The sequence below is a fragment of the Drosophila santomea genome, chromosome 2R (genome assembly GCF_016746245.2).
Source record: "Drosophila santomea strain STO CAGO 1482 chromosome 2R, Prin_Dsan_1.1, whole genome shotgun sequence".
In the NCBI taxonomy this organism is placed as follows: domain Eukaryota; kingdom Metazoa; phylum Arthropoda; class Insecta; order Diptera; family Drosophilidae; genus Drosophila; species Drosophila santomea.
The window spans coordinates 1,051,002-1,123,090 of record NC_053017.2 but is presented as its reverse complement, the minus strand read 5'-3'; positions in this window follow the sequence as shown (position 1 = coordinate 1,123,090).

The window sequence follows — 72,089 nt, the reverse complement described above, 5'->3', positions numbered from 1 at the left end:
CAAAACAACAATTGGAATTTTAACTACAATTCCAAAGATCAACCCACACCAGAACCTATGGAAGTTGATAGCACCATTAGGATTCAAAATCGTCCGAATAATAACTACAATCGTCCGAATAATAACTACAATCGTCCGAATAACAATTATAACAGGTACAATAATAACAGGCAGAATTATAATAATTTTTTGCAAAGAAATAATTATAATCAAACCCAAACACAAAAAACTGAACCGCAAGTCCCATTAAAAAGGGAATCAACTGGGTCAGTTATTCAACCAGCTCAAAAAACTATGAGGGTAAACAACATTAACGAGGACCATTTTTTAGATCAGCAACCAACAGAGGAATGCCTCATATAATAAGGGTGAATAGAAAAACAAAAAGGGAACTAAATATATTAATCGACACAGGGGCCACGGCCTGTTATATTAAAAAGGGAATTTACGAAAACAAAAATGAACTATCAATATATAATATAAAAGAATATCCACAGTCCATGGGCATTCAATAATAAAATATTATCATATGATAAATATATTTGGTGTTAGATATTTATTTTATGAAATCGAAGGTCTAGAATCCGATCTATTAATTGGGATCAACTTATTAAGAAGAATAGGTGCTAAACTAGATATTGAAAAAGGCATCTTGGAATATAACGGGGTACAAGAAAAATTTCTATACAAAGTCAGTGAAGAAAAACACGATTGTGTTTAATTGGGGATAACAATACTCTTCCGTTGAAAGAGTATATTATAAAAAAATACTTCGATACTCAAAAAGAGTATGAACAGGAATCAGTAATTGCTGAAGGAAGTTTATATAGTTTGGGAAATAAAAATCCTGAACGCGCAGACGATGTTAATTCCGTCAATTTAAAATTGAAAAGTTTGGGAAATAAAAATCCTGAACACGCCGACGATGTTAATTCCGTCAAATTAAAATTGAAAAGTTTGGGAAATAAAAATCCTGAACGCGCCGACGATGTTAATTCCGTCAATTTAAAATTGAAAAGTTTGGGAATTTTCCGACAAAGAAAAAATTCATAATCTAATAATAAATTCAAATCAACTGAAAGATTTCGAAAATAAAATTATGAATAAAATTGAAAAGGAGCATTCTAAAATAAATATGCAAATCCCTTTTCGAACCGTATTCGAGGAGAAATAAATATTGTCAATGACAGGGCAATTTATAGCAAACAATATCCTTATGCTATGTCAGTCTCAGATTTCGTTAATAATGAAATCGATAGAATGTTAAAAGAACAAATAATAAGACCTAGTAGAAGCCCCTATAATTCACCAGTCTTAGTAGTACCCAAAAAGGGTCAAAACGAAGATGGAACTCTAAAACACCGACTAGTTATCGACTATAAAAAATTAAACGAAAGCATAATACCGGACAGATACCCGATGCAAGACCCGTCAGTAATAATATCTAACTTAGGAAAGTCAAAATATTTCTCAACAATTGATTTGGAATCAGGATTCCACCAAATTTTAATGAAAGAGTCAGATATTGAATAAACAGCCTTTTCTATTAATAACGGGAAATTTGAATTCTTACGTATGCCATTTGGGTTAACAAACGGCCCCAGAATATTTCAAAGAGCAATGGACGATATATTAAGAGAACAAGTCGGAAAAACTTGTCATGTTTATATGGATGACATAATAATATTTTCAAATACAATTGAACAACATTATACTGATCTAATTCAAATAATTAATATTTTACAACAAGCTAATATGAAAATTTCTCTTGAAAAATCGAAATTCTTTAAATTAGAAACAGCATTTCTTAATTATATCGTTTCTCACAATGTAATTAAAACGGATCCTGAAAAATTTCTACAATTATGAAGTATCCGATTCCAAAAAACATTAGAGAACTTCGAAGTTTCCTAGGACTCACTGGATATTACCGAAAATTTGTCCGAAACTATGCAAAAATTGCCAAGCCCTTAACCAAATACTTAGTAGGAGATAATGGTAAAATTTCTAGAAGAATGTCTACAAAAATTACAATACAGTTAGATGATCCAGCTGTAAAAGCTTTTAACGAACTAAAAGATAATTTAATAGCACAAGTGGAATTAGTCCAACCAGATTACAACAAAAAATTCACTTTGACAACAGACGCATCAGATGTAGCTATCGGAGCGGTATTATCACAGGATAATAAACCAATTACTTTCATATCCAATACTTTAAATAAAACCGAACAACTTTACGCCACAAATAAAAAAGAATTGTTAGCCATAGTTTGGGCTCTTAAAAATCTCAGAAATTATTTATATGGAGTAATCGGTATAGAAATACAAACAGACCATCAATCTTTATCTTTTACAATCTCGGATAAAAACCCGAACAGAGAAATGAAAAGATGGTATTCTTTTATAGAAAGTTTCACCCCAAAAATAGTATATAAGCCCGGAACAACAAATGTCGTCGCTGACGCATTATCTCGAATAAAATTAAATAACCTTACAGACAGAGATATAGAACAATCAAGCTCAGATCAAAATACACAGCATTCTTCCGAAAGTAGTTTTGAAAATGTAATACAAGAGACCCGTAAACCGTTAAATCAGTTTCAACAACAACTGTTATTAACAACGGGAAGGTATACAATACATGAGTCATTGAAAGTTTTTGACAAGACACGACATATAATCGAATATGATACGCCAGAAAATTTAATAACAATATTAAGGGAATATCTACCACCAAATCATTGCACTTTAGAAGACCTTTATCATATTCAATTACCTTTAAAAAATAACTTTACTAACAAATTTCTTTTTACTAAAATATTTCTACAAGACGTGGAAAAAAATGAAGATAGGGCGATTATAATAGAAGAAACACATTGTCGAGCTCATAGAGGACTAGACGAAAACTACAAACAAATCAATAGATTATATTATTGGCCAAATTTACTTACCAAATTAAGGGTATACATAAAAAATTGTACAATTTGCAACGAAAATAAATATAACAGGCATCCAATTAAAATTCCTATTGGGGAAGCTCCTATTCCAACTAAAGAGGGAGAAAATTTACACATCGATATTTATTACGCGCAGAATCTTATTTTCTTAACTTGTATTGACGCATATTCAAAATTCCTAGTAGTAAAAGAAATTCAAAATAAACTAAACATCGAGAATAAAGTAATGGAGTTACTTCAACAATTTCCACACGCCAAAGTAATTATGACCGATAATGAACCGAGCTTTACCTCTGCTCAATTTAAATCCTTTGCACAAAGATGTGGTTTAACTCTACATTTCGCAGACCCCAAACACAGTACCTCGAACGGACAAATTGAAAGGGCACATTCGACATTAACAGAATTGCATAAAAGAAGAATTAAATCTCATTGACTATTCTGAAATAATTATTAGAGCCGCAAAAGAATTCAATCAGAGTATTCATTCTACAACAAACCAAAAACCTTTTGATATTCTCTATAATAAAATTGAACACAAAAACATTCCAAACATTCTAAAGAACACTCAGGAAAAAATGTTAGAAACACATAGTGAAGGTCGTAAAGAAAAAGAATATCATGTAGGACAGGTTGTTTATGAAAAGAAACATGGGGAAAGAAATAAGCTAAAAACAAGATATAAAAAACAGATTGTTAAGGAAAACCTACCTAACAAAATAGTAATCAATAGTAGAAACAGAACTATCCACAAAGACAATATTAAGTTTTAACAAATATTATATTTCTTTTAAATTTACAGACAATGCATTTCTTGTTACTTCTAATACCATTCGTAATGATAGCCACTTCAGAAATAATTGATTACTCCAATCACGAATTTTTCCTGCTCAAAGACAAAAAGGATGTTCTTACTTACGAATCCTATAGCGATTTATTCCACGTAATCAATTTAAGTTTTTATAAAGAAATAATCAATGTTGAATCAGAAAACATAAAGAGAGACACCAACAAAAGATCACAATGGGAAATCACATACGACTTAGAAGTTATCGAACTAATTTTATTACAGTTAATATCATCTAGATCCAAAAGGGGAATTAATGAATTAGGCACCGTGTGGAAGTGGTTAGCTGGAACTCCGGATCATGACAACTTCGTCAAAATTCAAAATACAATCAATGACTTAATAGAAAATAATAACAAACAATTTATTATCAATTCCAAATTCTTTAAAGAAATAGAATCTCTTTCTGATGATTTTAAACATGTATTTATGGGCCAAGATTTACCATTAACAAAACATCGCCTAAAACTTTTAACATTTGACTTGCAAAATTTAATCGATACTATCACATTACCTAAAATTGATGTCTTTAATACTAAAATTTTAAACCATGAAGAAATAAAAGAAATATTAAGTCACGAATTAAGACCAGTAATCATTGCAGACCTAATGGATATCTCTGTGTTTAAAATCGTATTACATAAAGAACTCTTAATAATTTATATAAAATACCCTATAGTTTATAACAGATTCGAAATATACTATGCTAGAGCGATTTCAAAAGGCGATGGAAAACTAGTAATAAGCAATCAAGTCGCAAAATGCGACAATACATATTATAAAATGTCTACATTTAAGACCGAACTTTTTAACAATTACTGTACTATAAGTAAGGAAAAAACCTGTTTTACCAAATTATTAAATGGAGAAAAATCCACTTGTAAGAAAATAAGGGAAAAAAATAAGGAAATAGATATCATCCAAGATGGTGCCATTTTTATAAATGGTTACAATACTGTTAACAACTCCCACTTAAATGGGTCATTTCTAATAACATTTAACGGAACAACCACAATAAACAACATTTCATATACCAATTTAGAAAGTAAAATTCTTGAATACATAACCACAAACCATTTTACAGATTATGAAATATCCGATTACATATTGTCCAATAACTCGGAACTCTCTCTAGATAATATAAACATTTTAAATCCCTTCATTAAGATAAGTAATACCAAGATATCACTTTCTTTTATATTATTAATTTTATTCATTTTGTATTTGATTACTACATTAATAGTAAAATTCAGATATTTTTTATTTGTAACCAAACAAAAACGGCCAGAACTAGAAAAACCAAATAATGAGGAAGTATTTTTAACAGAATTAAATGAACGTTTAAACGAAATTCGTAATGAAGCGGGACGCGTCATTTTAGAAGGGGGAGAGTTATCCAACCCGTAAACATAGCACTCTATCCCAGATTATAAACAAATTTTAAATTTCAATCTAGGCGGCATTTCCTTTGTCTTTGTTTTTGCCATTGCCTTTGCCAGCACTTAGCTACCCGCTAAGATAAACAATCAAACTCCAAAAAAACACAGCTTCCGCTTGGAAACCAAACCATGGTCAACTTATTGCGCTTCAATCAAACTGCATCGGTCAGCATAATTGAATTTCACAATGCAGAGAAATAATTTCAGCATCAAGCTTTTATTCTAAACATAATTGAAAGTTTAAGAAGTTTCCAAAGAAAAGCTTCTGGCCGAGGTTGAATGGATCAGGATTTAGAATCTAAGAGTCAGTCTGTTTCGGGATCGGATCGAGAACGATCGAAAATAAAATCAGATAATAGTATCTTGTAATATTGTTTAAGTAAAAAAGTTTATCACCAATAAATTTATTAAAATATAAAAATAAAATATTTTTTTAAATAATTTTTTAACATCAATTTTAATTTGCATACCATTTCTGACCAACGTGAGATTTGATTCGTTATGCTCTTGTAACTATTCGTATTATACTAATGCATTTACTTACAATTACGAGACTTTTATACTGTTCAGCACTATATTACAAGAACAAAATACTACGTGAAAGAGATACCAATATATCTGTTATGCTCTTTATATAGGGTGTTTTTTTTAGAGGTATAGAACTTTAAATTGCAATAAAACAACGATGGATTATTCGATTGACATGAATTTTATTGACATGAAAGATAATCTTGTGGCATTACATTTTAAATATGATTTCTGGCATATGACCGCCACGGCTGGCTCGGATGTAGTCCAATCTGGACGTCCAATTTGCAATGACTTTTTCCAATATTTGGCCGTATATCGGCAATAACACGGCGAATGTTGTCTTCCAAATGGTTTAGCGTTTGTGGCTTATCCGCATAGACCAATGACTTTACATAGCCCCACAAAAAGTAGTCTAGCGGTGTTAAATCACAAGATCTTGGAGGCTTATGAAAAATCGGGAACAACAGCAATCTCGTTTTGGGCCCATTCGACGAATCTACGCCTTGCTTGATGATCGTTTGGTTTCAATTCTTGCACGAGTTGGATTTTGTAAGCACGCATGACGAATTGCCAAACCAAACTGAGAATAAATCACTTGACAGCTGTTAAATCGGTCGCCATCTTGAACAGTAATGCCAACTTAAAGTTCTATACCTCTAAAAAAAACACCCGTTATAAACTCAGTTAAGCCTATGTAGAATATTTTTATATACTTGAGTATATCTATCTCATTTTGTATAAATATATAACTTCATATGAAATAAAAAGTTATTACAAACCTTATATAAGACAGCGTAAATCAATGGAAAGTTATCAAATAAAGATAAAACAAGTTTGAAATTTGAATTTTGTAAAATAGTTTTAGTTAATAAATTTCTGTATAATATAGACAAATTAAAAACCTAGATCAAATAAAACGTCTAGTAATGAATGGTCATCTTCGTCCTTCATTATTCGTAAATAAATGTTGGGTTGACTTGGCTCGATGAATTGATCAAAGATATGATCATCATCAGGAAACTCATAGATTATAGGATCTGTGTGCAGTATATCCATATCGAATTGCTGTGCACATTGCATTTCTTGGTCGTCTCCATTGCCTCGTATAAGATCATTTAAAACGTCCTGCGTTGTCGCTCCAAAAGGAAAATCGCTCCACTCAAGAGACGCAAATTCACTTCCAATTTTTGTAGTGGGGGTAGATGACATAGAAGGGTCAAATACTCCTCTTAAGAAGCGATCTATCGAATCCTCTGTGTCGATAGCCAGTATGCTTTTCCAATGGTATGCTTTTCACGATTCTGAAATTAAAAATACGACTTTTCATAAAAACTCTCAAAATTACAATTGCACTTCTTCGCGCACAAGCAATCTTGGAAGGGGGTGCGCACAAGCAATCTTGAAAGGGGGTGTACCTGCGCGCACAAGCAGTCATAAGGATGATCGCAAGGGTGGGGGTGAGATTTCTGTTCAAGGCTTTGCACCTTACTGTGTCCTCAATTTTCTGGGAAGGTAACTGGTGGTTGGATTATTAGTTGAGAAATATTTAGAAATATCAAACAAACTGGTTATAGGGTCGTGTATATGTATATATAAAAAAATCATATAATCATAAAACCGTTAAAAAACAGTCGTTCCCGTATATTCCAGCTACTGAGTGCCTTTGTGGTGGGGCACACGAAAATAGAAAACCATGCCTCTCCGATGCGTGAAGTTCGTCCTTTGGATTCCTTGATTGCGGTCCAGCGTAATCCAGCCCTGTATGTTGAAAGCAGCGGCTAGCTTGAACTCGAGGAACTTCTAGTTCTCCCATGATCTGGTTACTGGTGCCTTTGCCTTGAAAAAGCAGCGTTTGCATTGGAAGGCAGCCTTTTTGATGAGATTGCGGGATCCCAAAATCCAGTACTGCTGACAGAGATTGGTCAACGTTGCAGTGTGCAGATGGAAGACATGAAAATGTAGAACAAGTAGTCCAGCTAGTAGCGATTCCTTGGGTATCAGAATTATGTGCTTGGCATTGTAGTTTAGCGTAGATGGCTCTATTCTTCCAAAATCATCGAGGAACGGAGAGAACTGGATTGTATGCGATTTAGCGTTAAGCTGGCGTCGATTCTCTAGCTGGGTATATTCTCTGGCAAAGCATTTCTGTTGCTCAAGTCGAATGAGTCGGCATCGTGCGGCCAGTAGCTCTTCAGAAGTAAGGAATGGTGAAGAATTCCTTTGATGAGATCGGAGAGTGTGAATAAAGCGGTAACAATAACTAGATATCCTTATAAGACGCGTCCAGGTCGAGAATTTGTTGATGAGTAACTCGTTGATACATTCGTCAGGAAAGTTATGTAGAGATGAAGGCTTTATGGCTCGTTCCTCGTGTTGAACTTGTTTGTAAAAGGTGGCCACTCAGAGGACGGAGTGGCCAGCCAAGACGGACCTTTCCTCCACAGTCGATGCTCCAGAAGCTTTGACAGATGAAGTCCTCGAGAAGCACAATCAGCTGGATTGTGGTTCCGTGGTACCAGCAGTTGGGGGGAAAGTCGTTCAGGATTTCAGCCGTTTGGTTGCAGACGTGGGTGTTCCAACGTCGTGGGGGAGCTGAAAGCCAGTGTAGCAAAATTTCTGAATCTGTCCAGCAACTCTGAAAAGAGGAATTGAATAGTGACGTTTTGACAAGAGTAAGCAATCGAGAGAGAAGTAAGGCAGTAATTAGCTCCAAACGTGAAATCGATTCGGGCCCCGAGCCACCCGAGTTTTGGCGACAGCAAGGGTGACTAGAAAACTGCCGCCCCATAGGCGTCCCTATGCAGCAGAACGTCTCGAAATAACGCAATATACCGTGGGCGTTGGCATTGCGTAAGTACTAGCGAATCCTCTACAAGACTCTCCAGCGTGCGTGTAGGGTTTCAGGAATCGGGTCGTCCCATTGCAGGACACTTGTCCAGCTGTCTTGGAAGATGAGCTTGAGCACAACTGTGACCGGCGCTACCAGTCCAAGCAGATCATAAATTCTTGATAATTGCGACAATAGGTCCCTATTTCGTCAGAGAAATGGTCGCATTGAAGTCCTTTAGATTGATATACAGAATGTGTTTTTTGCTGTATTCCATTGGATACCAAGAATTTTGACTGGTGAATCCACGGCTGATTTGTTGATCTAACTCTTCAGGCATTAATTGTAGAAGACGCCAACTGATTACAGCGGATTTCGGCAAATAGAAGCAAGTATCAGGGGACTCTTGAACCTGAACCGGTGTTAGTTGTTCCATATGTCCACGTTGCTTCGTACTGCTGCTTCAACGACGAAATTTCCGTTCCACTATATCGCCTCCTCTGCGCACAGAGCTTTCGCTCTCGTCCACGATCGCACCTCTTGTCTGCACTTACGCTCTCCCTCTCATCCGAGCTCGCGCTCTTCAAACTCCGCGGTCGGCCGCCGCACAGTGGCGCATTAGATACATATGCTTAATTTAATTCAAAATTTGATGACAACGAATCGCATTCGACAGGTAATAGTTCAAAAGGGTTGAATCCAAAAAATAATTCAAATCGGTTCAGTATTTTAGAAGTTACACGTGTTCAAAGTTGAACCTTTTTTGGGTTCCAAAAAAAGGACGTATTTTTTGTAGAAAATTCTGACTTTGCGGTCGATTTTTACGTAAAATATGTAAACGACCGGCTTGGTTATTGTCTCTATGGAAAGAGTCATCATATCTCGGTAAAACAAAGGTAGAATAAATGTATAATATTCTTTGCAAGTGCAGGAATACCTGTTTTGCCGAAGTACTAATTTTCACATATTTTTCAACTTTGATGGAGTATATAAATCGATTCCCTACCATTCCCTGGGTTTGGAGTATGAGGTGTTATTCTTGAATATGTTCTTTATCAGAATAAAAAAAAATCCCCCACGTCCCATTCCGAATTTCCCAGGCAAAAGATACTTTAAACTCAGGGTAAAAAACGCGCAACTTAGTGCAAATTCTGCTACAAGCGCAGTTGCTGCGCAGTACGAAATTGTATGGCAGGCATACATTTTTTCCTGCTGGCGGCTTGTTTTTCAATCCCTGACTTTGTAATGATTTTAAATGAATGTATAATGATTAACTATTCTTCAAAAATATTAAATTAAGTAAAATTTAATGATTATTTTTAATTATTTGTAAAAAAAAAGGTTAAAATATATGAAAAATTTACGAAATACAAAATAAAATAAACATACATTTTTTTTCTTTAAAATTTATTTATTTTTTGTTTTTAAAACATTAAATATTTACCATTTTAGCATTTTCAGAGAAAACAAATGAAAAATATTTGTCGAAATTGGATACAAATTGAGAAAACTGCCTCTAAAAACATTAATTTTCGAGTACAAAATCTACTATTTATCACACCATATTGTATGACCACTTAATCGAAAGGTATTAAAACTTACTTTAATTCGTTCAAGAGTTATGATTTTAGTAAAGCAAAAGTATCTTATGCGCCACTGTGCGCCGTTGATCACCCGAGCCCGCTCTAGTGAAGTAAAGCGGGTAAGAGCGCCGCTCTTGTTTGAGCTCGAATTTAGTCTCATGAATTCAACTGAATAAAGCAGAACTTATGCCCATGACGCCCCCGCTTCTTTGTGCCTCTTCTTCGACCCCTGGGTGGTGTTTCTTCAACTTTCGCTCTGCGCCGTGAGAATTTCCCAATTCGAAAAAGCTCGAACTTGTATCTGGAGGACAACGCCCCCCTACAAAACAGCCTCCAACGTATCGCAGCATAATTTGAGAAATTTCAGAAATTGGTCTCGAGTATCTCTATCCAATTTTGTAAGCAAAATGAAAATTAACCAGGGATCCAGCTCCTCGCAATTAAGAGCTAGTAGACCACAAATAACTTCGTCTGCACCATCTCCACTTTTACGCACAGAAAACTATTTAAGAATGACCGAATAATTAGGAATTGTTTGATATATCGCTTGTCCAGTCGATACCATTCTCCCCGATAGATTCATTAGTAACTGGAATACGTTTTACTAATGCGAGCGCGTCTTCGGCAAGGTACGATTTTAAATAATGAAATCTTTGGCAATCCGTCAGGCTCGAATTGGAAGCAATAGATCCAATAATCATGTCCGAAAAATGTTTCCAGTCCTCATAATTCCCGGAAAATGTCGGAAGATTGATTCGCTCGAACTGAAAATCAACATAGCTTCTCTGGGATGTGTCTGCGGCTTGAGCAGTGGCAGCGATAATGACATCCCGTCTTAACTCGTCCAGCCTTTAGCTGAGAATATTGTCTGTAGCGTAGTGTTTTTCATCATATGCATTCAGTTCGTCGTCAGGATCGTCTAATCGGCTTTCGATTGAAAGGAATACGGTTCTTCTGAGAGCCGTACAAATTGCACATAATTTTCCTGTAGTTGCGCCTGGCGGACAACTATCGTTTTCACTGAATAATTGTCATCAACAAATTTTAAGGCATTATTGTGCGCACAAGTAATTTGACCTTTGCAGAAGCCCCGTTGTTGAATCACACTCCGCATGGTGGTCGAGAAAAGGGGACGATTCTATACGATGTAGATCACCGTTGACAAAAAACAAATAACCAAAATTAAATGTCCGGAAAAACGCGGTTATCTCGAAGGACCAATGTTTTTATAAATTTAAATAAAACCGCCTGTGTTACTATTTAGTTTATTTATTGGTTTCCTTCAGACGCTTGAAGTAAAGCTTAAAATGTAAACAAGTTACACTTAGGAGTTAGAAGTTATGGAAAAGCTCGCGCAGCGGTGGGATGCCTGCATAGATTTCGCTGATAAGCGAACAAATTTAATCAAAACTTAAGGGCGCCTTGGGTGTCTCGATCTTAAACAATAGGTCAAATCTAATTTTGTGTCAAAAAGGTTACTAATGATAGCTTTAAGAGCGACAGAGAGTAGAAATTATAAATAATAGAATAAAGTCTATAGTCAGAACATAATACTCTTCAGGGGTCATGCAACTTATAGTTTGATCTACAATAATCTATGCGGAGTAGGCAAACAGTAGGAAGTTTTTTTTAACCGATGCGAGTGAACTCCGTATTGTGTACTCCAAAAAGGGAATCCATACTCAAAAATGGAACGGTTTAACGAAATTAATAAGGTACGAGTATTAGTCATGTTAGGTTCTTCAACGACACCCCTGGCCTTATTGACAATAGACGAAATATGTTCTGAAAGTTATAGTTTAGGGTCCAGAAGAACACCAATGTCATCAACTCGTGCTATCCTGCCCAAAGAGCACCAACTTAGAGTGTAAATCGTGTTTATGGGGTAGACACTGCAAAATGTAATACATTTACTCTTGGAGCCTTTTAAGTTTAGTAAGTTATTAGGCATCATATTTAAAAGCTGTCTACGTCGGATTGTATGTATGTCCGAATGCCAAAAAAAGACTTTGTACTGCAGACATAATTTAACATCGTCTGCGAACTTGTGATTGTTTTATTACTAAGAGCAGGTCATTAATAAATAAGGTAAAAAGGACCAAAGTTGACAGTATAAGAAAGATAATTTATAAAGAGGTCCCGTTGCGTCCTGCCATTTAAATAACTTACAATCCAATTGAAAAGATTAACCGGGAATCCTCATAGATGCTTAGTTTCTTGCTTGAAAAATTCGGCTGGTGATCCTGATGAAGAACATATATGGAAACGCTCACTTTCGGGAATAAAAAACAAATAGCACAGAAAGATGGGTTGTGGCATTCTGACGGTGATCTATAGCCGCGGGCGAAACAAATATCGTCTGGAATGGGAAAGGGAAATTTGACCCAGTAGACGAGGTTGACAGTCCCACGAGGAGGAGGGGAAAGGAGAAAACAATTAGAGCGCCCTCTACCGTCTACACCCAAGAAAAGGCGAAGTGTGGATGGGACAAGAGCACTGACCTTGAAGACCTATGGGGCAGAGAAAAAAGAAGTAGGAAAGGGAACCGTCCGAACCGAACAAATCGGACGAACCGCTGTCCGCGACTGCGATACTAACGGCCGTGTTCAAAATCGTGTGGCGCAAATAAACTTGTGAGTTCGGTCAGTCTTCTGGAGGTGAAAGCTCAAATATAATCGTTAGTGATGTTTTTTGTTGTAGGGAAAATATTTAGGAAAGAAAAACCCGATCCGGAGATCGAGAAGAAGGCAGGAGCAGGAAGATACCAGCCAGGAGAAAGGAAAGAAAAGTGAGTCCCTTCCAAAAGGGGACAGAATTAGGAATAAAATATATCTGGGTTTTAGAAGGGCGGAAACGCATTTTTTCGTCCCCGAGATATCCTCATTCCGGACACGGGGAGACCTTTTTCTTGGATCCTTTTTCTTGGACCCGTGGCCTTGTGGATCGATTCCAACCTCAAGCCCCACTCGGAAGCGAGCAAACCCGCCCGGGAGAAGTTCGGTCAAAATTTAGAATAATTAGGATAGTTATGTGTACTTATTTATTTAATCCACATTTATACCAGATACATCCACCTTATTCCATATTTATTAATTATGCTTAATTTTTTAAATTTATTTAAGTGTTTTTATACCCGTTACTCGTAGAGTAAAAGCAAAGACATTAGAATAACAAGTTGCGTAACGCCATACGATTTTTTTGCACACGATTTTTTCATGGTGGCTTTTCAAGTGGCTCCAGGCTCTCTCGAAATTTTGTTCAAAAGCCAGAGAGCGGAGAGCTTTAGAGCCAGCAGCTCTCTTGTACGCATACAGCGACAGCTGACCACTGTATTGGTGCACACGTATGCACATGCATTTTAAAAATGACAAAATATGCCCTTCATTTTAGAAGTTCTTAGACTTTAAATCTATATTATTTTTTATAAATTGCCACCACTTAAAAACTTTAGTTTTGCATTGCCTTAACATAACAATTATTTAAATTCAACATAGAAATAATAATAGCACAATCTATGTACATAATAATGCATATTAATTTTCAAATATGATTTTATATTAGAATAGTTTTCATTAGAGTATTCAGCGTGCGACGTGTGAAAAATATAAGACGTCAATGATTCTTCGGTGCTTACATATGTCCGCACTTCGTGCATCAATGAAATCAATTTTGCAATAAAGAGTTTCCATATTTATACCCGTTACTCGTAGAGTAAAAGGGTATACTAGATTCGTTGAAAAGTATGTAACAGGCAGAAGGAAGCGTTTCCGACCATATAAAGTATATATATTCTTGATCAGGATCAATAGCCGAGTCGATCTGGCCATGTCCGTCTGTCCGTCCGTCTGTCCGTCTGTCCGTCTGTCTGTCCGTATGAACGTCGAGATCTCAGGAACTACAAAAGCTAGAAAGTTGAGATTAGGCATACAGACTCCAGGGACATAGACGCAGCGCAAGTTTGTCGAATCATGCTGCCACGCCCACTCTAACGCCCACAAACCGCACAAAACTGCCACGCCCACACTTTTGAAAAATGTTTTGATATTTTTTCATATTTGTATTAGTCTTGTAAATTTCTATCGATTTGTTAAAAAACTTTTTGCCACGCCCACTCTAACGCCCACAAACCGCCCAAACTGCCACGCCCACAGTTTTGAAAAATGTTTTGATATTTTTTCATTTTTGTATCAGTTTTGTAAATTTCTATCGACTTGCAAGAAAACTTTTTGCCACGCCCACTCTAACGCCCACAAACCGCACTTTCACTAGCTGAGTAACGGGTATCAGATAGTCGGGGAACTCGACTATAGCGTTCTTTCTTGTTTTATTTATTATACCAGTTACTCGTAGAGTAAAAGGGTATAATAGATTCGTTGAAAAGTATGTAACAGGCAGAAGGAAGCGTTTCCGACCATATAAAGTATATATATTCTTGATCAGGATCAATAGCCGAGTCGATTTGGCCATGTCCGTCTGTCCGTCCGTCTGTCTGTCCGTATGAACGTCGAGATCTCAGGAACTACAAAAGCTAGAAAGTTGAGATTAGGCATACAGTCTCCAGAGACATAGACGCAGCGCAAGTTTGTCGAATCATGCTGCCACGCCCACTCTAACGCCCACAAACCGCCAAAAACTGCCATGCCCACAATTTTGAAAAATGTGTTGATATTTTTTCATTTTAGTATTAGTCGTATTAATTTCTATCGATTTGCCAAAAAACTTTTTGCCACGCCCACTCTAACGCCCAGAAACCTCCCAAAGCTGCCACGCCCACACTTTTGAAAAATGTTTTTATATCTTTTCATTTTTGTATGTCTTGTAAATTTCTATCGATTTGCCAAAAAACTTTTTGCCACGCCCACTCTAACGCCCACAAACCACCAAAAACTCTCAGTGTGGAAGAATCTCCTTCGTACTTCCACTAGCTGAGTAACGGGTATCAGATAGTCGGGAAACTCGACTATAGCGTTCTCTATTGTTTATTATGTGCCAGTGCTAAAATTATTCTTGAAAATATGTAATCTATTCCTCTGTGTGTAATTATTTCTTTATTTATTTTGGTGGCTATTAACATGCCATAAAAACACACGTATATTTATAAAAAGACAATAAATCTTAAAATAGCACGCAAACGTTGATTAAAACCGAATTTACGTAACACGATAATTGATTAAATATAATTACATAAAACATAAAACTCAACACAAAAACAAATATGTAATCCAAGCACGAGTCCAAGCAAATTAAAACCTAAATCCTAAATATACGACATCCGTGAGAAGACAAGGCCGGTCTTGTGTAGGGGTGTGAACCTTTCTTAAGCAACACGACCCGTTTCAGCCCCTGATCCTCATTAGAGCTCCATTTAGGTAGAAGAATCTGAAGGAATGTGAAGGTCAATTGATTTCTTGAATATAAGTTAAGTAAAACATTAACCTTGTTTCACAAGAAGGTAATTCGGACTCGAGGTCCGGTTTTATTTGAATAAAATTTAGAACTGTAGTGGGTTTAAAATTTTTGGTGATATTTATGCCGCCAACTCCGTCGCTGCCTCTGCCTGCGTCGGTGTCAACTCCGTCGCTGCCTCTGTCCGCGTCGGTGCTTTTGGTTGCCGTCAGCGCTCCAGCGGAAAGCGCTCCAGACGCTGATCTTGTAATTATACCCGTTACTCGTAGAGTAAAAGGGTATACTAGATTCGTTGAAAAGTATGTAACAGGCAGAAGGAAGCGTTTCCGACCATATAAAGTATATATATTCTTGATCAGGATCAATAGCCGAGTCGATTTGGCCATGTCCGTCTGTCCGTCCGTCTGTCCGTCTGTCCGTCTGTCTGTCCGTATGAACGTCGAGATCTCAGGAACTACAAAAGCTAGAAAGTTGAGATTAAGCATACAGACTCCAGGGACATAGACGCAGCGCAAGTTTGTCGAATCATGCTGCCACGCCCACTCTAACGCCCACAAACCGCCCAAAACTGCCACGCCCACACTTTTGAAAAATGTTTTGATATTTTTTCATTTTTGTATTGGTGTTGTAAATTTCTATCGATTTGTCAAAAAAAATTTTGCCCCGCCCACTCTAACGCCCACAAACCGCCCAAAGCTGCCACGCCCACACTTTTGAAAAATGTTTTGATATTTTTTCATTTTTGTATTAGTCTTCTAAATTTCTATCGATTTGCCAAAAAACTTTCTGCCACGCCCACTATAACGCCCACAAACCGCCCAAAGCTGCTACGCCCACACTTTTGAAAAATGTTTTGATATTTTTTCATTTTTGTATTAGTCTTGTAAATTTCTACCGATTTGCCAAAAAACTTTCTGCCACGCCCACTATAACGCCTACAAACCGCCAAAAACTGTGTTTAAGACTCTCCTTCTCCCTTCCACTAGCTGAGTAACGGGTATCAGATAGTCGGGGAACTCGACTATAGCGTTCTCTCTTGTTTTCTGTTATTGCAGCTGTATGGCCGGATGCGCGTGCAAGCTTTGGTTATTTGTTGTTTTAAATTCCTCTGGTGCTTACTCCTCCACCTTTAAAATCGAGTGTCCCCACTCGTTGCGGTCGTTGATCTGTTCGTCTTCGGTGTTTGGGTTGACACGGAATTTTGCGACCCTCCAAATCAAGATGCGGATCGTAATTAGAACGACTCCGGTGATTATGACACAGCCCATCAATATATCGGCTGTGTGGGAGGTTTTTTTTTTAGCAGCTCCAAGGTTTTGGTATTGTTGACATTAAGTTCCTTGATCAATTCTAGAGATAGTTTCTCTTCCAGATTTTTAATGGTCATTTTAGTTTGGAGAATTACCGGCATAGGTTGGTGGTGTACGGAGTACCTATTCGTGAAGACTTGGTCATCAATTTCTATTGTTGTATTGCTGAAATTAATGACAAATGACCCATTAAGCGTTGACGTTGTTCCATTGACTGATATCTCGCCGCTGAATTTATTTAGTAGTATAACTCCGAGTGCAATTTCATCGATGGTAGGGATGTGTTGATTGTTGATTCTAGTGCAGGTGGCGACTTTTTAGGAGGTTTGGAAGGCATGAAGAGTTACTAATGTCTATCATATTTTTTTGTTTACAAATTGTTATTTTATTGTAGCTATTACATTTTGCAATTTTTGCGAATAATTTTTCCTTACACCTAATTACATTTTCGGTTTCTATTTTGTTGACAAATTTACCAATTTTTATTGGCTTAATTAAAATTGTTTCACATAAGTTGGTATCGGTTACAGGGATTTTTACCATATAGATTAACATTGGTCCGTTATTTGCACTTCAGCAGCGCACACTGTCAGAAGGGCTTCTTATGAGTTTTTTGTAAATAATTCTTCCACTTTCTGCTAGTACTTTTGTGTTTCTGTTTTCTTTGACAATTTCTTTTTTGTATCTGGCTGACAACTTGGTACCTAATCTTCTGTTATTTTGTACGAATATCTCTTATCCAGGGTAATATTGTTTTAACTCATCTCTACTTTTGTTATGATGAGCTAAATCCTTTTCTTGCGTGAGCTTAATTTTGTCCGTAATTTTTTGCCTTTCTATCTGGAGTAATTTAGGGTCAAGTGATACTTTTCTGCCAAAGAATAAATCAACCGGTCTCCTATTTGTAGTTGAATGTATTGAATAGTTATATTTGACAACAGATCTTTCTATGAGGTCGTTTAATGAATTGTGTAATTTTTCAGCTTTTTGGTATTTGATAATTTCTAAAAGAGTTGAATGAAAGCGTTCGATCTGACCGTTGGCTGAACTGTGGTAGGGTGGTGCTTTATAGACCTTTATATTGAACTGGGGTTGCAGCATTCGCATTATGGGACCTGATCCAAAGGACTTTTCATTGTCTATTATCACTATTTCTGGGATACCGAAATTTATTAAAGTTTCTTTCAGGGGTTGTTTAATGTCTTGAGTTGCACGTGAATTGAATTCCTGTGCGAATTTGGAAAACTTATCTATTGCTGTGAGGACCACCTGTTTACAAGTGAGGTAAAAGTCGACGTGGATAATTTGCCCTGGGTATTGTGGAATTGGTGTGTTTTGTAGCTCGGGCTTATTCGGGTGCCTTTCTGTTCCTTGCAAGTCTGACATTCTTTTGTTATTTTAATGATTTTAGCCGTCATTTGTAGAAAGTACACTTTTTCTAACAATTGCTGTTTGTTCTCGTTGCTATTGCGGTGTGCTCTCTTATGTTCTAATAAAATTGCATTTTCTTGGTCATATTCATCTGTCAGGTCTGTAACTATTTTATTAAGTATCTGGTGTTGAAATTATTAAAAAGTGGGTACACTTCTTGAAGTTTGCCTAAGGTTTCTTCGTCGGTATAGATTCCATTTATAACGGAAGGGTTTAGTCTTCCTTTTAGAATTTTTAGCAAATTTTCAGAATTGAATGTTGGTTCTTTAATAGTGTGTCTGTGGTATGTAGGGAAAACAATTTCGAATTTGTAGGATTTTTCTCCCAAGGATAGCAGTATTTGACTTTTGAACACATTTATTGGTTCTTCTGCCATAGGTATTAATTTTTCGGGAGAGCTGAATCTACTGTGCACGGTTTCTGTCATTGCATTAAGGTCTCCATGCGTTTGCAAGGGAGGTCTACTCAATCCATCGGCAACCACGATTGCCTTGCCAGGTTTGTGCAAAAGTTCGTGATTGTATTCTTCTAAAATTGCTTTCCATCTTTTCATTTGGTCGTTACGGCTTTTTGGGTTAGTTGGATGTGTAAGAGATTCGTTGTCTGTGAATATTTTTATTTTTGTTGGGCCATACAAAAAATTTCGCAGAGTTTGAATTGACCAAATTATGGCCAGCATTTCTTTTTTATTTGGTGCATAACTTTCTTCCGCCTTACTCAAGGTTCTAGAAATGAATATTATTGGTTTGTCTTCCTGGGCTAATACGGCTCCTATGGCATAATCCGAAGCATCGGTGGTCAATTGAAATTCCTTACTATAGTTTGGATAAGCCAGAATGACTTCTTCGGAGGCAAGAGTTTGTTTTAATTTATTGAATGCTTCCCTAGCGTTTTCGTCGAGTTGGATTAGCGTTCTGCTGGAGGCGTTTTTTGAAATACGGCCTCGGCCATCTTCCCCTCTTAAAAGGGCTGTTAGGGGCTTTGAAAGTTTTGCATAATCTTTAATGAAGCGACGGTAAAACCCTGACAGTCCTAAAAAGGAACGAAGATCTTTAAGAGTTTGCGGCTCGGGAAATTCGACGATGGCTCTACCTTTTTCGGGACTCTTTTTTATTCCAGTGTCCTAAGAATTCAACTTCTGTTTTGAAAAATTCACACTTATCTAGCTGAATTCGCATGTTTGCCTCTTCAAGAACATTAAATATTAACTCAATGTCGCTCAGGTGTTTTCTTCATTTTTACTGAAAATTATAATATCGTCAATGTATACGAAATACCTAATTCCTATATGCTCTCTAAGGATGTCATCTAGTGCTCTTTGAAAAATAGCAGGAGCATTTTTAATTCCAAATGGTAGTCTGGTGTATTCGTATTTTCCCTGATTTACTGAGAATGCCGTTTTTTCGATATCAGATTCTATAAGTGGAATTTGGTGGAACCCGCTTTTAAGGTCTATTACTGAAAAAGTTTTTTCTGTCCTAGCTGTGCATGTACGTTATTGATGTCTGGTATGGGGTATCTGTCCGCTACGGTAACTGCGTTTAATTTTCTGAAATCATTTACCATTCTGTGTTTTTTTTCTCCTGAAGCGTCCATTTTTTTCGGTACAATCCATAATGGAGAATTGTATGGAGACCGTGAAGGTCTAATTACTCCATTATCCAGAATCTCTTGTATTTGTTTTTCTACTTCTGATCTGAGAGCCTCCGGGTACGGGTAGTGTCTTGAGTATATTGGGCTCTTGTTTGTACTTCTTATAGTAGCTTCTACTCTGGTCGTGTATGTCAGTTTTTCGTCCGGGTCTCCAAAAAGATTTTTAAATTTAGAGCAAATAGTTCTTAAATGTTTCTTTTGAGTTTCTGTAGCGTGTTCTATTTGGACATCTAGTTTGTTGACTTCGCGTGAGATTTTCTGCTTTATTTTAATTATTTTTTTTATTATGTATTGAAATATACCCCTTTTGCATATTAATTTGTGCTTTTACTTCGCGCAGTGTATCGTTTCCGATAATGGCATCGAAGGTCTTTAAGTATGGTACCATATACAATTTTATAAAATTATCTTTTAGGTCGAAGGGATTGGCGATTGTGTGGTGCGTTATAAGAACTTGTCCGCCCACAGAGTTAACGACAAAGGGTTGGTTGTTTTTAATTGGTTTTTACTAGTCTATGTTGAATATAGTTTTTATTGGATCCGGTGTCTATCAGAATTTTAATCATCTCTCCATTACCTGCTTTAGATTGGAAATATGGTAACGAAGAGGGTTCTACTCTAAAAAATTTAATCCAGTATATTCTGCTTCATCTGTTTCTTGCTCGAAGTCTGGGGTTTCTGAATAGTATTCATTGAGTCTTGCTTAGTCAATTTCTGGTGGTTCGTCGTTGTACCCTGTACCTTGTTGTTGTTCGCTAGCGGTGTCTAGGTGAAAATTTCTCTGTCTTTTGTCTGGCAGTCCATTTGGTCCTTGTGGTGGTGGTCTTTTTTCCAGCTGTCCGAATTTGGGTCTGTTCATGTAATTTACTTGTCTTGTCTGCATGCTCCTATCTATGTCCATAGGCTCGTGTTTAGGAAGTGGCTTTGGAGCCGATGGTCTTGGTGGCTGCGTTGGCAGGTTGCCAGAATATTGTGGGTAATGCCCCCCATATTGTTGTTGTGGTACGTAATAAGTTGCTCTATTGGTCTGTGGGACATAAGCCAAGTGCGGAATAAATGGTTGTCGACCTACGTTTGAAAGTTGTTGTGCGGGTTTTCTCGGTAGATTGGTCCTTTACTCGGGCCTTCGAATCTTTTTGAATAGATTTGGCTATTATTAGCGTAGTTGGTCCTAAACTTTTGGTTTTCCAACTTCTCGCATAGCTGAAGCGCTGTCGGGACATCTGCGGGTTCTTTAGTTCCCAACAGTCTGGGCAAGTCACCGTTCAGGCCTCTAATGAAGGTGTCCAGTGCTTTGTCCCTATAGGATTTGGCAAAAAGATCTATTGATTCTTTTCCCATTTCCATGCAAGTGATTTTGTTCAAGATGAGAGCTAGGTGGGTATAAACTTGCTGATAGAAATCTGTTGTGGTTTGATTACCCTGTACCAGCGAGGTTATTTGGTATTCTAAAGTTGTCACGTCACGTTTATCCGCGTAATATGCTGTCAAGCATTTTGAAATGGCAGTCCAGTTAAGTGGGGTGTTATAAGACTCCAAGATTGAGTCTGCGTTGCCTACAATTTTGTTCCTGATAACATTAAGAATCCCATAATATCTGGGTGATCCTACTGTTGATGAATAGATTTGTAATATTCTCTCTACGCTTTTCCGCCATGAGCTAAATTCTCCTGCTTGTCCAGAGAATTCCCTTAGACACTTTACTATATCTGGGATCCGGTCTAGTTCGTTCATATTACCATTGCAGATATCTACCGTCTGATCTAGTAGAGGTGCAGTGTCTGCGTTTAATTTGTTGCTCAAAATTCTTTCTACTATTTCCTAAATTTTTGTCCCTGCATATTGGTTACATTAAGGGCTTGATTTACTGCGGGCCTCTATTCAGATTAAGTAGGGCAGGCCTAACTAGGTTGTTTGGGTTTGACATGATTGGTTATAACTATTTTCCTTGGTATTTTCTGTTGAGGGCAACAGCTATTGAAAAAGCTCAATAGCTAAACATTGTTTTTTTTTTTCAATAAACTGTTGCTAATAATAATAAATTGAAGAAAGTTTGTTAATATATCGAAGAAAGTTTGTTTATTTTCCGATACTGTTTATTTTGCGAATTGTTTACGGCAGTTAGGGCCGACAAAGAGCTATATGGAATGCACAAGTTGAGTCTTTGCCGAAAAACGAAGAAGTGACAATTGGCGGGACAGACAGCCGAAATGCAGCGCCCAAACTTAACGTAGGTAGATAACAAAGAGAACAAGGAATGAGCGCCGCACAGATAAATGCGTGCGAGAACAGCGGTTTGCACTATGGGCATCGCAACTGCTACCACTGACTACTTCGGCTTACAATATTAAAAGTATGAGATTAGTCTACTGCACAGTTTTGGCGGCTGCATGACCCAACAAAAACAATAAAACAATTGTAAATAATTACGAAAAACCTCTCACCGATTATCAATATGAAGTATATCAAAAAATTTTGGACAGCATTGAAGCTGCAAATGGGGAAATATTTTTCTTAGATGGACCTGGTGGTACAGGAAAAACATTTCTGCTAAATTTATTGTTGGCATAAAATTAGAGGAAAGCGTCAAATTGCTTTAGCTGTTGCATCATCTGGAATTGATGCAACACTGCTAACAGGTGGTCGAACAGCCCATCCGGCATTTAAGCTTCCATTAGATTTAACACGTTTAGAAAATCCACACTGTTCCATTTCCAAACAGTCAAATACAGCAATAGTACTTAGGGACTGCAAGCTCATTGTTTGGGATGAGTGTACTATGGCACACAAGGGCGGTTATGAAGCCTTAAATAGAACTTTAAAAGATATACGCGATCATGATCTTTTAATAGGAGGCATTACATTCTTTTGGCAGGAGATTTTTGTCAAACAAAATGGAACAAGTGCCGATGAAATAAATGCCTGTTTAAAATCTTTATTTTTGGGGCCTCTTATCAAAACGCTAAAACTTTAAAAAAATATGCGTGTACATCTAAGAGGGCACACAACAGCTAAAGTTTTACTCAAACTTTACTGAATATAGGAAAAGGAACATATCCAACAATTGAGGATAAAATTACAGTTCCTCCACATTTAGGGACTATTTTCAAGTGTATACAGGAACTAACATCACAAATATTTCCTGATATTACCAATATCTCCCATAAATCATTAGATTGTGAACGAGCAATTTTAACCCCAAGAAATGATAGAGCCGTTTCTATTAATGCTTTGCTTTTAAATGAGTTTCATGCTGAGGAAATGACATATAAATCTATCGATAAGGTCACTGATGTGGAAGATGCTGTTCATTATCCTATTGAATTTTTGAATAAGCAGAATCCACCAGGTCTTCCGCAGCATAACATAACTTTAAAGGTGGGTGCACCTATAATGTTGTTGAGAAACCTATCTCCACCCAAATTATGCAATGGCACAAGATTGCAAGTTAAGGCTTTGCATAAAAATTTAGTTGAAGCCATAATATTTTCGGGCTGTGGCAAAGGGTAAGTCGTTTTTATACCAGAACATACCATTTCAATTTAGGGTGGGGAGGGTGCATAAAAAGGATTGGTTGAACATAATTGCTTGCCGCGGAAAGACCTGGGATGCTGGAAAAAAATTAAACCACAAAGTAATTGTTCTTCAAGAATTTTTTTTTTGTACTCACCTAAAATGTAGAGATCCTCCAAGGGAAGGGTACGTCACTAGCGGCGACTACCGCCACCTGGCTTGCGACCGGTTCGGTGCCTGGTGGCGAACGGAGGACTCGCAATGGGATGAGTTAGGAAGAGAGGCTTCTGCTGGTTGCGATATCCCGAGCGATATCGCGTCGTACGACGCGAACGATGTGGCGGCTCGGAAACAGACTGGTGGTATTAAGAAAGGACTTACCGCCGAGATCGCCCGATTCGTGTACGCCCTAAGGGTGTTCAGCGTGCATCAGCTGCGGGAGGTGTGCCTCGAAGTGGAGGAGGCCTTCATGAAGCGTGACAGCCGAGCCGCATACCGCGGGCCAGCCAAATTTCCGAAACTTTTCAATTTCAAACCGGTTTTTTCTTGAAATGTAAAGGGACTTTCTAAAAATAGCATTGAATCTGTAAACACGTGTTCATTTTTAAAGAGCAGTTGCAAGCATTGCAAATATTTCACAACAGAAGCGCACTTCAATCAGTTCAGTCACGTAAAATCATGTATGCAATTAAGTTATTTAAAATAGATTTTAAAGTTGAAGGTATTTATTTTAAGTTCTTAAATTAAAAAAAAACTAATTTGTATTGTAGTTATCTTAAAATGAATGTTTTAGTTTACCCTGTTTTTGTACAGTTCGTGTTGTTCTTTATTATGTTTACTTGAAGTTTTAGTTGTATTTCCCCCCGATTCCCCCATTGTGTTATTTTTTAGTATATTACAGTGTATTTTAAGGTAATAAGAGAGTTTAATTAAGCTGCAGATATTTGCAGATGTGTGCGTAATCTACAATATTCCAACGCCGTCTTTTTTTTTCAAGGTTAAATTTTCATTGCAAAGCGGCTGCTTTGCTTTCTTGTGCGTGTGTGTATTCGTCTTTCGTGTTTTGTGTTCTAATTGAGTTAAAATTATAATTATATGCTTTATTTAATTTGGTTTTAAAAGGTGAATCTTATCGCTGTGTCTTTACACGGTTATATATTTTCAATCATTGGTGCACAGAAATAAGCACCAATGCAGAAAAATTACAGAAGGCGTTGGCTCATGTGTAAAGCTGTATTAAAAATATTGGCTATGTGCCCGAGATTAGATGGCTTACGAAATGTATTGGATACATATGTAATAAAATTCCATCATTTTGGATTCAATACAAAACAAAAAAAAATTTCCGTTCTTCAAAATAAATCGGATTGGTTGAATGCAAAAGAATCTATTTTAATAGAACAGCCACGCGTGGACGTCCGAACGGTGATTTTGTTGATTCATCCAAAAGGACAAAGCGACGAAGAATTGCTAAACTGTCAAAATGCGATAAATCTACTGCATCGGCATTACGAACGTCTAACATCCAACACAGCAAATGTGTACCAAAGCTATCGTTCATGAAGTCTTGACTCTGTAAAAGCAAAAATGAGCAAACATCAATATGTGCTAATACAAAGTTTTATAAATTCCAAATTGTCATTTAACTTTTAACCAAGCTACAAGCTATTGCTTAAAGCAAAAGCCTCCAGCTACCCTGACAAAATTAGTGTGAGTGAATCACAAGCTGAAGTCGAGCTGCAGAGCTTGCTTGATCACACAGCGTCGCGGATTGTAAGACTTCAACATGATGCTCTTGGCGGTCTTGCAGATGATTTCGGTGACAACCTAGCTCTAATTGGAAAATGTGGATTTGACGGTAGCACTTGATATTCAGAATATATCAAAAGTCATCAAAACGAAATAAACGATTCCAGCCTTTTTGGTGACATCATACGTGGCATTGCAACTGATAGCAGGTGATCCATCGCAGGTGATCCCGCAGCACCCCCAGATAATTTGGAAGAATCCGCGGCCTTCATCAATACGTAACTGCCGACCACTCAGTTATCAGTATAAATAAGAAACTACTCAGTTAGCTTTAAATGAAAAGAAATATTTTAAAACAAAAATTGAGCTGTTACAGCCAACAAAATGTTGATTATCTGCCAAACAAATCCAAATTGAACATCTTTTGCAGTTAACTATGGTTGATGGCAAAATACTAGTGCCCTTAGCAACACATCGTCCTCTAACTGCTTTATATGTGAAGTGAAGTCAAGAAGCCAGTGAAGCCAGAGATGAATAATTTGGAAAAGTGTGACAAAGAAGGTTCATGAAACACGTTCCGAATTTTGATTATCCCCATTGCATTCCTACATTAGATTCTTTGAATATTTTTTGCATCTCTCATACAGACTAGACTTAAAAAAATGGATAATTAATACTGCAGAAGGCAAAGAAGCCATGCTGCATAGAAAAGCCGAAATCCAAAAAGATTTTCGGTTAAAAATGGGTCTATTGGTGGACATACCCAGAAGCGGAGGAAGTGGCACTTCAAATGATGGTAATATGGCCAGAGCATATTTCAATAACCCGAAAATGTCAGCCGAAATTACGGAAATAAATGAAAATGATATAGTCCGTTGAGCAACATTGCTACAATGTATCAATGCATCTGGTTAACGTAACCAAATTTTTATTCAAAACTGGTACTATCTTCCTCCCTCACTACACAAAGTGTTGGTTCATGGTCCAGATGTTATAAATTATGCACTTTTGCCAATCGGGGAGTTGTCTGAAGAAGCTGTAGAATCCAAAAATAAGGACATTAACATTTTTAGAAGACAGAATACTCGGAATATGTCACCCATTGCTCCTAGCACGGACATAATAAATAGATTGCTTCTGAGCTCAGATACATTTCTTACTGGCCAAAGAGAACTCCCAGATTTCGGCAGAGGCATCAGCCGCGACGTGCCGTGGTGGAAGCCGTCCGTCGTGGAGTGGGATTCCAGATCCCAGAGTCTTCGCCGAGGTACCGATACAGGGCAAGCCCATTTCCGGTTTGCTGGACACAGGAGCGTCGATCAATGTCCTGAGGAAAGGCAGCCGTGAATTGCTGGAGGAGATCGGCGTCAGCATGGACAAGTACACGTCGATCGTGAGGACTGCTGCGGCAGGCGCAGGACTCAGCGAGAATCCGTGGAGTAACCGCACGACAGTGGTGCGAAGGCCGGACAAGAACAGATTCTGTTTAGACGCACGGAAGCTGAACAACCTCACCGTGAAAGACGCTTATCCGCTGCCATGCATAGAAGGAATCCTGTCCAGAATCGAGCAGACATACTATATTGACTTGAGTGTTGACTTGAAGTTCGCATTCTGGCAGGTGGAGCTGGATCCCGAAAGTCGTCCATACACGGCGTTTACGGTTGCTGGGAGGCCTTTTGTATCAGTTCGCCATGATGCCGTTCGGCCTACGCAATGCGGCGCAGCGGCTATGTCGGCTGATGCTCTAGGTGATTCCAGCGCAGTTGTGACCGAACGTCTTTGTTTACCTAGACGATCTGCTGACCATCGCACCAGACTACGAGACCCATCTGAAGTATCTTCGTTTGGTAGCGGAAAGCCTAAAACAAACATATTTGACGATAGGTCTGAAAAAGTCTAAATTTTGCTACAAGGCGTTAAAATACCTCGGATTTATCATCGGTGGAGGGACCCTTCGGATGGATGTGGACAGGATCGTCACAATCCAAAAGACTTCTGAGCCGAAATCGGTGAAGGAACTACGAAGCTTCTTGAGAACAGCGGGATGGTATCGCTGGTTCATAAAGGACTTTGCAACCCCGCTCAGCGACGCCCTGAAAAAGGGAAAGAACTTCCGATTAATGCTAAACGACGAGGACAAGGACGCGTTACAGGCGCTGAAGACGGCCTCGGCCCCTGTCTTGGTCCACGCCGATTTTAGACGACCGATTTGTGTCCAGTGTGACGTGTCTCACTATGGAGTTGGAGCAGTCCTGTTCCAGTACGACGAGAAGAAGAACGAGCGTCCGATTGCCTTCTTCTCTGCAAAGCTAAACAAACACCAGTCCTGTTCCAGTACGACGAGGAGAAGAACGAGCGTCCGATTGCCTTCTTCTCTGCAAAGCTAAATAAACACCAGATAAATTATTTAGTTACGGAGAAGGAGTGCTTGGCAACAGTACTTGCCAAAGCGAAATTTCGGACGTACGTGGAACTGATGCAGTTCACGGTCATCACCGACCACGCCAGTCTGAAGTGGCTGATGACCATAAAATATCTTAGTGGGCGCCTCGCACGATGGTTGCAGAGCTTCGACTTCCAGATAGCGCACCGGAAGGGATCCGAAAATGTGGTGGCCGACACGCTTTCCAGATGCGTAGAGGAGCTGAAGCTGGACGCCGACGATGCTCTCGGGTTCGCCACGACGGAGTTCGAATCTGAGAAGTATAAAGAGATACGGGATGAGATACTAGAAAATCCGTATCGACTACCGGAAGTCCGATTGGAAGGTAGTCTCGTATTCAAACGCAGCGGATTCGACAGGTTGGAGGATGAAGTCGAAAAAGGGACTTGGAAGCTGTGGATCCCAGCGTCACTGACAGCTGGTCTGATCGCGACGGCTGACGACGAACCGACGTCAGGATATGGAGGCGTAAGGAAGACGGTGCAGAGACTAAAGCGGCAGTATTACTGCCGGGAATGACGATCCAAGTCCGGGACTTCGAGGGGCAATGCATCCAATGCAAGGAGTCAAAGGCGCCTAATTACCGCACTCAGGTCGGGATAGGGCAGGAAGTGGTGACGGAGAGGCCATTCTAGAAGTTATACATAGACTTCCTAGGCAAATATCCGCGATCCAAGCGAGGGAAGGCCTGGATATTTGTGGTTGTAGACCATTTCTCCAAGTTTACCTTCCTGAAATCCATAACGGAAGCCACGGCGTCGAATGTCGTCGAGTTCCTGGTGCAGAAGGTATTTTTCAAGTTTGGCGTCCCGGAGGTAATCCACTCCAAAAATGGCAAGGAGTTTACCGCAAAGGCCTTTCAGGAGATGATGGTGGCGTACGGGATCCAGTATATGCGGACGGCGGTATACTCTCCGCAAAGCAACGCTGCTGAAGGGGTCAACCGGACGGTACTGGCAGCTATTCGGACGTATTTGGAGCAACACCACCGAGACTGAGACGCATACCTGCCGGAGATTGAAGTCGCGATACGTTCCTCGCGGTATTCGTGCAGCAGATGTACCTCCACGGCAGCTGCTACAAATTGGCCAGGAAACTGCGGTTAAGAACGGATGACGAGGTAGTCACTTTGAACTCGCAGGACAAGAGGAACCTAATCCGTGAAGGCATCAGCCGACACCTACATCAGGCAGCGGGCAATACAACAAGAACACACGTGAATTGCACGTGAAACCAGGCCAGGAAGTATTCCGGTGAAACTTCACCTTAAGCGATTTTGGGAAAAATTGGGAAAAAATTGCCCGGAAATTCGCGAGATGCCGAGTCCGAAGGCCAGTCGGGAACAACATGTTCAAACTGGAAGACCTGGCAGGGAAGCCTATTGGAATCTATTATGCTAAAGACTTGCAGATGTAAGAAGGAACGACACGTAAAAAATAGGGGCAGAGTAGAATATGCACCGTAGTTGTGGCCTATGTTGAGGTAACCCAGGAGATAAAGGGCAAGTGCCGACCGCCGGGTGAGCACCGCGGAGCGTGTCCGAGGTTTTTCGTCTTTAATTTTTTTCGTTTACGTTTTACGTTCCCCTTCTTGTAGTTTTCACGTGGAGTTGCATTCTGACGGTGATCGATAGCCACGGGCGAAACAAATATCGTCTGGAATGATCACCGAATGTGGGTTGGCAGAGCCGAAGGGGAAATTTGACCCAGTAGGCGAGGTTTGCAGTCCCACGAGGAGGAGGTGAAAGGAGAAAACAATTAGAGCGCTCCCTACCGTCTACACCCAAGAAAAGGGGAAGTGGAGGAGAGGAGCATCACACGGACGCCAGGGAGATCCCAAAATGGAACGAGGTCGAATCTCAAGCAGGGAGGGTGCGTAAAACATTGTTAACATCCACACCCCGAGCCCACGTTCAAGAGATCGAAGTTCGTGTTAGTTTTGTTGTATTTCAGTTGGAATTATTCCTTGTTTGATGTACTTCGCGGCTGATATGTCGTTTGTTGTTGTTTTGTGGATTGTATGGGGCGACCTGTGGGCACAGGTGAAAAATCCGCCCTGATGATGACTGGCTAGCCGGCCTTGCCCCATCAATAAAAAGCAGGCCGCAACATATTTAATTCACATTAATACCAGATACATCCACCTTATTCCATATTTATTTATTGAACTTAATTTATTTAAGTGTTTTTTATTATGTGCCAGTGCTAAAATTTTTCGTGAAAATATGTGATCTATTTCTCTGTGTGTAATTATTTCTTTATTTATTTTGTTGGCTATTAACATGCCATAGACCGTTGGTCGGGTAATGGACAAGGGGAATAACGTGTAGTTTCAAGCTTGCTAGAAGAACGCGCCGTAATTGTCCATACACCCGGAAGTGCGACTATACTCTCCACGCGAGGGCGGCTGGAAACAAATACCCTGGCAAGGTTATGACCCTGCCAGAGGATGCTGGCAAATGGTAGTCGGGCGTCCCGGGCCGGACTAAGGTGTCACTCGACCCGTGCCGAGAGTCAGCGTGACTGAGGGCCCGGGTCACAAAATAGCTCAGTCTCAAACGGAGAGCTCAGGCTAGCTGGCGACCCCCTGTTCTAAGAAGCCTTACCCGGGCGTCGCGGATCTCCGCCCGGGTGGACCCTCCTTTTCTCCGCAACTCGTGGGAATCACATGGGGTCGATAAAAATAAATAAAAAGGAGTCAGGATCTTCCAAAAAACCTACTCAAACGGCTGTGACTTCAGAGTCTGGCCGTACAAACTTCAAGGCATCGAAGTTGGCGAGTGAGCCCACCTGCCTGGCCAACACCACAGGATCGGGTAGAACCCCGCCTCAAATCTGAGGCGACTGAGTGCAAGCCGCCCAAAGCCGTCGCCATGGGAACATCTCTAGGCCCTAGTGCCATGATGCCCCTTCAGGCAACCGGTAAAGGCAAACACACCTACGCAGAGAAACGATCTGCAGGTCAAATCCTACCCAGCCAGGAGAGATCGAAAACGGCTAATTCGGCTGAAAGGATGAAAAATGAGGAATTGGCTAGATCCGTTTTGCAAAACTTCGGCAAGGAAGCCCCCACACCACCCAAGCCCAAAGAGGTCAAGAAGCGACCTCCACCTAAGAGGGAGCTTTCCCAGGACGTTCCATCCGACCCCTCGGCAAAGCGGCAACGCGTACAGCCAGTGCGATCCTTTGCGGAGATCGCGAAAAACCGCATTCTCCTGGGCGTGGTCGATAAAAATGACCCGAGTGGCAGGATTCCCCGAAAGAAAGTGGAAGTGGGTGGTCCTAGCCATAAAATGCTTCGAGATTCTAGCCGAAGAACCTTTGGCTTTGATGTCCTGTCTGCAAAGACGTGGGATGGTTCCAGGACGCCGTCAAGGTGATCGCCTGTGACGATGAACGCTCTGCGGAGCTGTACAAAGCCGCAGTAAAGGAGCTGGGGGAGGTGTATGACGGCGCCGGACTTGTTGCGCTGAGCTGGTCCGACGTACCTTCCCGACCCCTTGCAAGGATCTGGATCCCGGCATCCATCAAGGCGCCGGACCAGATCCTCACCATGCTGCAGCGTTGCAACCCGCACCTTCCCACCTCGGACTGGCAAGTGGTGAAGGTCGACGAAATGCAGGGGCCAACAAGCCAGGCCATCCTCATCCTAAACAAGGAGTCCCTAGCTACCATTTATCCGCTCACGGGGACCATAAAGGTCTACAAATCAGACTCCGCCATGGAGGATCAGGAAGGCAGTGGAGTGATCAAGAAGATTGCCTCCGAGATCGAGGCATCGGAAACCGAGGACGGCTACTCGACCGACGCCTCAATCCTCCGCAGCCTTGCGAACATGGGTCCAATGACGGACCTAGACACATCAGACGAGGAGGGAGCCGATACAACCGTGGTGGAGATGCCCACAGCAGATGCCGTAAGGCTTCTTCAAATTAACCTCCACCACAGTAAGGCAGCTCTTCAACTCCATAGTCCTGATCCAGGAACCTTGGATAGTGGGAGGAAAGGTTTCAGAATTAGGGACTAAGGAATATAAGCTTCTAACAGCTCCCAGCGAAGGTAAATTAAGAGCCTGCATTCTAGCCAAAAAGCACCTTAGCATTTTTCTGATCCATAATTACAGAGTCAGCCATCTCCGTTCCGAGTGCTGTCATCATACATGGCCTACGAAAGGCAAGAACCGCCGGATGAACTGGTTAGGAGACAGCCTACTAATAGGCTGTGATGCTAACGCCCACCATACACAATGGGAAAGTACAGACTCAAACGACCGCGGTGAGTCTCTTTTTAACTTTATCTTTAGTTCAAATCTCTTCATATGTAATAAAGGTAATGACCCCACCTTTATCATTAAGAACCTAAAAGAGGTAATAGACCTAACTCTCGTCTCTAAACCACTATTAGAGACAGTAACTTACTGGAGGGTGCTAGATAAGCACTCTTTCTCGGACCACAGGTACATAGAAACGACCCTTACAATCAATCCCTCAAAACCAGCAGTTTTCACAAACCCAAAGAAAACAGACTGGAAAAAATACAAAAATATTTTAAGGGAAAAAATCCCAACGGATCCCCCTCTATACCACCAAACAATCTCTAGTCTAAACGAACTAGTTTTAATCTTCACAGAAACCTGCAACTATGCACTAAAAAAGGCCTGCCCCAACAGCAAGCCCAAAAGAAAAAGAAAACCTCCCTGGTGGTCAGCAGAACTGTCCCCCCTCCGAATAGACTGCAGAACCCTTTTTAACAGGGCCAAGGCAGGAAGCAAAGCGATCCTCCTGGCATTTCTTCTGCTCAGAAATTGAAAATACAACTGAAGCAGCCAGACTTAGAAAAATCATCTCCCAATCGGCCACAACCTTAGGCTACCTGAAAAGAGCAGACGGCTCCTGGACCAGCACAAGTGAGGAAAATCTGGAGATACTTCCAGACACTCACTTCCCAGGAAACAGCCAAAACGCCAGCCAAAAAAGGGAAATCAGAAGAAACAGAGACACTACACTCCCTCGTCTCCAAGATAGAAAAATCAATGTCCCAAAAGGAATATGCACTGGTAGCTTTCCTGGACATAGAAGGAGCTTTTAACAACGTCATCCCAACGGCGATTACCGGAGCCCCGACAGACCTTGGGGTGGACCGCCACTTGGTGGGACTCATAAACTGCTCACCTGCAGGAAGGTTATGTCTTCACTAGGCGCGTCAACCCTACCATGGAGGCGTCCTCTTCCCACTTCTATGATAATAGCCTATGCGGATGACGTTGCTATCATCCCCCAAACGCTATGCGATCTCATGAGCGAAAAACTCAGTGTTTTGTCCAGCTGGACTAAAAATAACGGATTAGGAATTAACTACTCAAAGACCGATCTGGTTCTCTTCACTAGGAAGTATAATATACTAGACTTAGTCCCACCTATCCTCAACAATCAAAGACTTTCCTTCAGTAGCAGCGCACGGTACCTGGGCGTAATACTTGACAGGAAACTAAACTGGAACTGAACTCTCACAGACAGATACAAAAAAGTTTCAATAGCACTCTTCACGTGCAAGAAAGCTCAAATGGGGCATGACACCCTATATAGTAAACTGGATATATACGTCCATCGCCAGACCAATACTACTGTACGGGGTCGTGATATAGTGGCCGGCTCTGAAAACAAAATCCTGCATAAAAATGCTAGCAAAAATGCTGCAAAAGAGCTGCGTTTAGAGTGCTTTACGCACCACCCCAAAGGTAGCCCTATATGGCATGGAACTGGCTACAGTAGCGGCAATTAGGCTTCAAGATACCAAACAGTGGAACCCACAAGAAGCGGGTAACTCATGTCTCCTAAAACGCATTCAAATAGTCCCCTCCAGGACAGACTACTGCACTCCAACGGAGTACATACAAACACCGTTCAACACAATCATCCCACAGAGTGACGAGTGGGACTCACGAACACCTGGCCCCCCGAGAATGCTATATGCTTCTATACGGACGGGTCAAAACTAGAGAACAGAGTAGGAGGAGGAGTTTACTCCGAACAGCTAGGCCTACGCATCTCGTTCAGACTCCTCGATCATTGCAGCGTTTTCCAAGCTGAAGTAGCAGCAATAAGGGACGCCCTAAAACACTTAAAATCACTAAAACCGGAAAGCTCACATGTAAACATTTTCAGTGACAGCCAAGCAGCTATCAAATCGATTGACTCAATCTCAAGTCACTCGAAAACGGTATCGAATTGCCGATCATCTTTACACGAGATGGCACAACAATTCGTAATCAGCATCTACTATGCCACTGTCCAGCACTGCAAGCGAAAAGACTTGCTGAATTAGGAAGCAGATTCCTGATAGACACGTCTGACCTGTCTGACACCGATCCACATCGGATCCAAAAATTCACCAGCGCCTCTGGCTGGGGAAACTGCTAACTTCACACGAGTCTCGATGGGCAAAAGGGAAAAAATACACGGTATCACAATGGACCTATAATGGTCTAAGTGCGTCGGATAACCGACGGCAGGTAAAACCTAACCTAACATGCCATAAGAACACACGCATTTAAAAGAACAATAGAATCTTAAAAGGACGTAAAAGTTGATTTAAACCGAACACACGTAACACGATAATTGATTGAATTTTAATTACATAAAACTCAACAAAAAAACAAATATGTATTCCAAGCACGAGTCCAAGCAAATTAAAAAGCAGCCTCCATGGCGTTACCTTAACTTATACATACATATATAACATTGTATATACTCGGCATGGTTTGGAAAACTTTAAATTTATAAGTTCTAGATCAATAAATAAAGAACATTTTTACAGCACTGACGTCCTCCTAAATAACTTGTAAAAGTATTTGTCTCGCTGTACCACTACTGCGGGCCGCGCCTATGCATAAGCTACGAAAGCGATTGATATGGACGACTTAAATGCAGAGCGAGCAGCAGATCGCTAAGCCAAAGGGTGATATTTACATACATATCAAAAATGTGAAAAATAATCAAAACATGTGCGTGGCAACTGTAATGGATATTTGTGAACTGGCTTGGGATATAGTATAAAGCCTCGGCTGGAGAGGGAATCGGGGTTCGTGCACTATGCTGCGCTCTGCGCTCTGCGCTCAGCTCGCCGGTATTGGGGTCGGGGTTTTCCTATCCCTATAATCTCCTGTGCCCTCCATCCGTACAAAAAGATAAGTGCACTTGACAGAAAGTACTCTAATTCAAATAGCAAAGAAACAACAACAACAACAAAAAATGTGAATTTAGCGAATTCCCCATAAAACGGAGTAAGCAATAGTAGAGAGCTAGGTGACCGCGTTGTGTTGGGAGTGATCGAGATGTTAGTGATCACTCGTTCCTCTATACCCTCCCTACCTTTGGAAATGTGTGGAACCTGGTGTACATTTCCCCTAGATTAAATTAATTCATCGCATTAATCTTGATATTTCATTGGCCTTATGTAGTAGGACAAATTATTATTTATTTACAAAATCATTTTTATCAAATCCAATTAAGCTCAAACATAACCAAAGATATTTATATTAATCTTAATTCGTTCACTAAGCATAGTTCTAAGTCTATTGATTGTATTTGTCTCTTAGTATTTACATGATTTATTTATATTTCTTAGTTTATTGTTTTAGGTTTTATTTTTAGATGCCTTTTGTTCAAAAGAGTGTTTTAAATATGTATCATTTTATTCTTCCTAAAAATTCCGACCGTTACTCTAGAAATTTTACCAAGTTACCATACTATTTTAGTTTTTAATCACCTAAATTTATTTATTTGTTTATTACCACATTGTTGTCGCCAAGAAGATCGTTGGGCCCAATGAACTGCTACATGGCTGTAAATTAAGGATTAATCAAGTATGGGTAGGTGTGAATGTATATATGGGTAGGTGTATGTATGTAGAAAAGAGTAACTTATTATTTAATTGCTAGAGTCAGAATCATATTGTTAATCAATTGTAATTAATCATCATCAATCAAAATTAAACTTCATTTCAATAGTTTTCTTCAATCGGTTTCAATCTCCATCGTTGTTCAATTATTCTTCTTCAATTTCTTTCAGTCTTCAGCTTCAATTACTGTTCAATTCTATCATCCATTCTTTGTTTCAATTTCTATTTCAATTTCATGTTCTATTTCAATTTCAGTTTCATTTTCTATTTCACTTTCATTTTCAATTTCAGTTCCTACTTCTAATAACTTCTGCTTAACCTAATTTTAATATGTATATATGTTAATTCATATTTCTAACGCATGTCTAGTATTAAGTTTAAACTAATATTTATCAAATAATAGATTAATTCAAATTCTTATTAATTTATACGGCTCCGGCCGTAGGCAGCAGCAACTTCACTTCGTTTTATTTAACTTTATTCTTTTCTCTCTCTCTGGTTCCTTGGTCAGTGCATGGGGCACCCTAAATCAGCGACATATTCGTTCTCACGGCGATTTTCTCTTCTCTACTTCTCTGTCTTCTTTATCTGCTTACTCCACGTGTTCTGGCTTCATCTTCCTTGTCTCTCTTTCGTCTCTACTTCGCAGATCAGGCCTTCGCGCCGTTTACGTGCGATCCACAGATAAGAACTTTTGGCAGCTTGCGGTTCCTGTCGGCAGCGCCTATGCCTAAATGCACATAGGTATGCACATGTGTGTAGCCGCAGCGCCTGTACTTATGCCTGCACGTGTGTATGTGCATGTACACCGCGTGTCTTGGAGGTACGTGGGCGTGCTATAGTGCTAGCCGACAATACCTTTCTTCTGCCTGGAAACTACACTATGCACTCCGTAAAAATGAGCAATCAAAGAGCTGCGAATTCCGTGCTCTTTACGCACTTCTGTACGCACTCGAAACTTGGTTCCACTGTCTTATTCTTAGCCGTGTTCGTATAAGTTTTTATAACTTTTAATACACTTAGTTGGCCACTTGATAATTTTAAGACTGCACGTGGGTATTTTTTTTTTTTTTTTTTCACTTTTATTGTCTGTTCTTTTCACAAGTTACGTCTGTCGTCTCGGAGTAGAAAATCAGAATGATCGCGTGTTCGCTGTACCTTTTGTCAAAGCGCGAGCCTAGCGAGCTTAAACGGGACCTTTCCAGGCTATGAGAGCGACGACTAAGGTGCGAAAGGACAACTAAAACTTACAGCTTCTGTCTTTGAGAGTTGTTGTGAGCTTTCAATTAACCCTAGTATGCCGAAAAGTGGTCTCGTCTAGATTTGTACCGATGATAATAATTTTGGTTTAATTTTTTTTTTCTGCTTATTTTCTGGTACACTGGCCACTACAACCACAGATTATGTTCCTAAGTTTCGACGGGAATCGTAATCTGAAAAAGGAGAGTGTACTACCTTGTTTGTAAGTCTTTTGCGTGGTATACGCCCATTTTCTTTCCATTTTCACCAGATAACTCATAATATGCTGGACTGAGTTTTCTAGCTATTGTTGCTGTTACGAACACTTTAGCTAGTTTATGGCTGAATTTCTTGCTAGCGTTGCTTTGCGAAAAGTTTCGAACATAAACTTGATCTCCAACTTTAAATTGTATATTTCTACTTCTCAAGTTATATATTTTAGCGTTGGCTTCGTGCGATTTGGCAGTGTTCAGCTGTGCTGTGTATCTGGCCATTTGTAATGCATTTGGATACATTATTCTAGCATCGTCTGAAATCAAATTAAGTTTTCTGAGCAGTTCGTAGTCCTTGCCATTCAAGATCATGTTTTGACCGAACGTCAGAAAGTATGGTGAATATCCTGTCGTGGTGTGTAAACAAGATCGAAGAGCTCCATTTATCTCATTCAAATTCTGATCCCAGGTTGTATGATCTGTTCCCACATAAGCACGAATTGCCGCTAAAATCGAACGATTTAATCTCTCGCTTGCGTTAATTTGCGGAGAGTAAACAGCCGTGCATATATGCTTAATTGAATATCGGGTTAGAAACGATTCAAAGAATCCTGACCGAAATTGAGATCCATTGTCAGTTAATATCGACTCTGGTACTCCGAATGTAAACAAAATTGAATTTTCCAAGTATTCACATATCTTGGCAGATGTACATTTTTTTAAGGGACAGAGGAAATGGAACTTAGTAAATTGATCCACTATGACCAACAATCCTATATTACCTGATTTCGAACGAGGGTATGGACCTAACAAATCCATATACAGTCGTTGGAATGGTCTCTTTGTTTGCCTAGGTTTTCCCATCGGAGGACGAAGAACTATGTTCGGACTCTTAGTTTGCTTACAGGCCGAACAGGCTTTTACATACTCTCGAATTTGTATAAGCATTTTAGGCCAAAACAGATATCTTTTAAGCTTTTCAATAATTTTTCCTGTGCCACAATGTGATGCGCTTGGAGGATCATGAGCTTGTTGAAGAACACTTTGGGTTAACTTTGAAGGTACCCAAAGTTTCCACAAACTATCGTCTGACTCCGTTTCGTTAGTAACAGCTTCAGTTCTTTTGTAGACATATCCGTCAGTCACTTTAAGATCAGGGAGTTTTTCTTGGTTTGCACGAATGCGATCAATCAGGTCTAAATACTCAAACGAGCGAAACTCTTCCGATTCCAAATCGATGATCGGACCTAATTCTTCGAATTCTTCTACTGACTCGTTCTGTCTTGAAAGGGTGTCAGCAATGACATTTTGAGAACCCTTGCGGTGTTCTATGCGAAAATCAAAACCTTGCAATTGAATAGCCCATCGGGCAAGTCTTCCTGACAAATCTTTTTGACGCATGAGCCACTGAAGTGCTGCATGGTCCGTAACTACCAAGAAGTCTTGACCCTCGATGTACGCACGGAACTTCTTTATTCACTTGCATGACATGTATCCGATTGGCATTTCAAATCCTTCCTCATTTCTTTGGGCGAGGACGCAACCCAAACCAAATGAACTAGCATCACACAACAAAACGAATGGCTTCGAGAAATTTGGTGTTACCAGGATGGGAGCGGTTGTTAATCTCTGTTTCAATTCCTCAAAGGCATTCTTAGCAGCGATATCCCAGACTAATGCGGTTTTATTCTTCTTAATCATTTCTGTCAGGGGATAACATACTGTTGCATAATTATCTACAAATCTACGATACTATCCGGATAAACCTAAGAACCGATTGAGTTGTTTCACTGTTGTTGGGAGCGGAAACTCATTGATAGCCTGAATTTTTGATGGATCGGTCTTGATCTGTCCGTCAGAAATTAAAAATCCAAGGTATTTTATTTCTCTCATACAGAACTTAGATTTTTCTACATTAATCGTTATGTTGGCCTTTCGTAAACAGAGTGCTACTTCTTGCAAAAGAACCAAGTGCGAATCAAAGTCATCTGATAGGACTAATAAGTCATCAAGATATACAAAAATTCGGTTTCGAAGATGGGCTGGTATGACATGATCCATTAACCGGCATAAGGTCTGCGGTGCATTAGTAAGACCAAAGGGCATGACCTTGCATTGGTAAAGAGGACGGTTAGGAACAGTAAATGCTGTATACTGACGCGACTTCTCATCTAACATTATTTGCCAAAAAGCATGTTTCCTGTCGAGACCGGTTATAAAGCGTGCAGGAGGTAAGCGACTCAGTATCCCGTCAATTTGAGGTAATGGGTACGCGTCCTTCCTGGTATGTTTATTGACTTCGCGGGAGTCTAAACATAACCTAACCTTGCTTCCCTTTTGCACAATAACGCAATTACTGCTCCAAGGACTGCTAGAAGGTTCTATTATATCAAGAGCTAACATATTATCAATTTCGGTGAACATAACTTTCTCCCGTGCAGGTGAGATCGGCCAGTGCCTTTGCTTAACAGCCTTAGCGTCGCCGACGTCAATCGAATGAGAAATGAGGTTCGTTCGCCCCAAGCCTTCTCTTTCATAAGAGGAAAAAATGTCAATTACGGCTTTTAGCTTATGTTGTTCGCTACTGGAAAGGTTGTGTAACTTTGGTGATTCCATATCTTCATCTGTAGGACCACAATCTAGCTCACTGATGCTTTCCTCAAGCTTATCCGCAAGTTTAAATTTTCTAAAGAAATCTATTCCCAGCTAAACTTCTTGTGTTAAGTCGGGTATAATGAAAAATTCTATGTTTTCGGTAATGTTTCGAAATGTCAAGGTGCATGTTAAAATTCCTTTTACAGGACTAAGGTTACCACTAGCTGTCTTAACTTTTCCTGAACACTTACGAACCTGTGGGTGGCTCAAGAGTGAACGAGCTGCATCATGACCTACGCAACTAACGGTGGCTCCTGAGTCTAACAAGGCGTTGTACTCCTTGTCGTTAATAACAACGGAAGTGTAGAGACGATTATCTCCCTTCCCTTGTACTGAAGAAATCAAAAGCCTACGAGTAGAAACTATATTCTTCCAAAATTTTCGTAGACGGAGAGTAGATCTTCTAGGCTTAACTGCTTTAATTATAGTGCTTATATTTCCAAATATCTTATTTCTAATTTTCAAATAATTAGACAATCTTTCATGAAAAGGTAAAAACGAGGTGTTTACTTTTTCAGGTTTGTGTCCGACTTCCTTTAAAGTTTTCTCCAACAGGAATGTCGGCGTCTGCTGGTGTAAGGATGTGCCTACTGTAGACTGGTCGACACATCCTTCGATCGGTTTTCCGAAGGATTACATTTCTTACAATTCGGTTTATAGGTATTCTTGATGCCACACCCAAAGCAAAATATGGTCTTGACATCCAAGCAATCGTCCCAACGGTGACCTACTTTATCACAATTCCAACAAGTCGCTTTAAAACGATTGATGGCTGATACTGTTGGTTGCGAATCTTCGGCAGGATCTGGTTCCTGACTAACCTCAGAAATATTACGTCGATATGCGAATGATGTTTTAGTTGAATTATTACGAACTTCGTTATAGAATTTGTCGTGCTTTTTAACTTCTGCTAACAATTTCTTAACTGAGACTATGTTTAAATGAAGTAACTCAAGTCGAAGGGAACTTTTCGAATTATCTATCAAAAGCTTAACCAAGTCCGGTTCAGGTAGAGATCTCTCGAGTCGATTTACTAGTTCTTCCATACTGATTTGATATGAATCGAAAGACTCATTCTCTCCTTGTTTACGTTTCGAAATTTTTCTCCATAAGTCAACATCATCTTCTGCATCATCATACTTGTCCCTAAAAGCAAAACAAAAGGTTTCCCAAGTGAACTCCTCATGTTTTCTCAGAAATTGCCATAACCAATCATTTACCCTTCCAGATAATAATAAGTGTAAATGGTCGCATACTAATTGAAAATCGTTACCTAAGGTTCGAGCTGTCAATGAGCGAACTCGGTAAATAAATTCTGCGGCCGATGGACCTTCCTTGCTTCCATCGAACTTAAGTTTCCAATCGTGAATAACTCTTCCGACCTTATTTGAAGAAATACTAACTGACGACCTCTGTGTAGAGTTCCTTAATTCATTTTCCTGTAAGGCTGTGATAGCCTGATCATTATGTGAGTGAGGAAGCCTGGCACCATTTTCAGCGCTACCAGCTTGCATCCCCATTTGACTTTGCTGGATATGCAAGGTCGCATTAATGTGTTCTGTAAGCTTATCCAACAGTGTTCTTTGTTGCGAACCTACGACTGATTTAATAACGTTAATAATTTCCTGCGTATCCATTCCATTGGATGGATCTTGTATAGGTCTAGATGTTTCTAAGGGTTCACCCCCATTTCTTTGCATGGATCTGGTAGTAACGCCCTGTCTTCGGCCTAGGCCTCTGCCTCGCCTTGGCTCGGTTCCTTCTAATGAGACACGTTCGCCATTTGAATCTCCTGCCTCAGACGGTATATTTCCTACAACAGCGCGTTCAGACTGTTCTGCATTAGTCAATTCGGTCTGCAGATCTACATTACCGACCGTAAGTAGTTCTGTAGTACAGAGAGCGCGACAAGTAGGACAAGCTGGAGAGCTTCTAAGCCAATTTGTCAAGCACGCATAGTGGAAGGAATGTTTGCAACCAACTGGCTTTTCTCGAGCCTTCCATGACAAATTCGACAGTACTCTGGATTATTTAGAATATCTCCGATACTATTATCGTTGCTTGCCATCTTGTTTATCTAATTCTCTTTTCTGGTTTATAAAATCAGTGTTAATAAATCTGTCCGTTCCATAAATGCCAATTTCCATATCAAGATACACCAACTCATTCCTATCGCTACTCAAAATTATATAGATTACGGTGGTTTATTGCGTTATACTAGTCGAATCTCAAAGATTATCTCTTAGACCGTATGTTCCAGGTATAATACAATAAATCATATGAAAACTTGTTAGTTTTCCCGATCTGGAGAGGTCAATCAATCCAAATTGTCGAATTGCAATTGTTCATTCCATCCCTCAGATACTTAAACTAACCGAAAAAATCTAATAGCTTCGTATAGTCTTCTTGGGTAGTTCTCACCATGTTTATTTTAAGCAAAAACTCCTATTCCACAAGCTGCCTATCGATTCTAATTTCGTAACCACAAAAACTGTACTCTTGAAGAGAGTTATTAACAGAGCTAATACGTGGAGCTTCGGTGTGTTGGGCGCCATTTTTGTAATGGATATTTGTGAACTGGCTTGGGATATAGTATAAAGCCTCGGCTGGAGAGGGAATCGGGGTTCGTGCACTATGCTGCGCTCTGCGCTCAGCTCGCCGGTATTGGGGTCGGGGTTTTCCTATCCCTATAATCTCCTGTGCCCTCCATCCGTACAAAAAGATAAGTGCACTTGACAGAAACTACTCTAATTCAAATAGCAAAGAAACAACAACAACAACAAAAAAAAAATGTGAATTTAGCGAATTCCCCATAAAACGGAGTAAGCAATAGTAGAGAGCTAGGTGACCGCGTTGTGTTGGGAGTGATCGAGATGTTAGTGATCACTCGTTCCTCTATACCCTCCCTACCTTTGGAAATGTGTGGAACCTGGTGTACATTTCCCCTAGATTAAATTAATTCATCGCATTAATCTTGATATTTCATTGGCCTTATGTAGTAGGACAAATTATTATTTATTTACAAAATCATTTTTATCAAATCCAATATAGCTCAAACATAACCAAAGATATTTATATTAATCTTAATTCGTTCACTAAGCATAGTTCTAAGTCTATTGATTGTATTTGTCTCTTAGTATTTACATGATTTATTTATATTTCTTAGTTTATTGTTTTAGGTTTTATTTTTAGATGCCTTTTGTTCAAAAGAGTGTTTTAAATATGTATCATTTTATTCTTCCTAAAAATTCCGACCGTTACTCTAGAAATTTTACCAAGTTACCATACTATTTTAGTTTTTAATCACCTAAATTTATTTATTTGTTTATTACCACATTGTTGTCGCCAAGAAGATCGTTGGGCCCAATGAACTGCTACATGGCTGTAAATTAAGGGTTAATCAAGTATGGGTAGGTGTGAATGTATATATGGGTAGGTGTATGTATGTAGAAAAGAGTAACTTATTATTTAATTGCTAGAGTCAGAATCATATTGTTAATCAATTGTAATTAATCATCATCAATCAAAATTAAACTTCATTTCAATAGTTTTCTTCAATCGGTTTCAATCTCCATCGTTGTTCAATTATTCTTCTTCAATTTCTTTCAGTCTTCAGCTTCAATTACTGTTCAATTCTATCATCCATTCTTTGTTTCAATTTCTATTTCAATTTCATGTTCTATTTCAATTTCAGTTTCATTTTCTATTTCACTTTCATTTTCAATTTCAGTTCCTACTTAATTACTTTTATTAAACTTCTGCTTAACCTAATTTTAATATGTATATATGTTAATTCATATTTCTAACGCATGTCTAGTATTAAGTTTAAACTAATATTTATCAAATAATAGATTAATTCAAATTCTTATTTATTTATACGGCTCCGGCCGTAGGCAGCAGCAACTTCACTTCGTTTTTTTTCACTTTATTCTTTTCTCTCTCTCTGGTTCCTTGGTCAGTGCATGGGGCACCCTAAATCAGCGACATATTCGTACTCACGGCGATTTTCTCTTCTCTACTTCTCTGTCTTCTTTATCTGCTTACTCCACGTGTTCTGGCTTCATCTTCCTTGTCTCTCTTTCGTCTCTACTTCGCAGATCAGGCCTTCGCGCCGTTTACGTGCGATCCACAGATAAGAACTTTTGGCAGCTTGCGGTTCCTGTCGGCAGCGCCTATGCCTAAATGCACATAGGTATGCACATGTGTGTAGCCGCAGCGCCTGTACTTATGCCTGCACGTGTGTATGTGCATGTACACCGCGTGTCTTGGAGGTACGTGGGCGTGCTATAGTGCTAGCCGACAATACCTTTCTTCTGCCTGGAAACTACACTATGCACTCCGTAAAAATCAGCAATCAAAGAGCTGCGAATTCCGTGCTCTTTACGCACTTCTGTACGCACTCGAAACTTGGTTCCACTGTCTTATTCTTAGCCGTGTTCGTATAAGTTTTTATAACTTTTAATACACTTAGTTGGCCACTTGATAATTTTAAGACTGCACGTGGGTATTTTTTTTTTTTTTTCACTTTTATTGTCTGTTCTTTTCACAAGTTACGTCTGTCGTCTCGGAGTAGAAAATCAGAATGATCGCGTGTTCGCTGTACCTTTTGTCAAAGGCGCGAGCCTAGCGAGCTTTAACGGGACCTTTCCAGGCTATGAGAGCGACGACTAAGGTGCGAAAGGGACAACTAGAACTTACAGCTTCTGTCTTTGAGAGTTGTTGTGAGCTTTCAATTAACCCTAGTATGCCGAAAAGTGGTCTCGTCTAGATTTGTACCGATGATAATAATTTTGGTTTAATTTTTTTTTTCTGCTTATTTTCTGGTACACTGGCCACTACACAACATGAATCGACAAACTTACGCTGCGTCTATGTCTCTGGAGTCTGCATGCTTAATCTAAACTTTCTAGCATTTATAGTTCCTGAGATCTCGACGTTCATACGGACAGACAGACGTACAGATGGACGGACAGACGGACATAGCCAGATCGACTTGGCTATCCTAATCAAGAATATATATACCTTTATATGGTCGGAAACGCTTCCTCCTGCCTGTAACATACAACTAATCTAGTATACCCTTTTACTCTACGAGTAACGGGTATAATGACTTACTATTAGGCAGAAACTACTTAGAGCTAACCAACACTCAAATTAATTATTCAACCCAAACAGTCACTATAAATGGATATACATTCGAAATGTCCACATATACACAGATAAGTCCAAGGCTACCAATCAGTGCCCCAGGTCATCTAACCCAGAGGAGACCCATCTACATACCCCGAAAATGGAGAAAACCCTCCAGAAAATTAAGCGAAAACCCCACATAAACTCAGATGAGTCAAATATTCCCAATGCCCCAAATAATTTAACTCCGAGGAAAGCCCTCTACATACCCCAAAATAAAAAAAACCCTTCGGAAAATAAAGCGGAAACTACTTTAAACCAGATAAGTCAAAGGTTACTAACTAGTACCCCAAACCATTTAATTCAGAAGAGTCCAAGACTACCCAAGTGTCCCAAGTCTTCTGAATCTAAAGAAAACTTTCTTATTACACCTTACATAGAAGAAGCCCTTCTAGTAACATTCTCTAACTACGCCTAAGACGACAAGCTAAGAGAATCAGATTAGAACATCTGAATACAAGTAGGATTAAACATTCTATTCATACAAAACACGAAGACCCTATCTATAAAAAAACATATTATTATTCCCTAACGTTTGATCAAGACGTCAACAAGCAAATTAATGAAATGAGAACAAAAAATAATTAGGAAATCTAAATCCCCCTATTGTTCACCAATTTGAATCGTCCCAAAGAAAAGCGATGCTTTTCCGATTAATCATAGACTAAGTCTCAACGAGATAACCATTGACGACAAATTCCCTATTCCCGTAAGGGATGAAATATTAGACAAGCTTGGACGCTGTCAATACTTCACAACCATTGATCTAGCTAAATGTTTCCATCAAATTCAAATGGACCAACAATCAATACCCATAACAGCATTTTTAACTAAGCATAGTCATTATGAATATACTCGCACCAGCAACCTTTCAACGCTGCATGAACAATCCTTTAGAAGACATAAAACTATAAAGATTGTTTAGTTTATCTAGATGATATTATTATTTATGATATGACACTCAAATTAAAAAAGGACCAGTAATTAACACAAAAGATAATGATTACATGCCCGCCTTCGAGAAACTAAAAGGACTCGAGGGACTAAAAGCATCTCCGATCCAATCCTAATATACCCTAACTTCGAAAAGAAATTTTCGCTTCCAACAAATGCGTCCATATCAATATAGCTGTAGGTGCTGTATTATCCCAAGAGCATAAACCCATCTGCTATGCAGGCAGAACTTTGAATGAACACAACCTTCGGTGATAGAAAAAAACTATTAGCTATAGTATGGGCAACAAAATATTGAGCGACATAGTCCACTTGTATAGCAAAGTAACATAAAAGATAACAAGAGTTGAGCCTTTAAATTCAAGAAAACTTCCTTCCTCCTGTATTCTCATTGGAATTAGTCGTCACCGAACTTGAATCCTCTTTTTTAATGGGTAATTTATCCTACTTAGGCTACGTCAATTTGAGATGCCTCGAATGGACAGTATCGGTAGAGCGGGGCTCGTTAACTGTCACATTGTGCTTTTTCTTAAGGTCATATGTAGATATCTGCTTTTTCGAAACGCTGTATTACTTTGCATCCCTGACTAAAGATACTTTCTCTGCTTACGATGCGAAATTATATTTGCAACTCTCTAAAACTTTGTATACCATTAATTTTCCATATTTAACCATTTCCTGAACATTTGGCTTTTAGTATTATGTCCTGACCCGGTGAACTTCGTCCCACCTAGCCTGAATTGAATCACATTCATGCTATATAAGCAATATGTAGCATGAAAACAACTATTATTGCGAATGTGTAAGGATGTGGTATATCAGTGAGAGGCGTGAATCGCTGTGCACGAAAAGGGAATGTGAAAATAACATCATACCGAACAATAATTTGTTAAATTCCTTGTAATTTATTCTCTTAATTCTAGGGCGTGTACAATATTTTTGGTTAGCCCATTTTTAGCTAGGATAAACAAACTGGAGGACTTACCCACTCGCGAGCATGCCACGTATAATTGACCATGTGAAAAACATGGTGTGCTCAAATCTAAGCCACAAATCGACATCGTTTGGCCTTATTAATTGTCATGGCAAATGCCAATCGAATTGGAAACTGAATTTATTTAAATGGCACATCTGTGGGGATAATAGGGATTCGCGGTATCATATATTTTCATCTCGGAACTTTCCATTTAAAATTCTGGCTTCGATAACGTTTTTCATTAATTTTTGAATAACTAATCGCGTACCGTTGCACAGTCGCGGCGGGTTCAGATTCCGAAGCGAAATAACGTGAGATCCAATCTTTAATTCTAAATTATGCGGTGGCATGCCTGGATAATCCACAGAGTTAAAAAACTCTGTGGGAAAATTAGCAGCTTCGCTTTCTTCACAAACTGAATCAATAGATTGGTATGCTACTGAGTTCCCTGCCAACAACTCTTGTGTTTTGAGATTTAAATCGCCAACGTCCGGAAAGATTTGTTGAATCAGAGCATGTTGCGAATCAATTGTGCAGAAATCTGTCGGTGATTTAACGCATCCAGTTTCATCTGTAGTAAGATTCCCATCGCCGATAGTTAAGAGTAGGTTTGAGAATGTCTCAGAGAATGGATCTTGAAGAATTTGAACGCGCATATTTATTTTGAGCTGTAGTTTTTCTTCATTACGCCATAATATGCATGATTTTAAGCACGCGTTGATCTCATCCGCGTATGTTGAACGTGGAATGACGGGAAGTATTTGTCTGAAATCACCTGAAAGGACTACGATAGTGCCGCCAAATAGTTTGTCGTTGTTTTTAATATCTTTTAAAGTCCTGTTCAATGCCGCAAGAGAATGTTTGTGTGCCATAGTACATTCATCCCAGATGATTATTTTACATTGCTTCAGCACTCTAGCCATGGACAATTTTTTTTTGTTGCACACCACGTCAGGGTGAATAATTAGTGCTTGAATTCTGAATGAGCTGTTCTGCCTCCATCTTATAAAGCAATACCCGATGACGCAACGGCCAATGCGATGCCATGATTAGCTCGTATTTCAGCCAGGGGCATCCAAAAAGAAGAACCCACTTTGTCTTGATGAAACTGCGATCATAATGCGGATATAAATGATTCCTCATTCAGTAGTGGTACATTCCGCGTAACGATTGCCGCCATTTCTACAGTGTTGTACTTAAGCTTACGATTCATTTCATTGTTCATAAAATCAGATGCAGGTCGATTTGGTGGATTGATACCGAAATGACTGAGAGGTAAGTTGGCAATGATAATCCAAAGATCCTCAATATAAATCAATGCTTCATTGTACATAGCATCACTGAATGTTATGGTTACGTCGTTGCACCGTGTACGATGTTGATGCAATATATCATCAGTCAATAAATCTTTGTGATTATCCCACAATACCTCTGCTCGGGATGGGGAACATGTAGTCAACACTATAGCGAAGAGTAGACGAATTTGTTTTGCTGTACAGTTCAATTCTGTTTCAGCAAGCATACATTCCCACTGATTGTCGTCTTCCAGCAAGCCGAGTGCACGACATGCATCTTTATACGTTGCATACTGTTGTCCATCCACCGTACGTATGTATATCTTGAAATGATAACGGGCCAGTAACATTAACCAACAACAGTTGAAGATAAAAGCACTCAATCTGCCTTGGATTGACTATAAACACCCGCCCCAAGGCGTTCGATTTGAATAAATTGGGACATGTATCAACTGGTAAGTCTGGTTTGCGGGGTGTCCAATTTTTTTTTATGAGCCCATGTGAAATAGCGTGAATAGCGTGTCGTTTTTGGTGGATTTATCGCAAGGTTAATAGCTGTTTCGTTAGTAAAAAAGGCGAATATGGCACACCCCAACGATTGTCAATGTCAATTTCTGTGTTGTTGATGGTTTTATTAAATGATCGCCCACCATTCCCGGTATTCCTCCTACGATATTGGATATCGTTAGTGAAATCTTTTGGGAAATTTTTGATACATTTTCCATCAACCATGCAAGGCGATGAAGGATTGAGAGTACCGCATGGACCATGAAACATGGTTGCTGTAACAATATCAAACAGCAATTGGTCTGCAGACGGATCTGGAATATCCGCGGAAATTATATTATCGATCTCTTCAGGTCGGATTTTGTCGGCGTACCAAACCAAAATGTGTGCATGTGCATAATCCTCGCTTTTGCCATTCAACCGAATACAGCCAGCAACGTGTGGGACCAAATACATGTAATTTAGTAATTAAATTTATGAAAAACATTAACTTCTGTCTGAACACACGTGCTGTAATGTCATGACGATGTATAGCACTTTGTCCCGGCGATAGCAAACATATAATCTCAGACCAGTTCGCGTTACATGTGAACGTAGAATGACGGAGTCACCAATTTCGGCAGCGTCTGCATTGTTGACAATAGCGTCTCGCAAGTGAGTGTACTCTTCCGCATTGAAGGGTAAGTATCGTAAAAACGTGTAAAATTAATTTGTATGCACATCATGATATTTTTTTTACATGTGGTGTCCATTTTGCAAGACCCTCCCCTTTGTTTTATGACACTATTATAATTCAAATGATACTATAATATGTGAAATCAAAAAACTTACCATAAAAAATCTTTTCGATTTTTTTTTGTTAAAAATTAGTTCAAAATATAGTATTTGTAGAAGCCATGAGCTATGCACACATGGTCTAAATTACACTGATGAGACCCACTCCACGTAAGTCTAGCTGTCAGTAAAGCTGAGATCTCATTGGCGGGAGCTGAAAAATTGCCGACGTTCAAACAGCTGAGAGCTCATTTGTTGGAGCTGAAACATGGCTGACCTTTTCCGTTCCTTTTGGTTAGGGGTACGAAAAATAGATGTTAGCAATTGCCAGGCCTACAGAATATACTCTCCAAATTCCATAAAAATCGGTCAAGTAGTTTCGGAGGAGTTCGGTTACTAACAGTGTGACAGCAGAATTTTATATATAATATAAACGAATACCTATATTAATAATATTAAATTAAGATATAACTTTAAGTATGTTGAACTATTGATAAAAATATTATAGCTTTGCAAATAAAAATGTTAATTTCTTATATTAGCAATGAAGGCGATAACAAGTGACTGGAAAATAAAGAATTTGATACCTAGCAATACGCACAGCAACAAGACACCAGCAAACAGTTACGTCAACAGAGCAACAAGAGCGTTGAAACTTTAGAATTTAACTTTACGTTTTTTATATATAAATACCATATAAACATAACTATTAAAATCTACTCCGTTTATAAAAACGCAAGACTACATTATAATCACACATAAAACGGCCAAGAATCTTAAAGAATCTGTTTATTTGTTTTGCCGGCTTTTATTTTATTCTCGGCTGTAGGCAAGTGAGTTTTAATTGACGGATTGTTATGTTCGTTACACTTTTATATATGCTGAGCCGACTCCGTTTTCCGCACGGAAATATCCACTATTGGGGTTTCGAGGTGCTGGATACAATCTTTTCCAGTGTACGGTGATGGTCCCACGCCGCTGCACTGATCTTTTGTAGATCCTTACGAATTTCATTATTGCCAACAAAACTATCAACACTGCGTTAAAATTAAGTGTAAGATCTCGCCTTTGTGGTCAATGATTTCCATGGTGATGATCACATTGTCGGATGCCTTGGGCTCCTTTCCGCTCATCTTAAGACTTTTTGTATATCTTTTGGCGCAGTCGTTAGGATTGTAGTTCTTCCATCAGGAAGAGTATTCCTTTTGTCGGACCTTGATCCTTCCAGTCTATGTCCTGGTATCCCGGGATTTTGTGCAGGATTGGATCTTCGCTCCTCGCGACACTTTACCTTGGACAGTCTTCACTCGAGTATGATACCTCCAGAGAATAGACTTTCCGAGAATTGCTCCCCGAGAATAGACCTCCCGAGAATTGAACTCCCAAGAATAGACCTCCCGAGAATTGAATACTTTATCGGTGGGCTGAGTTCTTTTTATACCGGCTTAGTATTCATGGTGTATATGAATCTTCAAAATATTATGATGTTACAAAAAGAGTGTACGTAACAAGCTCGAAGTGATAGATGCTTTAACGCGTGGAATGACTTCGCAAAAGAATATCGTACGCCATCTGGATCATGATGTGATTTGATTTTTCATTCGCTTTTTATCAGGCGTCCATAAACGTGTGGCTTCGACCTATTCCTATAGCCAAGAGACTCTTCCGACTGCGCTAGCCGGGCTATGTGTATTTATGTAAGGACACACGTTACCGGTTGTGAAATACAATTCGCAATAGCACAGGTATCCAATAGTGCCCTTATTTTTGGAAAAATAACGGTTGTCTGGTTGTACGCTCATCTCTATGTCCACGACCTTCTGTCTAAAGTTTCGGTGCTCGCTTTATCTTCGTTACATGACTTCCGGCAAAAACGACAAGTGACTTTATAGAACCGAGACGTGCATGGATTCTTGTTTGCAGGGTGTTAGCAAACAATATCTTGAAAAGAGTTTCTGCACCCAGGCGCTGTTCTGCTGGACTCGCGGTTGTCTCCCGGCTTGCGTTGGAATTCTTCCACAAGGACACCATCGGGAATACGTAATTGCACGTTTGAGCGCTGGATCTTATTTACTGGTATAATACATACCGGTTTTTCATGGTTTTTCAACCACCGATCCACTCTGAGACCCTCCTCTTTAAGCTCTGCCACAGATCATATTGGGGACGTCAACATTAAGCCACCCATTTGGGAGTTCATGTGAACCTTTGAGAGTTCTTCAAATTCATCCTCAGCGATCTTGTGTTTCAATTTAAAGTGCAAGTTGTGCATGTCGTACCATGGTTTCCTCTCCACCAATTCTTTGACCTTGTTAAAGTCACATCCGGTTGTGAGAAAAGCCCGTTTAATTTCCCAAAAATCGTAATATTCAGCTCGATCCTCCATAAGTTGCCAACACCAATCGCTAGCATGTTGTGGGCTAGTACCATTTGAAATACAAAAAAATTAAAGGCTATTAAACATTTAATTTCTATCAATGAAATACCTTACCTGAAAGAGGCTAACAATAAAATATCTTTTATACCTGATGTCCTTCGGTTATACAAAAATATACATATGTCGGGTTAACGTTGTCGTTTTCGTTATTGTTCATTATTTTTTTCGGCGAAAAACCTCTATGATTGTAGATGGCGAATATTCACGTTTGAACTGCTCAGACGTTAGTGTCAGACTCCCCGTTTGTAAGTCTATTTGACAGGCATTCGTATTTTCTTTCACTTTCTCGCAATGCGCACGAGTACACGCACGACAATCGTAAATTCTATAACTGTAACTTTTACGCCATAGGCAACTCTACCTATTAACGACAACCCTATTAACGATTGGCGGGTATTTCAAATAAGCTATTTAATCTCCGACACGGCCTTTCTGACAAATTACACGTCCTCGTGTAACATAGTTACAATTTAAATTTTATTTGATTCAATATCCTAACAGTACAAACTAATTTCTTAATATTTATCGTAACTTTCACAATTTTTAGTATGCTGGTTACATAAGGTATGCGGAATGAAATACGAACACGTGTTGTAATACATTTATTTCAAGTCAGAGCAACTTATATTTAGTATATTTTTTTTCATTAGAGTTTAAGCTATATTAGATTTTTGGGTACCTTTCGCACAGCCTCCTGAATTCCCTCTGTATTCATTTTAGCAAGCTCTCTTTTGATTTTTTATACCCGTTACTCGTAGAGTAAAAGGGTATACTAGATTCGTTGAAAAGTATGTAACAGGCAGAAGGAAGCGTTTCCAACCATATAAAGTATATATATTCTTGATCAGGATCAATAGCCGAGTCGATTTGGCCATGTCCGTCTGTCCGTCCGTCTGTCCGTCCGTCTGTCTGTCCGAATGAACGTCAAGATCTCAGAAACTACAAAAGCTAGAAAGTTGAGATTAAGCATACAGACTCCAGGGACATAGACGCAGCGCAAGTTTATCGAATCATGCTGCCACGCCCACTCACAAACCGCCCAAAACTGCCACGCCCACACTTTTGAAAAATGTTTTGATATTTTTTCATTTTTGTATTAGTCTTGTAAATTTCTATCGATTTGCCAAAAAACTTTTTGCCACGCCCACTCTAACGCCCACAAACCGCCGAAAACTGTCAGTGTTGATCTCCTTCGCACTTTCACTAGCTGAGTAACGGGTATCAGATAGTAGGGGAACTCGACTATAGCATTCTCTCTTGTTTTTAATATTAAACAGTCTATGTTTTTCGACTTATATTCCTTGCTGTAAACATTTTTTTTAAAATTTGCACAAAACTTTTCAATTGGCCTTAGCTGAGGCACATTTGGAGCATTTTGCGCCTTAGGTACAAACTCAATGCTCAAATGGTCAAGAGCCTCCAGTGTTGTTTTAGCATAATGAGCAGACGCCAAATCGGGCCAAAACACTGTATAATCATTTGCATGATATTTATTAATACATTTTTTAACGACCGGAAGACATTTGTCCTTTTAATTCTCGCATTCACCGCTAATCCTGCCTTAAAAAACACTGGATCGCTTATTCCACGTTCGCTAAAGGCCAGCCACAGTAAAACCTTTTTAGGAAACTTTGTTTTTGTAATTTGAGTAACACTTTCTGGTGGGTGAGTATTAGGGAGCTTAAAGTAGTATTTTGGAGTCCATTCATGGCCCTCCATTGTGAAATATGTATTGAAATAGTTTTTTAGAAAATTCCATCAATCCCAATTTTTGAACGTACTTTTTTATTGTTTTTTCGCTAACATTGCATTTTTTGCTGTGCGACCCACAATTTCAGCCTTTCATTTGGCTCTAACTTGAGACTGCTGTAGTGGACACTTTTTTCCGGACCCAGGGGCTCTATCCATTTTTTTTCCACTCTGAATGTTTAGCTATTGAGCTTTTTCAATAGCTGTTGCGAATAATAAAAAGCCGAATATTTTCCGATACGGTTTATTTTGTTTATTATATTGGCAGCTAGGGCCGACCGAGAGCTATATCGAATTCGCAAGTTGAGTCTTTGCCGAAAAACGAAGAAGTGACAACTGGCGGGACAGATAGCCGAAATGAAGCGCCCAAGCTTAACGAAGGAGGGTCTTCAGCAATGACAGTTTTTGACGGTTTGTGGGCGTTAGAGTGGGCGTGGCAACATGAATCGACAACCTTGCGTCTTTGTGTCTGGAGCCTGGCTATTGATCCTGGTCAAGAATATATATACTTTATATGGTCGGAAACGCTTCCTTCTGTCCGTTACTTACTTTTCAACGAATCTAGTATATCCTTTTACTCTACGAGTATCGGGTATAATTAGTCTACTGCACAGTTTTGGCGGCTGCATGACCCAACATCCCCCCCCGTTGGAAGCTTGGTTTCCAACAGAGTCCTCAAGAGGAAGTAGACACAGCTTGTTCACTGCCCGCCTTATTACTCCAGACGTGGTCCTCAATTCTGCAACTCGAGCGACGCCGTCTCTGCCAGGAATCAACTGCATGACTCTCTAACAAGAACGACGCTGTCCACGGCCACGCCAGGCTTTGGGGTGAGCTACTTGGAGCGCTGCTGGAGCTACGTCAAGTATTCTTCCTTCCATCGCAACCAAAAGATTTGCTGAAGAAAGGAGATTCGCTGCCAAGAGTCAAGCCGATTATAGTTTAGGCCCGTTAGGCCCACCATTGAGAAAATGCGCCGGAGTGAGGACGTCCAGATCGGCAGGGAAATGGGAACTAAAGGTCTGGAGTTAATAACTGCCGAGATGCGGCCCACCAGCGTCCTCAGCTCGTCGAAGGTCAGAACCGCCGTACCCACAGCGCGGTAGAAATGATGCTTGGCCGTTTTCACCGCCGCTTCCCAAAGTCCACCGAAATGGGGCGACCGTAGAGGGATGAATCGCCAGTCTATCGTCTCCGAAAGGTAAAAATTCTGAACGGAGCCTTGATGCTCGCTGCTGAGAAATAACATTCGAAGTTCCAGAAGTTCATTCTTGGCGCCGACAAAATTGGTGGCGTTGTCTGACCAAATTTGCTTCGGCTTCCTCCGGGTGCATATGAACCTCTTGAGTCCGCACAGAAACGCAACTCTCAAAAGATCTTGATCAGCTTCAGGTGCACTGCCTTGGTTGCAAATCATATTAATACGCAGACGTAGCATTTAACCGCAGGCTTGTTACGTGTATCCGACTTCTGAAATAAGGGTCCACAGAAGTCTATACCAGTAACCTCAAAAGCGTGAGATCCTTCCAAGCGCTCCTTGGGAAGGTCCGCCATTATGTGCTCTATCAGCCGCGGCTTAATCCAAAAACATCTGATGCATCTGTTCACGGCCTTGGTAACCGTCTTCCTCCCCCCAATAGGCCAATATTGGGATCGAATTGCACCAAGAAGAGCTAGAGGTCCGGCATGAAGATTGCTTTCATGGTAATGCGAAATAATTGCCAGAGGGGGATGGGACCTTGGAAGGATTTTCGGGTGGCGGCCATCAAAGTCCAATGACGAATTCCGTAGGCGACCCCCTACTCTAAGAAGTCCAAATTGATCCAGGAACGGCGAAAGCGAGAATATGGGACTAGACGAGGAAACTCTTCCCAGCGTTTTTAGCGACTGCATGTCCTCCCATAAATGCGCGCGCTGCACCAAACGCAGCATCATCTGAGTATCCTCTTAAATGTGTGAGACGGTGAGCCCAGGATGACGAATTCCATTATAAAATTTGTAAATGTATGCAAACACTCGTTGCAGTGAGGGGTAAGAATTTGCAATTTGGAGCTGGCAATTACATCCAAGTACGGCGACTTTACGATGAACACATTTCGACGAAGCTCCAGCACCGGTTTGTCAGGACAAACAGCTGTTTGCCAATCTCTTTCAGGCTCCATGAGCCCAGAGTGACGACTCGCTAAGCTCAGACGGGAGGGATCCTCTGGATAAGATGTCATCCGGATTTAACGCTGTTGGAACATAACGCCAAGAAGTGGCATCTGTCTGCTCCTGAATGGCAGCAACCCTATTTGACACAAATATATTGAACCTGGCGGGCTCATCTCGGATCCAGGAAAATGCCACCGTCGAGTCGCACCAACAATAGTAGCGTCCTTTAAGTACTTTTAAGCCAACTATTTCCCTCATGATTTTAGCCAGGAGATCCGCACCACAGAGCTCCAGCTTTGGTACTGTTATGGTCTTCAACGGAGCTATGCGCGACTTCGAACAAAGCAAATGGCTTAAAATATTGATTCCCTTTAGAAACCACATAAACGCAGGCTCCATAGGCATCAATGCTTGCATCACAAAAACCATGCACCTCAAGACCAGACTCTGCGCTAAACACGAACCGAGGGAAACTTATATGACTTATTGTTTCAAAACTGCGACATATATCAAGCCATTTCGTGTTATGAGTTTCCAGGAGGCTTTCATCCCAGGACAGCTTTTCCTTGCAGAGCTGCTGCAAAAAGATTTTACACCTTGTGGATACAGGACCGACCAGGCCGAGAGGATCTTAAAATTAAGCAATCGCAGACAAAACAGAGCGCCTGCAGGGTCTTAATGGCGACTGAAAGGCAGAGAACGAAAACAATAGCTGTTCGGAGGCGGGATCCCAAGCGAGACCTAAAGTTTTGGTGAAATCGCTACCATCTCTTCATGAACGACTTCTTGTCCTCGGCGGACATACCCTTCAGCACAAGCGGAATGTTAGAGCACCATTTCCTTAGCTTGAGCTTGCCAGCCGTCTGCTGCATTATGCTGATAGCATCCTTTACCGTGCCGGAGATAAGATCATCCACGTAAAAATCGCGCCGAAGGATTTCTGATCCAATGGGAAACGCTGCCTGCTCATCGATTGATAACTGGTGCATAGCTCTTACGGACAAGATGGAGGCTGGTTTGGTGCTGTAAGTAACTGTGTCGAGTTTGTTTACTTGAAGGTCATCGATGGGGAGTCCCTCCACACAATGCACTGCAAATAGCTATCTTCCTGTGAGACCCTTACACATCGGTACATTTTACATATGTCTCCTGTAACTGCAACTGGGTGTGAGCGAAATCGAATTAGGATGTGAAATAGCTTGGGCTGGATGACCGGGCCAGCCATTAACACATCGTTAAGCGAGTAACCGGTGGAAGTGGCAGCTGATCCGTCAAAGACAAAGTGAAGCTTGGTGGTAGAGCTTTCCTCCTTCATGACGCAGTGATGTGGTAAAAAATATCGGCACGAGCTGACCTCGGAAACAGGCACAGGCGACATATGTCCCAGATGACGATATTCCTTCATGAACGCCGCATATTGAACCCTCAAGCCAGGGTGCTTTGTAAGCTTCCTTTCCAGCGACAAGAATCTCCGCACATCCTGAGGACAGGAATCTCCTAAAGAATCCAAATGGAGTTTTAGCGGAAAACGTATCGAGTAATCGCCAGCTGCCAATCGGGTGTAATTTTTAACAAAGTGGGCCTCGCAATCTAGCTCCTCCTTAGTGGCTTGAACTATTGGGCCGGGACAATTTTCTACCACTCAAAAGCGCTGCAGAAGTGAATCAAGTTCAGCATCAATGCTGTTTTCCTCGCTGGCTGCAGAAGGAACGCGTTAAGCTATTAAGGCGCTTCCGCATGGGCGCCCGCAGCCTCCAGACACAACCCAGCCCAGACGAGTTTTTTGATGTAGTGGCGGTCCTGGCTTTATCTGAACTACGCACAGCAGCTCATAAAACAGGCTAGCTCCTATTAGCAGGTCAACACGCTGAGCTTTATGAAATTCCGTGTCGGCGAGCTGCAGGTTTTCTGGAATCTTCCAGTCCCCAATGTCCACATTAAAGCATGGCTGGCGATCCGTGATTTTGGGAAACTCGAAGTGACAGACCGCATCGCAATTCCTACCGAGAATCCATCAGTCGCGAAATTGAAATCCCCGATTCCAGTGATGGAGCCAGAAGACCTCGACCTCTTAAGTTGCAGCTGATTTGCAAACCGAGAGGTGACCAAGTGCAGTTGAGAGCCAGAATCTAATAAGGCCCTGCATGGAACGAACCGTCCCGACCGATACTGCACTAGAACGGGGCAGAAGGCTCAGTGTGGGAACTTGAAGACACCGGAACATGTGGCTGAGGCGGACCATCTAGATGGAGCAGCGTATGATGCCTGATTCAGCTGCAATGCCGTAGCTGATGACCTGCCTTTAGGCAGTTTAGGCAAAGTGCTAGTCTCTTTGCCTCGCGCAAACGATCTACTGGCGCTAAGTCTTCAAATTGCGGGCAATAATATATGGCATGCTCTGCACTATGGCACAGGATGCAACCAAGAGAATTTTGGGTGGTAGCAACTAGCGTCGAACGATTTCTGCCCACCTGAACGCCTGGCGCATAGGTTGCCATGGCGCAATGCACGGCCTCCAAAGTCCTACATTGCTGCTCCAGGAATGCAGCCATCGATTCCCACGACGGAATAAGGTTGACAAAGACCGGATCCTCCAAACGCTCCTCCCACTTAGCTTGGCTCGCCGCATCCAGCTTATGCAGCAGCACTTGCACTATGATGCAGCCAGCGATTTGCTCAGTAATGCCCTATCCCTTCAACGCACGAATGTGAGCGTTAAACAATTCCCGAACCACTGAACCATTCCGTACTACCGTTGACCCAGAATCTCAGTGATGTGCGCCTGGAAAACGAGACGCCACCTATCAAACCTTTTTTGAAGCAACTCTAAAGCCGCTTCGTAATTGCCGTTTGAGATCTCCAATGATCGGATAGTTTCCAGCGCCGAATCCCTCAGATGCTGAAATTTCTCAATGCTGGAGAGGTCCGGATGGCTGTCGATTATGCTCGTGAACACGGAATAAAAATCCGCCAAGTTTTCGTAGCCTCCGCCAAACGTTGGCAGCTGCACAGGCGGCAACGGTATTGGCCTCGGCCGCGACTGCGTCTGATGACCACTACAATGGTGGGGCACAACACCTTCCGCAAGCGTCGAGTGCGGCGCGAAATGCACATTGCATTTGGCTATTTCCGCGCGCACACTAGCCTTGAATTCTAAGATGAATTCATCGAAACTCTCGCTCATTTCACTGCCAATTTTGTCGAAATCTAATTCCTCCAGTTCTGTTTGCAGAACATTGAAGGCACTTTGCAGCTCATCAATCTGCTCCAGCCTCACTGTAAGAGTGGGTTAGCGTCTCATTAGACAAAGGGTCACCCCGTTTTTGTCACTTTCAGCGGGCATAGCAACTAATCGCTTTAAATTCGGTTTAGCGGGAAGATGAGCACAAAATAAATGCCGAAAATGCAAGCGGAGTCAATGCACGTAACGGGGCGGCTGCACTTGATATATGTAGCAATGTATGTATGTATATAATGCTAGCTCGCTTAAACACAGCCACTATCACATAAACTCACTTGTCCAACCGATTGCGTTTTAATATATTGATATATTTATTTATAAACGGGATTAATGCATGCAAACTAACATGTTCACGTCGGGGTCACCAAATTGAGCTTTTTCAATAGCTGTTGCGAATAATAAAAAGCCGAATATTTTCCGATACGGTTTATTTTGTTTATTATACTGGCAGTTACGGCCGACCGAGAACTATATCGAATTCACAAGTTGAGTCTTTGCCGAAAAACGAAGAAGTGACAATTGGCGGGACAGACAGCCGAAATGAAGCGCCCAAGCTTAAAGTAGGTAGATAACAAAGAGAAGAAGGAATGAGCGCCGTACAGATAAACTCGTGCGAGAACAGCGGTTTGCACTATGGGCATCGCAATTGCTATTACTGACTACTTCGGATTCGGTAGAAAACTGGAATAGCAGTATACAAGCTATCAAGCGGTTTAACTTCGATCTTCAGCTAATTTGATACACCTGCCCATTTAGCATTCTTCTTAAACTATCGTTACATTAAATCTTAGCCATTTAGTTTCATGAATTTAGCTTTCAATTCAAAATTCAACATTCATTGTTATCCCTACGGTTTCCTTGTGATTTAAGCATGGTTCCGCCAAGAGCCCCACATGCCATGTCACAACCATAATTGTCCACTTGTGCTTGCTAAATGACGCAGGTATCTTAAGTCTCAAAACCATAGCGCCAAACATCAAACAATACAGACGCTTTGCATCAGCCAAGCATCAGCCAACACCTCCTGTGTTCTTCCGCTATTCTCAACCTGACAGCATTTCACACAGATATCTTTTATCTATTATTCGGTTCGGAACTCCCAACAAAGAAATAGACGATTTTAATGCCTGCACTCAACTATCGGTGTCCAACTTTAAAGTGTGAAACAATATTCCTTAATATTCCTTAATATCATTCTTCCCACTTAGTTTACCCGTTATATCGATATGCACTGGTGTTGCATCAGGCACGTGTATAAAAAGTCCACATGCGCCATGCCCTTTCCTACCCTATATTCTGTTTTGAGATCATAAGATTGCAAGTATGCCCACCAGCAATGCACCCAAGGTGTTAGTTCAATTTTTTTTTCGCAATGCTAGCGAATTGTCAGAATAGTGATAACATTCTTCCTAATCTCTTTCTAATCATCAGTTCAGTTAAAAGTGTTTTTGCTCGAAGTTAGTGAATATATTTTGGGTTCATGATCTGAGAGAATCGAGGAACACATTTTCGAAAATAAGACGCCAATCCAACAAATTGTCTTACGCTTGTCAATGTTTGCGGCAGCGGCAAGGATTTCAACGCAATTTTTTTCCGGGATTTGGGTCTTACCCAACCCAGCTCGCCCCTCATAGCCCAGATTTTGTACCGTAGTCTTAAGAAACCCACAGTTAGTAACGTTAAATGAGAATCCGGCTGCAGTCAAAACATCTAACACAATGTTTAATCTTTCGAAACCCAACTCTATAGTAGACGACACAATCATGATATCATCGTGATATAGACTACTATGATATAGACTACTATGCAAGAGTGAGCGAGATCTCCCAACGCGTTCATAGGCGCTCGTTGAAAACCGAACGGAGCTTTCTTGAGGCCAAACGGCAATGTTAAGTATTCGTAATGTCCGTCTGGTGTTACAAACGCTGTACATTCGATAGAAGCAGGATGTATAGAAATCTGATGGGAACCACTAGCCATATCCACCCACGTGAAGTATTTTGCCCCAGCTAACCTAGCTATTTGGTCATTGATTAATGGCAAAGGAAACCTGTCAGCAACCGTATTGTTTTTAAGTTCACGATAAACAATGCAAAGGCGATCTGATCCATTTTTTTTTTTTTTTACTAAAAGTATTTGATTTGCATAGGGAGAACAACTAGGTCGAATAATGTTATTATACCCGTCACTCGTAGAGTAAAAGGGTATACTAGATTCGTTGAAAAGTATGTAACAGGCAGAAGGAAGCGTTTCCGACCATATAAAGTATATATATTCTTGATCAGGATCAATAGTCGAGTCGATCTGGCCATGTCCGTCTGTCCGTCCGTCTGTCCGTCCGTCTGTCTGTCCGTCCGTCCGTACGAACGCTGAGATCTCAGGAACTACAAAAGCTAGAAAGTTGAGATTAGGCATACAGACTCCAGAGACATAGACGCAGCGCAAGTTTATCGATTAATGTTGCCACGCCCACTCTAACGCCCACAAACCGCCCAAAGCTGCCACGCCCACACTTTTGAAAAATGTTTTGATATTTTTTCATTTTTGTATTGGTCTTGTAAATTTCTATCGATTTGCAAAAAACCATTTTGCCACGCCTACTCTAACGCCCACAAACCGCCCGAAGCTGCTACGCCCACACTTTTGAAAAATGTTTTGACATTTTTATATTGGTCTTGTAAATTTCTATCGATTTGCCAAAAAACTTTCTGCCACGCCCACTATAACGCCTACAAACCGCCAAAAATTGTGTTTAAGACTCTCCTTCTCCCTTCCACTAGCTGAGTAACGGGTATCAGATAGTCGGGGAACTCGACTATAGCGTTCTCTCTTGTTTTTTTATTTTGTTATTTGCTATACGTCCACTCTAACGCACACCAGCAGCCCAAAACTCTCACGCCCACAGCTTAAAAAAAATGTTTAGATAATTTTCAGTTTTGTATTAGTATTGAACATTTTTATCGTTTGACAAAAACTGTTTGCCACGCCCACTCTAACGCCCACAAACCGCCCAAAACTGCCACGCCCACACTTTTGAAAGATGTTTTGATATTTTTTCATTTTTGTATTGGTGTTGTAAATTTCTATCGATTTGTCAAAACACTTTTTGCCACGCCCACAAACCGCCCAAAGCTGCCACGCCCACACTTTTGAAAAATGTTTTGATATTTTTTCATTTTTGTATTAGTCTTGTAAATTTCTATCGATTTTTCAAAAAACTTTTTGCCACTCCCACTCTAACGCCCGCAAACCGCCAAAAACTGTCAGTGTTGAAGACCTCCTTCGCACTTTCACTAGCTGAGTAACAGGTATCAGATAGTCGGGGAACTCGATTATAACGTTCTCTCTTGTTTTTCATTGTTTATGCACCGATTCGCCAAATGCTTAAGCTGTCCACAACGATAGCAGGTGACGTTTCGGAAATCGCGCCTCTGCTGCTGCTTGACCTCCACGTCAGATCGCTTGAGTCGACATTCCGCCATCTTATGCCCAGGCTGCTTGCATGCGTAGCAAATTATTTTGGCACGCTTGTGATCTCCGCCAGTACCTTCCGTGTGTCCAGCACTGCGCTTCTTCTCAAAGGTAAACGCCTTTAACTCCATCTGCAGTTGGTTCCTCGAGCTAACATCTGACGAAAACGCCTCACGCTGCAAACGGCTGTCGAAATTCGCCATGTGTCCTAGTACAGTTGACACAGCTATTTGCTCGGCTGTCATGTCAACGTTGTTACCATGCGGCTTGCATACACTGCATGACACACATTATGTGCTGGACGACTGTTAAGCAGATTCAAAATTGCGGCTGCCGGTGTCTCCTTTACTTCAAAGTGTTTTAGAAACAACTCACGGAACTGTTCCCAAGTATTGCCAGTATAGAAGATTTGGGTCAGCCATGACGAAGCACTTCCCTGCATGCAGTTACTTAGCAACATAATTAAGTTTCCCCCTTCAATCGTTTGTTCTTCCATAACGATACTTGCAGTAGCGCACTATTGAGTTGCTTCAGCGCCAGCTACATCCAGATTAAACTTCGGAAGCACCACTTGATTTTGCGGACGCGCCGAAGACTGCATGACTTTCCACATCTCCAAAAAATTTCGATTTTGCATTTTTAAGAAAATGCGCAATTGGTCAGCAGAAAGTGAAGGAGTTGGCACAGATTCCACTTCTGATGTCGGGTTAACGTTGTCGTTTTCGTTATTGTTCATTATTTTCTCGATTTTAAGTAATGGCGACCGATATCGAGCCATTATAAACGATTTTTTGATGCCAATTGTGCGTAGAAAGCGAATGCGTAACTTCTCGTTCCAACAAGATGGTCCGATCTGACGCCAACCATTTTTTATTTGAGAGGATTTTTAAACCTAAAGTGTACATCAACAAGCCATCTCAACTCAAGGCGAACATCGAACGTGAAATAGCGGTGATACCTAAAGCTACGCTCGAGAAGGTGATGAAAAATGCCGAAAAAAGAACAAATTTCGTCATCAGGGAAGAAGGCGAGCACTTGAGCCAAATAATATTTTAAATGTTAATAATGATAATCTCCTTGAATTAAAATAAATGCCTGTGGAAAAAATTACAAATTGTCTTTTCCTTAACAATTTTATTTACGAATCAGATGGCCCACCCTGTATATGTCGGAGAATGGAATATTCTTGATTATTCTTAGTATTAGAATTTGGTCGTCAGAGAACTTATAAATTCTTAGTATTAGAGTTTGAGCGTCGGACAACTTCTAATTTCGTAGTATTTGAATTTGCTCGTCTCTCTGTTCCTTCGTTTCGAGGAACCATTGGAGCAAGGCGACGGTGGCGCGTCGCCTGTGTAGCGGTGCAAGAGTTACCACAAATGTGGCGCGACATCGTCGTCGAGTGCGGTTCAAGGAATCATATAAAAAGAGGTAGTAGTTTGAGGACGATGAGTTAGTCTTGATCGATCGTCGCTACCGTAAAGAACGAAACGCGCTGTGCCCCTATGGATCCTGAACGTAATCGATGGAGTGTCATTTTTGCGGAAAATTTGGACATAAGATGTTTGAATGCAGACTCCGGAAACAACAACAGCATGCAAGTAATAATGAACGACATGACCGATACGATGAACATCAACGTGGAAAACCAAATGTAACGTGCTACAAGTGCGGAGAGCGCGGACACATATCTACCCAATGTACGCAGAAGGAATCTGATAAGAAGACATTCATCCGGGAAAAGCGAGTGGAGCAGTGCAGCGTTGCAGTACCTAAGGGATATATGAACCATAAAGGCAAAATTTTTGAAGTCACCTTTGATTCCGGAGCAGAATGTTCACTGATGAAAGAAAAGATAAGTACCACATTTTCTGGTAAAAGATTGAATAATATTGTTATGTTAAAAGGCATAGGCAGTAATGGGATATGTAGTACGGTACAAATTCTAAGTAACGTTAAAATTGACGAAAACTGTATCGAGATTTTGTTTTATGTAATTGGGGATGATCACATGCAAAACGATATTGTCATTGTCTATATGGATGACATTATGATAACTGCTGCAAATCAATGTGAGGCTTTAGAAAGGTTAGAGATTGTTTTAAATATTTTGATAGATGCTGGGTTTTCATTCAACATAACAAAGTGCTCCTTCTTAAAAACATCGGTTCAATATTTAGGTTTCTGTGTTAGTGCTGGGGAAATTCGTCCAAACCCTCAGAAAATTGTAGCATTGACTGCTCTTCCGCCTCCACAGTCAGTTACGTCACTTAGGCAATTTATTGGATTGGCATCCTATTTCCGACAATTTATAAAGGGATTTTCGCAGTTGATGAAACCGTTATATTTCTTAACTTCAGAGAAAAATAAATTTATTTGGAAAACAGAACATGAAGAAATACGGAGGACTGTTATTTTTACCCTTACTGATAAACCAGTCCTTGTTATTTTTGACCCCAACTATCCAATTGAGCTGCATACAGATGCAAGTTGCAGTGGATATGGTGCAATCTTATTGCACAAAATTGATAACAAACCCCAAGTAATAGAATACTGTAGTAAAACTACTTCACCTGCAGAGTCGAGATACCACTCATATGAGCTGGAAACCTTAGCAGTAGTAAACGCTATTAAACATTTTCGACATTATTTGTTGGGTAGGAACTTTACTGTTTTTACCGACTGTAACTCACTAAAGGCCTAAAGAAATAAACAAGATTTGACCCCTAGAGCGCAGCGCTGGTGGGCTTATTTATAGTCATTTACATTCGATATTCAATACAGAGAAGGAAAAAGAATGGCCCATGTTGATTTTTTGTCGAGAAATCCCATATCTACAAAGCCAACTTCTGCCGCTAAGGTTACTGAAGAGAAGAGAGTTAATTTGGCCGAAATTTCTAGCAATTGGCTCATTGCTGAACAGCGGCGAGACTCTGACATAGCTGAAATTGTGAATAGATTAAAAGAGTTTTCTCTTGCTGAAGATATCGCAAAAACCTATGAACTAAGGGCAGAAGTTCTTTATCGGAAAATACAGAGAAATGGCAGAACACGTTGTTTACCAGTAGTGCCACGTGCGTTCAGATGGTCTGTCATAAACCAAGTTCACGAGTCAATAATGCATTTAGGCTTTGAAAAGACACTTGATAAAGTTTACGATTTTTATTGGTTCGATAATATGTCAAAATACATCCGAAAATTCGTTGACAATTGCATCACTTGTAAAATGTCCAAATCCACCTCAGGAAAAATTCAGGCTGAACTGCATCCAATCCCGAAAATTAATATTCCTTGGCACACCATCCACATCGACATAACAGGGAAATTAAGTGGCAAGAGTGACCACAAGGAGTACATTATTGTTCAGGTAGACGCGTTTACTAAGTATGTCTATCTATATCATACCCTTAAGTTGGACAGTGAGAATTGTATAAACGCTGTTAAATCCTCTGTTTCATTGTTTGGAGTACCAAACCGAATAATAGCTGACCAGGGAAGGTGTTTTACCGGAGCGAAGTTTAGTCAATTCTGTTCTGATCACAAAATAAACTTGCACTTGATTGCCACCGGTGCTAGTCGGGCTAACGGTCAAGTGGAACGGACAATGAGCACGTTGAAAAATGTGTTAACGGCGGCAGAGACAGGAACGCAGTCTTGGCAGGATGTGCTAGGAGATGTACAGTTAGCAATTAATTGTACAACTAACCGTGTAACGAGGGCTAGTCCTTTAGAAATGTTATTGGGAACGGTAGCTCGGCCTTTAGGCCTACTTCCATCTAGTGATCTAGAAAATGATGTTGATCTGAAAAACGTAAGGGAACAGGCTGAAAAAAATGTTTTAGCCACTGCAGTTTACGACAAAGAACGATTTGATAAAAACAAGGCAAAAATACTTAGACACCAAGTAGGAGATTTTGTATTACTTAAAAGCGAAGAAAGGCATCAAACCAAACTAAGTTTAAAGGGCCGTTTGAAATTACACATGTTTTAGAGGGCGACAGATACATCTTAAAATCCTTAACCAATAAAAGAAAATACAAATATGCGCATGAAGATTTACGAAAATTGCCAGAAGGGGAAGTACCTGAGGAGTTGAATGTGTTTGATGATTATAATAATAATTTCGAAAGTAAAATTGAAAATAATGTTGAAGATGAAAGTGAAAAAGAAAATATTGAAGATGTTGAAGTAAATGTTGAAGACGAAAGCGAAAAAGAAAATATTGAGAATGTTGAAGTAAATAAAGAATGTGAAGCACACCAATAAGGGTGATGAAATGAAGAGTATTAGAAGCAATATAATGCAAGCACAAGTGCAAAACTTACTAGAGTCTGTTTTGATCATGGCGTGTGGGGCATTTTATTGAGTTATTCTAATGTTGAATAAATAATGTTGAATAAAGAATGTTGAAGAAAGAAGGTAAAATGATGAAATAAAAGAAAAATAAGAAAGAAACGAAATAAGATCAAAGAGAATGGTAAAGATTATGTTTAAATATGAAGGTTTGTCACTATAATGTTAAAGGATAACTAATTAAGGAAATAAAGTTTATTGTGCTATGGACAAAAAAAAAAAAAAAAAAATTAATGAATAAGAGTAACTTGAATTATGGAACTTTATACACGAGGTCGTGTTAGAGTCAGGATGGCCGTGTCGGAGAATGGAATATTCTTGATTATTCTTAGTATTAGAATTTGGTCGTCAGAGACCTTATAAATTCTTAGTATTAAAGTTTGAGCGTCGGACAACTTCTAATTTCGTAGTATTTGAATTTGCTCGTCTCTCTGTTCCTTCGTTTCGAGGAACCATTGGAGCAAGGCGACGGTGGCGCGTCGCCTGTGTAGCGGTGCAAGAGTTACCACAAATGTGGCGCGACATCGTCGTCGAGTGCGGTTCAAGGAATCATATAAAAAGAGGTAGTAGTTTGAGGACGATGAGTTAGTCTTGATCGATCGTCGCTACCGTAAAGAACGAAACGCGCTGTGCCCCTATGGATCCTGAACGTAATTCGACATATATATATATGTCGGAGCATGACTATTACTTTCGTTCACTACATCGATACCGTCGATGCCACGGGCAGCGAGTTTCGAAGCTCGCCACACTTCTTACAGCCATGTCTCGCCTATGCTACGCAAAACAGAAACAACCGTTAGCCAAGGCATCGAACGGACGGACACAAGACGAATTCTAGAGAATTCTGCGAATTGCTTTACATTTCATCATTTATTTAAATTAACATTAACATGGTATAATGCTTCAGCATTACAAATATAATATAAAGCGCCGACTTATATTATGCGGCACGGTTCGGCAGGCACACAATTCTCACATTACTTGAGTACTTGTTTTGAAAGTCACTGCTGTTACTAAAAAATCGGAAGAGTTTTTCAGATACAAATTTTAACAAAAAACTAAATAAATTTGAACCGGTATGAAAAAGCTTATTGATGTGTAATTATTCAAGGCCTATACAAGACTAAATCTAGTATACAATAGTAACTCCTTTTGGCCTCTTTGCAGCGGATTAAACAGCCGAATCAAACACGAGCATTAACAGAGCATTAGAGTTATTCGTTTTACATGTTATGTTAATTCACTTCATGTTTCTATGTATTGCATATGCTTCAATGTAATTCAATAAGTATATTTATTTCCATAAAAGTAGTTATTTTATATATTAATCAATTATTTAAAGCTGCAGCGCCACCATTAAAGGACTGGAGTTCTTTGATCTATGGGATTGGAGCCAGTTTGTGAATTGCTCTTTTAACGATGACTCGGGTGACGCGCCCTAGGTGCCATTTCAGGAGCGGTGTGTTGTCTTCGTGTATCAGCACAGTGCGACCCACATTTAAGTTGTTGGCCTCTTTTGTCCAAAGCTGAACCAGCTGTGCCAAAACCGCAGCTAAAGCTGCCGCCACAGACCCAGCAGCAAATGGCCTGGCGTTAGTGACTCGCCGTCGTTGGGATTGCTGCTCTCGGCCACCAGTGGCCTGGAGTTCAGCAGCGCTTCGACGTCGATTTATTTTTGCCGAGCACAATTGATCAGCTTTTTAGACAACAAAATTACGTTGCGCGAGAAATAGAATGAAAGTTGACAAAGGTTTCACCAAAAAATAATTCTGGTTGATTTTAATTAAATAACAAATTTTTAGAGTTTTTGCAAAAATATGCAATCGAAAATAAATCATAAAAGGAATTTCATATTTTTTTCACTGTTTTTTTATATAATTACTCCAAGTTGAATTTACTTCGGTTAGATTTTCTTTGCAAAATAACTCTCCAGGGAATGCCGTTGAGTTTACTTAGCAAACTTCCATGTTCTGTATCTCAGCTAGCCTTTTAGGCTAAGATTTTTTTTATGAGTTGATGGTTAATCGCCAATTAAGTATAGGTGCATGGTGTCGTAACAGGTTGCGCTGTTTTCTCGCTGTATCGCTTCCTTCTTATCGTCCGGTTGCGGTGTGGTCCAGCGGCGTTAGTGGCTGTCCGTGATATTTGCAGTGCAACTGCAACTTGTTTGTAATAAGGTCTTCTTAGTATGCTTATGTTGGGGAGTTACTTTCCTCCCTCATCAGTAATTATACCAGTAATTATAATGCTAGCACCCGCAAATAACCTTAATATTAATAACTAAAAAATAACAATGCATTCAAAATGACTATAAATAAGTATTTTACATTTACATTTTACAAGATTTATTGAAAACGGATTTTCAGAGTAAGAATCTGAATCACTATCACTATTGTTAGCATCAAAATCGGGAACATTGTTATTATTGTTCATGTTAACAAAATTTAGCAAGTTTGGTGATTTCAAAAGTTCGATTACGTCTGCTGGTAGGGGTAGTTTATTTTGCTGTCCCAATCTTTTTGTTAGATAGATGCTCAACACAAGAGGATCTGAGGAATCCATTGCTCTGTGGAAAACGTCTGCCATGTTGTTCTGCCGTGTACTCTTTCGAGCATGTAACCTCCTGTCACTCTTATAGTATTTGTTGCGAGCCTCTGAGGCGTTTTCGCCAAAATGATGCTTCTATTATTTGGTAGCCGTGCATTAACACTTTATAGACCGTTGCCGACATTGGAAACCATGGATACAAGGAAATATATCGAGTTATGGTTTTCTGGCAATATTTTTTTAATTGTGTTGGATCAATTTATAGGTCACAAGAAATAGCAATTAAAATATTGCTAAAATATGCAATGAGGAATTCATCAAGATCTAAAATTTTAGCTAGTAGCTTAGGTGGGCGTCCAACTCGTCTTGATGTAGACGGCTTTGGATTTGAAGACAACAATGAACTTACTGTTATAACCATGTTGGTGGAAAGCCATTTGGAATGCTTTGTCTTGAATCTGGCCATATTTCTATTACAATTTGTCAAATTCTTTTGTATGTAAAGGTGAAAGCTTCTGAACGTTCTTAGCGCGGAGCGCTAAACTCATTTTGGGCGCGTCAGCATTGTTTGTGTGAAGCTACTTAGTTGCTAGGGTATTGTTTACTTAGTTGCTATATTGAGTGCTCCTTCTGTTGTTAACTTATATACCTAGTGACTTAATTCATCATCAATGTAAGTAGCTTCTAATAGCTTGCATAAAGCATCTACTTCGTTAGTGATTTGGTTTTTACTACATCGGATGACTCTCCAACAACTGTAGTCTGCAGATAACGAATTTCCTCCTTCATGACGCAGTGATGTGGAAAAAAATATCGGCACGAGCTGACCTCGGAAGCAGGCACAGGCCACATATGTCCCAGATGACGATATTCCTTCATGAACGCCGCATATTTAACCCTCAAGCCAGGGTGCTTTGTAAGCTTCCTTTCCAGCGACAAGAATCTCCGCACATCCTGAGGACAGGAATCTCCTAAAGAATCCAAATGGAGTTTTAGCGGAAAACGTATCGAGAAATCGCCAGCTGCCATTCGAGTGTAATTTTTAACAAACCCAAATGCGCTGCAGAAGTGAATCAAGTTCAGCATCAATGCTGTTCTCCTCGCTGGCTGCAGAAGGAACGCGTTAAGCTATTAAGGCGCTTCCGCATGGGCGCGCGCAGCCTCCAGACACAACCCAGCCCAGACGAGTTTTTTGAAGCAGTGGCGGTCCTGGCTTTATCTGAACTACGCACAGCAGCTCATAAAACAGGCTAGCTCCTATTAGCAGGTCAAGACGCTGAGCTTTATGAAATTCCGTGTCGGCGAGCTGCAGGTTTTCTGGAATCTTCCAGTCCCCAATGTCCACATTAAAGCATGGCTGGCGATCCGTGATTTTGGGAAACTCGAAGTGACAGACCGCATCGCAATTCCTACCGAGAATCCAGCGTCGAACGATTTCTGCCCACCTGAACGCCTGGCGCATAGGTTGCCATGGCGCAATGCACGGCCTCCAAAGTCCTACATTGCTGCTCCAGGAATGCAGCCATCGATTCCCACGACGGAATAAGGTTGACAAAGACCGGATCCTCCAAACGCTCCTCCCACTTAGCTTGGCTCGCCGCATCCAGCTTATGCAGCAGCACTTGCACTATGATGCAGCCAGCGATTTGCTCAGTAATGCCCTATCCCTTCAACGCACGAATGTGAGCGTTAAACAATTCCCGAACCACTGAACCATTCTGTACTACCGTTGACCCAGAATCTCAGTGATGTGCGCCTGGAAAACGAGACGCCACCTATCAAACCTTTTTTGAAGCAACTCTAAAGCCGCTTCGTAATTGCCGTTTGAGATCTCCAATGATCGGATAGTTTCCAGCGCCGAATCCCTCAGATGCTGAAATTTCTCAATGCTGGAGAGGTCCGGATGGCTGTCGATTATGCTCGTGAACACGGAATAAAAATCCGCCCAGTTTTCGTAGCCTCCGCCAAACGTTGGCAGCTGCACAGGCGGCAACGGTATTGGCCTCGGCCGCGACTGCGTCTGATGACAACTACAATGGTGGGGCACAACACCTTCCGCAAGCGTCGAGTGCGGCGCGAAATGCACATTGCCAATTCACTGCCAATTTCGTCGAAATCTAATTCCTCCAGTTCTGTTTGCAGAACATTGAAGGCACTTTGCAGCTCATCAATCTGCTCCAGCCTCACTGTAAGAGTGGGTTCGTCGTAACCGCTTAGCGTCTCATTAGACAAAGGGTCACCCCGTTTTTGTCACTTTCAGCGGGCATAGCAACTAATCGCTTTAAATTCGGTTTAGCGGGAAGATGAGCACAAAATAAATGCCGAAAATGCAAGCGGAGTCAATGCACGTAACGGGGCGGCTGCACTTGATATATGTAGCAATGTATGTATGTATATAATGCTAGCTCGCTTAAACACAGCCACTATCACATAAACTCACTTGTCCAACCGATTGCGTTTTAATATATTGATATATTTATTTATAAACGGGATAAGTGCATTAATTAATGCATGCAAACTAACACGATCACGTCGGGGTCACCAAATTGAGCTATTGAGCTTTTTCAATAGCTGTTGCGAATAATAAAAAGCCGAATATTTTCCGAAAAACGAAGAAGTGACAATTGGCGGGACAGACAGCCGAAATGAAGCGCCCAAGCTTAACGTAGGTAGATAACAAAGAGAAGAAGGAATGATGCACTATGGGCATCGCAACTGCTATTACTGACTACTTCGTCTT